Source organism: Abrus precatorius, unplaced genomic scaffold, assembly GCF_003935025.1.
Source record: "Abrus precatorius isolate BTA unplaced genomic scaffold, Abrus_2018 Scaffold7, whole genome shotgun sequence".
NCBI classification, from domain to species: Eukaryota; Viridiplantae; Streptophyta; class Magnoliopsida; order Fabales; family Fabaceae; genus Abrus; species Abrus precatorius.
This window is the reverse complement of record NW_020874417.1, coordinates 4,962,451-5,018,776: the sequence shown is the minus strand read 5'-3', so window position 1 is coordinate 5,018,776 and position 56,326 is coordinate 4,962,451. Positions and strand designations below refer to the sequence as shown.

The following is a 56,326-nucleotide window of genomic DNA, read 5'->3' as shown; positions in this document are numbered from 1 at the left end:
AGGTTATATTTAATACCTTTTTATGTGTCATTAAGGACACATTCAAAAATTGAATTATCATATTTATGATATTAATGCATTAAATTTTTTAAAAAAATATTACATATAAATTTTTATTATTTAATTTTTCTAATATGTGATTAAGGCATATGTTAGAATGTTACAAAAAAATATTAAATACATTTTATTAAATACTTTAGATTATTATAAAATTGTGTATTTAATATTTTTTAATTTTGAGATAATAAATGTTTTTATTTTAAAAATTTACATTTTTAAATTTTTTAATACATTACTTGGGAGACATTTAAAAATTATTATATATTTAAATACACATTAAAAATTATTTTCTAAATAATAAAACATGGCTCATTTTCTTAATTTTTTTACTACTTTTATTTGTCAAGTAAATTTAAAGTTTTACTTTAATAATTGGTAGTTACATTAAATGCGAGTCTTATTTAGATGAAACTTTAATTTTAATTTTAAATATGCAATTTTTTTAAAAATCAATTATAACTGAAACCTTGAACAAATATTAATTTAAGTCCATCGAAGTTAAAAATCTTTCATCTTAAGAAAAATAAAAACTTCAACATTAATTTCGTTCTTTTATAAATATAATTTTTTAAAATATATGATTGAAGATTAATGATAAAATATAATAAAATTTAATTTTTATTAAAAAAATTTCAATGCTATTAATACATTATTTTGTGTTTTAATAAAAAAAATTAAATAATATAATATGTTTTTAGTACATATTCTTGCTATATTAATACTTTACTCCATCCATGTTTTTTAACGTTTAAAATTTTACACATGAATCGAGGAAAATAGTTGGTATTATAAGTTTTATAAAAAAAACATTATTTAATTCCTTATAATCTCTCTCTGTCTCTGTCTCCGTCTCTCTCTCTCTCTCTCTCTCTCTCTCTCTATATATATATATATATATATATATATCATAAATAAAATAATTAAAGTATAAAATAAAATATTAAGTAAGTATTAAATGAAAATGTAAATTCATTTTTTGTTTTAAAAATATACATATATTCAAATATTTTTATATTTAGCAAGTAAGAAAAATTGTAGAAGAATATTGTCAAGGATTTACAATTATCATTATTATTGTTGTTATTGTTAACTTTTAAGTATATATTAAAAATATATTATTTTAAAAAAATTTAATGATTATTCTCACAACTAAAAAAGAAAAAAAGTAATAAGTAATATATATGTAATATTTGTTTTCTTTTGACTTTGACTACTGAAACTTTTGAATGTGATTATTTTTAATGGTTTTGTTATTGTAGATTCTTAAATCAATTTTAAGCAATTATAAATATGATTTTTTAAGGAAATAAAATATTTATTACATAAAAATATAAATAATATAATAAATGAGCTATATTATATGTAGTAAATATTTATTTATTTATTTATTTATAGTTGTTTGAAATAATTCTTAAGGGATTTTGTAAACAAAATGCTTTTTTTTAAATGATCTATGCTATGTCTTTTTATGCATTATTTAAAAAAATTATAAATTAAGTATTAAATGAGAAAATATGTATTTATTATTAAAAATATAAAAATATTAGATAATTAAGAAATTTTTAAGAATAAAAAAAATGTTCATATCAACCTTTAAAGCTTATTTTAAGTGTTTTTCTTATAGAAAAATATAACATTTATTACACTTTATATTCTCAATGTAGTTATTTTGATAAAAACTTGTCATTTTAATTAATTAAAGTCAATTCTGAGATTTAATGTAAACATTTTCAGTCAAAGCTAATAAAATTTAAAATTACTACTAATTGTTAAAGTTTGTGTTAGTCAACAATTTTGTCAATGAAAACGTTTTGCATTCAATTTGGGGCATTAAATACAGTCTAAGCTTAAAGATGTATGCTAATGAGCATTTATTGATGGAAAATAAATAAATAAATAAATTTTTTAAAATTATTATTAAAGAAAAACAATACTATTTTTATTCTTATATAATTTATTTATTTATCTAAATAAAAATTTAAAATAATATTTGTTGTTATTATTATTAATACACTTTTGTTTATATAAAATATATTGTATTTTATAACCTGTGCAGCATTACATTGGATAAAAAAAAATGATGTATAGTAAAGTTTTTATTGAAAAATATTGTATTTTATACCATTCCATGTATTAGTATTGTTAAAATTTATAATTTTTAATAAAATTTTACTATATATGACTTTTTTTATCGTATGTAATAGGTAAAAAAATTGCAAAATATATAAAAATGTTAATTTTATTCTCTAAAATTAAGTCTAAACAATTAATAATAATAAAATTTTATAAAAAATTATTTATTACATTTTAATAAATCTAATAAATGAATATGTTCTTTCTCAATAAAAATATTTTTATTTTTATATGCTTAAATTCAACTCTAAAAATATTAATTAACAAAATTCAAAATATATTTCTATTATTTGAGTAGTTCAAGTATAAAAATATGATTTATAATTTTTCTTCTTGTAAGAGTAATAATTTTTAAATGTTAAATGTATTTTTGTTTTTATTTAATATATTTTATTTATAAAATAATAAAAATATTATTTTTTTGTCTAGATCATGTGGAGGAATCCTCTATGATAAACTATCATATTTTAGTCGAGTAGAATTATTATAAATAGCAAAACTCTTTTTCTAAACATTCAATATAATTATATTCATTAAAATTTATATTCAAAACATGGAACGAGATTCAAACTTGAAAGGCACAAATAGCAAAAGAATATTATAACAGTAATATATTATTTTATGAAAATAAATACAATATTTTTACTGGGTAAGTGAACATTTATTAGAAGGAGATAAATAAAGAAATTTTAAAATAATTATACCATAGTTTTAACAAATTGTTCAACAGGAGATGAAGCATATAAAAATACATTCTTACTACAGTTGTCAAAAGCAAGATGAAAAAACCAATTAAAATAATTTGGACTTATTTAACAAATTTCATTCGTTAAATATAGCAAATAAAAGAATGATTATAATAACTTTGACACAATAAAAAGGTAGTCAATTTTTTTTTAAAATTGTTAAAAGATATCTAATTGTAAATAATATTAACTATATAAACTTTCTTCTCCTAAAAATACGGATGTCAAATTCTAAGTCAAAGTATTAAAAAAAATAAAAATTTCAAATTCTATCCTCATATCTTAAATTTTTTTCAAATTTTATCAATATTTCACTTTTTTTTAACTTTATACGTTTAAAATATTTTGCTAAATCTATCAAATATTTAGACAAACTAATAATTTTTAAAAAAATATGGAGACTGAATTAATATAATTTTAAAAATAAAATTTTATTAGTGAAAATAATTAAATTCGACATATGCCAAATAAAAGAAACAAAAACATAATTATACATTTTTCTTTTAAATTTGACTTTTTTACATTTTTCTCCATTTTTAGTTAATTAAGTCTGTCTATTTTTTAAATTATGCAAATTTAGTCTTTCATATTTTTTTTTGTCTTCCTAAAACTCTTAAATTTCAATTTTTATTCAAAATATTTATAAATTAAATTATCTTCTATTTAAAATTAATGAACCAAAATATCAAATTTCATTCAAAATAATAATAAAAAACATTAGTTTCCCTTTTCAAATCCTAATCTTAACGTATAAAGTAATATAATACTTAAATTTTTTTATCATTTATTAAATTTTTAAAATTTAAAAATTATTTATGTTCTAATTTCATTTCAAATATTTCAAAAAAGTGAAAATTTTAAGGTAAAAAAAAAAATCAACGAGAGAATAAAATTGCAAAACTTTAAAAATAAGAAATTAAAATTGTTAAAAAAAAATTTGAAAGACAAAAATAGAAATACTCCAAACAGAAAAGATTAATATATATATATATATATATATATATATATATATATATATAATCAAGCAATTAAATTTTTTCGATCCCTCTTTAACAATAAATCCTCTTTACCAATAAATAAATTATTCGATCCCTGACTATACCCTGTTTTATTGTTGTTTGTATCTGCAGGGAGCCTTTGTGAGGGAGAACCGAGTTGGGCATGCACAAGAATAATGGAAAGGCCGACATGAAGCTATGTTCCCGCTGTTCCAATCGTGGTGATTGGTGAAGAACAAGTAAAATACATAATAACAGAGAAAGACAAAATACTAACAAAAGATATTTTCGGTTTTGATTTTTTTTTCCAACATATTAAAGATTAAATAAATAAATAAAAAAGCTGAACCAACTCCAACGAAATACACTTGAGGATAAATTTCAATTTAAGTTATCACAAGAATATAGGTTCATAAATTGTTCAATAATTAGTTTTTTTTTTAATCTTTTGTTTATCATTTTTTTATACCCGGTCAAAATTGGGTACTTACAATCATATGATATCTCAACCTAGCCTTCTTTGAACTTCTATCGAAATTTTCACTTATCGAACTTCTGTCAAAATTCCCACTTCTTGATCTTCTATCGAAATCTCCACTTTTCAAGCTCTTATCGAAATCTTCATTCCCTCAAAGGTACTCGAATCAGACATCTCTGTCTTCTCACTTGTTCTTCCCATGGTTAATGCTGAAAACTTAATTTTACATTATCCCTAGCAATGACTTTGGTTTCCAACACTTGGCATATTTTAATTTTTTCATACCGACATTATGTACATAGAGAGCGCCACAATGCTAACAGGCAGAAACTTAGAAAGAATGCGTATGTCAGAGCTGCTGACATTTAGCTGTCCTGCATTGATGTACTCATCCTTGCTAGTAGTCACAGAAACGTTTACAGACAAGGAACCTAACAGCAATTTATAATTTAAGACAATCAAGAATCATATATAATCCTTGAAGGAATGAAGAGTTTCTGTGGTGAACTTACAATCATAGTTTGTCCATCCAATTCGTTGATGAGCTAAGTCGTACACAACTATCTTATCTTTTAGGACAAGATCTGCAAAATAAGTAAAAACAATTTTTGATTAATCTCAGAACACCATATATCACTTTCTGACCTGATAACTCTGATGGATAATTTACATAAAATAAACATGGATAGGCCAATTTATGGTTAGCATACTTGATCATGATGTAGTATAACATGACATGTCGTTGAAATTTGGATCGTGAGAGGTGACAAATATTATAAATCGCTTTTTTCACAATCAATTTGAGTGAAGAAAATGAGAGAGTCTACCCTTTTTTCAATCATTTTTAAACTGTCAACTATTATTTTTCAAGATTTTTAGTAACCCTCAAGTGGGTATTTTCCCATTTTCAGTTAAAACAACAATGGGTAATGTGAAATTATGAAGCAACAAACCATAAGTTCTAAATGGAGTGATGGCACACTAGTTGTTTACTAAAGATACAGAAGACATCATTTAAGAATTTTTTTACTATTAAGAGTTCCAAATTCTTTCAATTTCTTGCAAATTTCGTCTGTTAAAATTACTCCAGCATCTAACCTCCTAAAATTGTGACTCCCTCCTGAACTTTCTGGAAACCGATGCACCACATTGCAGCACCATCCTGATAGAAAAATAGCACATAGGTGTATTGGTGACATACCATTTCAAAGAATAAATTCCTTAAGCAAGAATATGACGAACTTCACAGACATACTTACAAGGTAACCATAATGCATAAGGTACTGCTCTGGTTTTAAAACCATTGATGCTCCACCCGCAAAGTTTAAACTGACTGATGGAAACATGTCACCTATACTGAAAAACATAAATTATAATGAGTTATTCAGAAATCCTAATAAGGAAAACTACTTTTATGATGAAATACAATTAAAAAATCTTCATAAACAAATTTTGTATTTGTAATAACCTGATTGCAACCAGATAACACTGGCTTCCTTTGGAAATAATGGGCCTAGCAGATTGTGATACAGCAGTAGTTATCTACACATTCACTTAAAAGTTCAAAATCAGTACATGTTATAGTTAAGGTCAATACCATTCCTCAAAATACAAGACAAATAAACAAAAGGATGAATTTGTTCGCCTCCATTCCAAACCCATCTTAATAATAATAATAATATAAAAAGGATGTAGACCTCAATGTGGTGTTTAATTGCTAGAGTATCTTAAAGCATGCAATTAAACTAATGCATATTATCAATTAGATCAATAAATCGTTCTCAATAAATTTATAATTGACATAATAAAACTTGATACCAGTGAAATAAGATAAAGGTATAAGAATCCAAATGAACTCAACGAACAAACATGTCAACCAGCGATTCAGAAAACATATAAAACAAAAGACATGCAAACCACAGAGCAAGAAAATATCCTCATTATTTACTTGCTATTCACAAATTCTTGTCTTGGAAAAGTGAAAGGAGTATCTTGTGCCAAGTCAGCACAACGTTTCAAGGTGTTGGGCGAGGTACATGAAAACTTACTGCGTTAACAAGAGGATCATAAGCTTCTTGAACAAGATATGCCAATGTTGTACCACAGTCAACTATAGTCCCTCGGTTGTTAGATGTTGCAAATACAGCTGGATTAATCGGGAGGAGTTGCCCATTGACAGCAATACTCTGAAGATTCAAGTTGTAATGAGGCCTGAGATTTGATCAACCAGTCAAATACATTACACTGTATCTCAGATTCTCAGAGAACTCCAAATTATTTGACAGGAATAAAAATAGCAGAACAAGCATTTTAAGAACCTGATTCTTTGAAGGCAACATCACCTTTTATATTAATTTCAAAAACTTATTTTATGAAATTAAAACAATGGAGTTTATATTTCCATATTCATTTTAAGATATTTGTCTCACGAAGAGATATTTTAAAATGGTTTACCACCACCAGGTTGATTCAAACATACTTGCCAAGAGTGTGGCATGTGACACAGCTTTGTGAGTGAAAATATAAAAGAAACCAAAGGGGTTTTGACACGAGAAGGTATGATAGATCCTGTCAAGACATATCATGAGAAACTCAAAAAGTTTCTTCTCCAGGAGTGCATAAATGGCTTCTACGTTCCTTTTACAACAATGTTTTCCAATAATAGGGGAAAACTATCCACACCCGGCAAAAGAAAATGAGAAAAGAAGTGCAGAAGAGAACATACTGTGATGGGACTAGTGGACTATAAACAATACTTGGCTCCAAAATCTCACCAAGAACTAGTATGCCTCCTCCATTGCCATCTCCTTTTAAGCAATGAGAGAAAACTTTGGGTCTAATTCCTCGTGAGGACAATTGCGATACAACAGACAGAGCACCAGGCCCAAACCCAAAAATTCCATCAACTGCTTTATCTGTCTTGGTCAAATCGCCCGACTGATAGGTACTACACCTATATCCAATACAACCATCCAAAAAAGTTTCATTTAAAATCAAATTGGAAATTTCTATATTAAGTATTAGCATTAACATGAGAGCATAGGCAGAAACTACCAGAAGAGAAGCAATAGACAAAAGTGTGAACATAAAAATAAGCAAACCTTTAATATCTAAATGTTTTCAATATTTCACTGAGTGTACACGCCCTACTCACGAAAAATAAGTATAAGAGCTCACCCAAAAACAATGGTAGCCGAAGAATTAGCCGGCGGAGACTGTCCCATGATCATGTCAAAATGCATTGCATCAGAAACATAATAACCCGATGTACCACTCCCGTCTCCATACTGAAACGTGTAGCTGCACTGATTAACCTGAGATGAGCACTCAGCTGCAGCACCCTGCACCCCAGAAGTGCATACTGGGTCCGAGCAAGGAACCAACACAGCTGTGGAAGACCCAACCGTGTCAAAGAAATTGAGCTCAATCTACACACCACAAAACACAATCAACAACAAAAGCAATGCACTAAGCACCAAATCAAAACCTTATTTCCCGAGGCACCACAAGCATGCACGATAATAACAAACATCAAAGTCAAATTAAATTCAAAATCCTCACCCCTAGTCCACTAGACTGAGGGCAATTACTACATGTATTGCAATTAACCCACAAAATATCACTCCCCGTATCAATCTGAACGTTAAATTCTCTAGGAGGAGATCCCATCTTCACTTTGGTGAAATACAACCTGAACAAACAAACAAACAAATAAATATAACAACATAGATATCAGAAAAGATAATAAAGAATTATCTCGCTCAAATTCTGATACTTAATAAGCAATCAGAAAAATAAAATAAAACTAAGCATTACAAATTTACAATATAGAAATATTTTTTTATAACATACAATAAATGCATTTTCCGGAAAACTTTATGAAGAGAAAAGGATTACCCGTACCCAAATTTACAAATTTACAATATAGAAAAGGATTACCCGTACCCAACGGAGTATGGATCGGAGGTGCCTTGGACTGAGAAATCGACGACGCCGCCAACCACGCCGCGCAAGATTCGAGCGTGGCGAGCTCTGTCGCGAGCTCTGAGGGCCTCCACCTCCACACGGTGGCTGAGAGGAATGCTCCGTTCCAGAGGGAGGAAACCACCGCACACCACCGACAGCAGCACGGCGGTTACGGCCAACAACATCAAAATGCAACACCGCATTTTAATTATAATTATAATTATTGGATTTTCTTTTTCTAATGGGAATGGGTGGTATGGGGTGGGTGCATTGAAAGTTGAAACATAGAGAAAGAGAAGAGTGACAGTTTCTTTAGGCCACGTTAGTTGCTGATTATTGATAATAAGCTGAATTCATTTACATTAACAGAATGTGGCAACAACAACACACATATATATACGTAAACTTCTCCTCCAATTTCATTTCGTTTAAATTTAAACTAAACTAGTGGTCTGTGTAGCATGCACGCTGACACGATGCTTTAGCCTCTCTCACTTTTCAAATGAAAGTGAATGAATCAAGATTCTTAAGAATTATTAAACTTTCCTTTTTCTAAATATCATTTAATCAAATTAATTAATATAATTGAATTTCGAACTTTAGTTGACTCGATTTTGAGGCTCCTTTTCCTTGTGGGCGCCAGAGGGTTTTAAAATAAAATAAGTGTTAATTTAAGATTTAAACTGAAAATTTTCATATTCCACAGATTAAAAAGTATTTTTATCTTTTTTACATAAATTATTAATTCTCTTTATCTATTATACATATTTAATATATCATTAACAATCATAATTATTTTCCGTGTGAGAAAATGTACAATGCTATTTTGATTTTTAAGGTACCTAAAAATTACTTTAACAAATCATTCACATGATAAATATCAAGTATTTTAATTTTTAAAATATTATGACAGGTTTTTACTTTCATTCTGGTAGGTACTTTAGTTTTTAATTTCAGACACTTTCAACAAATAATAACATAATAATAAATTACATTAAGTTATATGTATAATTAATTACGTAAAAAAAATGATATTTTATATTATATGATATGTGTTTTTATTTATTTCAGTATTTTAGATTGTTGCCTATAATATATTTTAGTCTCTCAGATTATTATTTGTCAAACATTTTGGTATTTGTTATTAAACAAATTCATATACTAATTTTTTTCATTAATTTTCACTGAAAACTATTCCGTACAAGATTTTTGGTGATGCCAAAATTGTTATCCATCACTTCTCTAACCTTATTTACTTATTTCTAACACCATGATCTCTTTCATTTTTTTTACTTTTGCTATATCTCATTTTTCTTTTACCTAATTTTTTATCTCTCAATTTTTTAAACTCGAAATATTTGCCTTTAGCTACCTAGTTGAGGAAGGCACAAGACAATTTACAATTTCTATTTTTTAATAATATTATCGAAATATTTTATGAGCTAAGAAGTGTGTGAGAGATTTGAATAAATCAAATACAATAAAAAAAAAACTTAAGCTTAGAACAAATAAATGTTGAACTTGAATGTTCAAAATAAAATAATATAGCAAAGTATTTAATAATTTTTTATAAAATTATATAACAGTTAATATATATTTAACAAAAACTTTTAAATCAATAGTTAGATTAATTAAACTATAAAGTTACGATTCATTCATACTAGGTGTCAAACTTGTATTTAATAACTTTTTATTGAATATAATACTAATTAATTTAATTATAAACTAAAAAAATTCTTATCAAGTAAATTAATTTTATAAAATTTCATATAGAAATAAATTAAGATATACTTTATTTTATTTTAACAGAAAATATATAAGATAATATAAGATGATTTAATAATTGGATTGATCAATTTTTCATTCTATGAAAATTTACCAAATGATGTAAGTGTAACTTTATAAAGTTTCATAAAAAATAAAATTAATATATATTTTATTTTATTTTAAGAATAATATATTTTTAAAATATAAATAAATATTATATTTTAGATGATAAATTTTTAATGATTGGATTAATTGATCTTGCATTCTATGAAAATTTATTAAGTGATGTAAGTGTATAAGTTTAACACTTGGTATTAAAGCATCCTAACTCATATATGAAAAAAAAGAAAAAAGATTTTGTTTAGTAAAATTAACTTGAATATTATAATCAATAATTAATAAGTTAGTTAAAAATTTATAATTACAAAATAAATTATAATTATTAAATAAAATTAGTTGAAATGTGTTGAATGATAAAAAAAATAAATTATTTTATGAGCACAAATTATTTTGAAATTTAAAACAAATAATTATTAAAAATACTTTTTAATAAATTGAATAATATTTTGAGGATTTTTTTATAAATTAAATTGTAAAAAATATAAGTTTTTTAAAACTATAAACTTATCTATTTTTTATTTATTAGAAAACTTTACTAATTTATCAATAAAAAAATTTAAATTTCTACATAAGTTATATATTTGTATTGCTAAATACAATTTTTTTAATTCATTTTCAACATTTTTAACGGGTTGAACTAGTGGATCTAGAAAACGAAGAGAATGAATCAGGAAAATAATTGGTAAGATATTGCTGAGATCCCCACATCCAAATGAAAAGAGACTCTTTAACGCTTGGTTGTTTTTTCATCATTGTTTATCTTCTATCTACCTAAACAATTGTATAGATTAAATATCTTATCATATGGTGGATCACAGGGAGAATATAACAGTGTACTTGTTTGATTACTTATATAATTTATCTTTGCGAATGGGATAATGGGACCTTACACGAACTCCGATTGAAAATTGCAACAACGTCTATTGAGCATACCAAGATTGAAAGGGACAGAAAGAGACATGTGGGATCACATACATTGATTCGATTTAATAATAGGGTGCTGGAATTACAGGGAAAAAGAGAAAGAAATTCAGAAACACTGACTTCACCTCATGTGTGTGATTTCTTTCAAATCACAGATAAGACATTAAGACTAACAAGCACACATGAAAAAAATGGTGATTTGTTCCTTTTTTATGTGGTGGTTCGAGGGAAAATGAGAGCCAGGGTTGTCATATTCATAAATCATTGATAACACTTTATTACGAAGCAATAATTCAGTATTTTTTATTGCTAACTCATTAGTACTTTAGAGGTAGATAATGCTAAAAGGATAAACAACTTATGAACAAATTTCATAAATTATTTTAATAATTTTTAATACAATTTATTTATTTTTAAATCATTTTAATAAATTTTATCATTAATTTTGTAATATTAAGTTATTATTTTAAAAATATTAAATAAAATATTGTTGAAACACGCATAAAATTTAAATACAATTTTATAAGTGTTTTACATTATTTTTAGTAAAAAATAGGATTTTATCTCGATAATATATACTAACATTTAATATAAATCTTTATTTCATAAATTATTAAAATAAATTTTTAATTTAAAAATAATATTAAAAATATTTATATAGCTTTTTTCAACACTTTTTTGTAATTCTTTTTGTCATATCATTTATTTTATTCATTTATCTTAATTTTAATAAAATGTTGTGAGAATAAAATTAATCAATAAAATAATTTTATTATAAAAGATTGATTTTTTGTTATTTATTTTATGAATATTTAACAGTTATTTAAAACTATAAATGAAACATTGTCATAGTTTATTTCAATCTTTTGAAATTCTTAATATTATAATATTTAATGACTTAAGCCCAGTAAAAAACCAAATAAATAAGTGATTTTTCTATCCTATAAAAAATTATCAAAATTATAAATGACACATATTTGTACGAAGCAAAAATTGTGTGTATTTATTATTGTTAACACATTATTATATTATTTTAGATGTAGGAACATTGACATATGTTGTAGAGTGTAGACATTATTATAATTTTGGATGTGATTCGTGCTAAGTTGCACAACCTTCTTTTTTCGTATACACGATTACTTAATGTCCTATTTTGTTTATAAAAGACAAAACATCACAGCTTTTATTTTGAGTCTCACTGTCCCACATGCAAGACTGGCTCCTTCTGTGCAACTAGCCAATGTCTCATCATTTCAAACTGAAAATAAAATAAGATATTATTATAATTATTTTTATTACATATAATTAAGTCCACAGAGAAAGAATGAATAATAGCAATAGTATTTCTACGAAAAATTTTAACTTTACTAAAAAAAATTAGCATTTCTTTCGGAAGAAAAAATAAATGCTATAACATATTTTAAGTTATTTTTAAATTTTAATTAAAAATAAAAAATAAATAAAAAGAAGTGTGTTAGATAAAGTGTCTCAATCATGAATGATTAGAGCTTACCAATCTCTTGTGCTAATAATTCTGAATTAGCTTCACTGCATTAAGATAATGACTGATATGAATTACATTCAATAATCTTCATTCCAAGCAAGATTAAAACTAGTATTACTAGTCTTAAATTGTTTGTGTAACTAGATGTATCAGAAATACTTTGAGTCAATCCACTATCAAACCAAGAACAGTAGCCATGCCTGGATTTATTTGAATAATAAGTTCATTATTGTTTGAGCTTAAAACAACGCTTTTCCTTTTCATATTTTTTGATCCTGAAGAGCATATATTTCTTGATACCTTAACAACAACAAAAATGTGAACTTGGCTTTTCCTGCTGTGATAAGTCCCCATGATTTCTATATAAAAAGATGATACTCGTAATTTAAAGAGGTTTTGAAGTATGAATGAAAACCTACACTACACACTATTTATTGATTAAAATAGTTTCTCTTCAAATGCAAGAAAACTCATCCTTTTGTTTGAGTTTGGGAAATATCAATCCTCAGGAAAGCTAATTCAAATATTTGATTTATGACATTTTTGCTGTTGCCCTTTTCTTATATATGAAATGAAATATATAATTAGTTATCTTCTAATATTGGTTTTCTTGCGAGACATATTTCCACAATGCCCACCAAAATTTAACAATAGGGTGGACATTTGGCAATGTTGATTTTTCAAACCATTATTAGACTTTGGTTGCATATTGTAATTCTAAGGGCATATATACAAGTTTTTGCGAATATAAAAAAACCCATTTTACAATTTTTACATGTTTCATTGAATTTAATTTTTGTTCTATTATTTATTACTTTTATGGGATTTTTAATAAATAAATCATTTTTTTAATTATTAGCTTTGTAAATTTTCTGTTAGTTTTATTCATAACTTAATAAATATTTATTTTAACTCTTGAAATGCTAAAAAAATCTGTTACATTAGTCTCTATTATTAGGTTTAATGATTAAAATAATATTTTTAAAAAATTAAAATAAAGTAAAAAAAATTATTCTCTGTTTGAGGTAAATTTTTGTCAAGTAAACAATAATTTCGTATTTAAATCAAATGAAATTAATTTTTTTATTTTTTATTTAATTATTTCGTATTGTTGCCATAGCTGCACCCATCACTTATCCTTCACGAAAAGGTTTCTAAATCGGCTCAAGACTTGGGATTCAAGTCAAAATGAACACTTTCAATCCATATTTAAAATTCCAATCCATGCTTGACTCTTTTCTGGTTAAAGATTATCAGATCCTTGCAGGTTTTGCGACCCGATGAGCTTCATTGCAAGAGTGAAGAACCAAACAATATTACTTCTATTTATTCGGAAGAAGGTAGGAAAAAAAACATCTATCCCGTTACGAGCATCACCTGCACGTGCATAACATTTCTACAAAGCAAAACAATTGGGAAAAAGCACAAGGCAAGAGATCATATTCATCTGGATAATAGAACCAGCAGGGGATTAGAAACAGTTGGGTGCAGCAACAGTCGGTCCACCGGTGGGTAAAAATAATTTCGCCTCAAATCAACAACACAAACACACGTGTTGATATCTAATATTTAACGAGATTTTGACACGTAATTTTATGATTTTGTGTGAAATTATTAACACGTTTTGTTATTTTTTTAGACAAAATAATTAAATAAATAAAAATTAATTTTATCTAATTTAAATACAAAATTATTGTTTATATGATAAAAATTTACCTTAAATAAAAAATAATTTTTTTACTTTATTTTAATAATTAATTTTTAAAAAATATTATTTTAATCATTAAGCCCTATTATTATTACAACATAATGGAGCATTGACCCTGCTCAGATGGATATACTTGTTGGGCCTCACTATTCACTTCTTTTGCAATTCCTTTTTTTTTTCTTCATCCTTTTTATCATGAGGGAATTCAATTGTTGAAAAAAAAAAAGGAATTCAATTCATAATTTCATTAAATTATGCACGATAATATCAAATTTTGATGCGTCCATGACTCAAACGTAAGGATTAAAGTACATTTTTTAAACCTTATTTTACCTGATGCTTTGTTTTTAACATGATGTAAATTATTCTTTTTAAAGTAGAGATTGCAAGGCCATTACTTGGATATAAGAGAAGCCACGTGTTGGAAAAGAAAGGGGCCATGTATTGGTATTAACTAGGATTCAGTTGTTGAATTATTTTTATAATTATATATATTAAATTTTATATAGTTTAAATATTTATAAATATGTTGATATTGTTTATATTTTATAAATATTACTTATTAAAATAAAATAATACAGTGAAATAATTGTTAATTTTTTAATTTTATAAATTTATTTATTTAATGACTAAAAACTGTCAAAAATAATTTTAAAAAATATTGATTAGAATTTTAGATTTTGTAACAACGGAGACCGGTGGAATTGGAGAATGAAGAGGGACACTTAAACGAGGAAGGAAGGTGGGGAAGCAGAAATCGGGGGTAGTGTGAGAGATGAGCATGGCGACTTGCCTTCGCCTTCGAAGATGCGTAACTATCGATTCGCGCTCTCTCTTCGTTTTCTCCGCTAGGTTCTCCTCCTCCTCCTCTTCTTCATCTTCGTCGTCGTCGTCGTCGTCGTCATCTTCCGGTAAGTCAAAGACGGGGAAGAAGCTCATGGATCGTCTTTCGGCCGTCATTGACGCCGTCAACGATTGCAAACTACCTCCCGAGCTACGTGGCCAGCGCAACCATGTCAGGTAATCATAAACGCATTTATATATGTAATTGTACCTGTTTTTGGAATCAATTTTCAATAAAGTATTCTAAATTCGTGACGATTGTTAACTGTGAATGTTTGTGAGAGATTTTTCTGCTCTATAAGTCCTGAATCGCTTGTACGGTGGTGCACTCGTTTTACGAATCGTAGTTATGTCGTTTTTGTTGTGTCAACGAAATGGTTCTTATCTTCTGTTCTGATTCATGTGAATATTGAATCCAACAACAATAAAACAACCCGGCCTTGACCCTCTGGGTAGAATTGGCTACATGGATCAACATCAAATGACACCATTTGGCGCTATCTTTGTTGCATATTTCTCTCTCTCGGCAATTCCACAGGTTCAATTTGACAGTGAATATGAAATTGATGGATGTAACTCTGCAAAGTGCGGAATTTTAACTATTGATAAAAAAAATTAACGGATAAAATTTTGATAAAATAATTAATTATGGAGTTGTTTAAATATATTCTTTGATTTTCTTATAACTCCTCACGTTTCTTTTAAGAACTGAATCTATTACTTTAGATATGAAACAAGGAAAAGTAGTAAGATTTTATTGGGAATGTAACTATTTTTTATATCAGAAATACCAAAATGTAACAAATACATTCTTTCTCAATAAAACTTATCATTTTGGTATGCTTAAAATTATTCAGAAGGTTAATGTTAACAAAATCAATAAAACAAAAATCGAAATGATAGATTTGAAAACAAAAATAAGTAAAAGCTTCATATTTCTCATATGATATTGCTAATAGGTTTGAAACCAGTTGAACTCTACTTTTCCAAATGCACCTTAGCTGTTCCCTATTGGCAGTATTTTATCATTGGTTTTCACATCCTCCAATGGTCAGTATTCGCAGTTAGCTTAACTGCCAGAGAGTTAGCTCTACTCATTGTGAATAGTTAAATTAGTTACAGTTATTCAGTTACTCAATGCTACTATATGTAGGTGAGGACTAATTGTAACCAATACGCTTCGTAATTTCTTAATTTAATTGAGTGATTGCATTTCTCTCATTACTCTCAGTTCATTAAATTCTAAATATGGTATCAGAAATTTGATCTCTTTCCTCTCTGTTTTTTTCGCTGTCTGATCCTCTTTATTCTCCAACTTTCAGCCATGGCTGATGATGTCCATAGCCCTTATTACTTGCACTACTCTGATAGTCCAGTTGCCACCTTAGTGTCTCAACCCTACTGGTGAAAATAATGCATCCTGCAGTAGGGCATGAGAATAACACTTTTTGTACAGTGGAATTAGGCTTGAAAATCAATACTTTTAATGAATTTATGCTGAAAATCAATACTTTTAATAAATTTATGCTGGCTTAAAACATCTGGTGTTTAATGCAAACTGGCTATTGGACAGGTCAGAAACTGACATGATCAATGTTGTTGAGCAAAGAATATGGCATTCCATGGAAGAAGGCCAGTTTGAGAACTTGCCTGGGAAAGGCAAGCCACTTAAGCTTGACACAAATCCTCATGCAGATCCAGCTGAAGACACCTTGTACCGAATCCTGTCAAAAAATGGATGTGCACCTGAGTGGGTTGAGCTTAACAAAGAGATAAGATCTAAAATATCTGAATGGAGGGTATCCTTGAAGAAAGCTTGGGGTACTAAATGCAGTGGAGATCACTCTAAGTGGGTTGAAAGTTCAGAGGCTTTGAAATTGCAGTTGCAAGAAATCAATGATAAGGTGAGCTAAGTCACCTTGGTGTGTTAATATTTGCTGGGAATTGGAGAATCGAGTTCCTGGTCCTTTCAAATCTTAGTCCTTTTTCACATTTGTAATGCACATGTAATAAATCTACATTTTTTGGCAGGTTTTCCGGTATAACCTCATTGTACCTTTTGGTCGGCAAATGTTTGGCTTTAAGTGGGAGAAAGAGCTCGGTTATTTAGAAGAAAAATGACCCCTACTGTTATTAGAATTTGAGCCAGTTGGCTCACTGTTGTAGAAGATCAAATTTTGTTATTTTCCTGAAGGGCAGCCGTAGCAGGTGACTAATCAACTGAGTTAAGTTATTTGTTTCAACTATCGTTGATTACTTTTATGTCTTAGCAATGGCTAGACACAGGCCAAGCCACATCTGCTTCAGGTTATGATACCTCTTCCAGGTTTAGTATGGCTGTATTTATATGGTTTATTACCTCCGATCAGTGTTCCTTCTTCCTATATTTTCCATGTACAACCTAAGGAAACAAGAAAAAAAGTAGTGAAAATATATGAGAACACTACAATACTAGTTGTCATGAAAATTGTATTATAATAGTCTGTTTTGCAGAAGGCAATGGGATATTCTGCACTTCCAATTGATCACCCGGCCTTGATTATAGAAATTCACATTCCCCAAATCGTTTTTTTTTTTTCATTTAGAAGGAGGCGATTGTTAACATTATAAGCACTCAACATCACCTAACTGCAAATTATGTGGACATCTTTTAAAGTTTAAGAAAAAATATCTAGAGGCTATTATCTTTACCATTTCTTGGGACAGATGAAATGTAATCGATGTTGAAGAAAAACCATAATTAGCGCATTCTCTTATTGTAATATGGCCTTTGTTTTTCAAACAAATTAGCATTTTGATAGGTTTTTTATACTGTCCTTTGCAATGGTATACTTGATCAACTTCAACCAATGAAAAGGGGAAAAAGGGAGAGAGAAGAAAAGGAAGTCAATGCATTTTACACATTTCCGAAACACAAAATTGGGATCCTTTATTAGGGATGATATTACAAGTTACATCACGTAGTTTTTGAAATATAATATGGATGAAAGTAACGCAAAAGCTAGGTGTAGATCAGTTGTGAATAACTCTTTTCTAGATGGTCTGAAACAACATAAAAATGAAAACATTTGTATTGACCGATGACAACTATATTGACAAGAATGAACCAAAAATCAATTACATGCTCTACAAACAAGGGAGTTACATTCTTATTTGTCGTATTCCTTATGTGATGCCTCATATATTTGATGTTTTAGCTGCAAGATGTCTGAGACTTCTCCTGTGGTAAGCGGTACGCAGCTTCTTGTATTTCTGTAAGAAAGCTCCAAGGTCAATCTCTCTGTCAAGGACTTGCTGGTGAAGATTTTCAGATTCCTCTTCTGTCTTATTCATAGCCTCTGTGAAATCATTATATAGAAACAGGTAGGTCATAAGTTAATCATAAAATATCGTGAATATAATAATTATGAATCTATCTCAGTAAGTGGTACCTTGAATCTTTTGGAAAAGGGATACTGGGGAATTCAACTTCAACATTTCATCTTTCTGCTTCTCAAGCTCGTTTAATTTCTCTTGAGCAGCAGCTAACTCAGTCGTCCAAATTATTCTACACTGTTTCCATATGAGGAGGGAAGTTTCAAACTTTTTAAAAAAGAACCACACAAATCATAGGATTATGATCGTACCTGGTTCCTGAGTTCCACAATACGAGGTTCCTTTTGTAGATTTTCCTCTGAATTAAAATAAAAATTGTTTGAGAAGCTCTAAAATAATCAGCTGGCAGCTAACCATCTAATGGCAGCGCAACAAACAAAAGAATTCAATAACTCACCGACAAGCTTCATATTCTCCTTGCAAAGTTCATCTTTCAGCTGATCAAATCATTAGGTAAAAAACAGTTAAAAATACAAGCAAAAGGACAGTAGAATTTTCAGCATTTACGGGGGAGGTCGGGGTGGATGATGCCGTCAAAGCATTGAGTAAAGATCTAAACAACATTACAACTGCATTTCCAACTTTGCAGAAGTGACTCTAGCTGAATTCCGAGTCACCCCGACTAAGTGATGGAACCGCTTGTGCAGTTCTACGTGGGTGTGAGTGACCCTATGAAATGTGCAATTAAAAACCATTCCAATTGTTTGGACACATGGATTGCACTATCGATGCAGTGCTGACATTGATACCTATGGCAACTATGCAGAATAAAATACAAGTAGATGACAGCCACCACAAGCTTAAGTAGCTAGTTAGAATGCTGTGTTATTTCCTTAATGATTCTTAGAACTGATAAAAGTAGCAAGGTCCTGCACCCGATACAAGGGGTTGGGAAGTTAAACCTAAAAATCCTATAGATGATGTTAGCTTGACTATGGCAATAACTTCCCCCAGTGTAACGAGGGATTTGAACTCAACCTCGCTTTGATGAACATATGTAGAACTAACCGCCTGCCACTACACAAAAAACTTAATCTGACAGAGAAACTACCAAAGGGATGACTTATGATAGGCACCATGTGCTGAGACTGGGATATGTAAAAGCTCGATTGTCTAAGGATAATGCTGGCCTGATTAGGCCAACACTCTTCCTCTTTATCAATCATCCAAAACCACATGAAAGCCATGACTCTTCCAATTTCTAACTGTAGATAATAGTAGTTTGGAAGAAAAAAGAAAAATTCAACAAAACCTTAAAATATATAATCCATATCCACATTTTAGAACTCTGTTTCAGCCAATTAGCCACTCTATCTTTTTCCCTTGAACTCTGTACACACTTCTCATGAACACAGCAGACAACTAGTACTAGATCAAGGAATAATTGCCCTAATTCAACGAGATGATATCTAAAGCATAACTTCTCAATGTACAGCCAACTTGGAGAATTTCTCACTGAGATATTTATGCCTATCTCCAATTCTTCTAATGAATACCTATCTCCAATTCTTCCACTACAAAGATCATGGCAAAACATTACAAGTAACCGAACACTATCTCAACACTGATGTAGTGGTAATAAAAGTATTCATTACTCAAGCAATGCAATGAAGTTAACAAATATCAAAGATGAAAAAAGATAGTCATCAAACATGTTGAAAAACCTGTAAGCGTGGCAGAAGTTACAACTAGTAACATTGAAGTCAACATGGATTCATAACATGAATCCAAACAATCACTAACTAGCAGACTCTAGGCTGGATGTAGTTGAAGCCTCACCTCCAACTACATCTCTATCATGATCATAACTATTTCATATATTACAATCTAAAAAAAGCATAAATATTCGGTACAAACTACAAAGAGAAAACGCCCCAGAAAAGCAGGAAAACGAAAACAGAGTTCTACAGATGTAAACCACCATTGTCCATGCATACATAGGACAGTGAAAACACGTGACTTACCTTATTTTGAATCTTGAAGTCATCAAGTGAACGCAACAACTCCTGATACGAGTCTTTGTCAGATATAAGCTTCCGCAACTCATCAACACTGCCCAGTTCATCATAACGAACAAAAACACATTAAATATGACTTATTTTTTTTTAAAAAAATTGACAGCATCAAACAGAAACTGCAAAATCAAGTCAACGCATCGTTACACAACCAAATTAAAACATAAAAAAACAGAAACCTTTTATCCTTGAAAATAGCAATAAATCGAGCAGCTTGAGCTGGGGGAACATGTGAAGTGTCGCTGGTGGAAGAAGAACCATGTTGGTGTTCTTGTGATCCTCTGCGCGTAAACACATGGCATGGGAATGAATGCTTTGTTGGTCACACAAAACGTGATGAATGAAATCAGCGATGAAAGGAACTGAAAGAGGGTTACCGAAATCTAGTGGACATTGTCTTTGTTCCGAAAAAAGCGTTTGAAATTTGGGAATGAAAGAGTTTGCAGTGTGTTTGGTTGGGAACTATGAAATTCTCGTCTCGCTTTTGTGACGATGCTAAGCAACGACTTCCGTTACGCGTTGCGTTTTGCCTCTCTCACTAAGCAACCTTCGCGGGACGAAGAAATTTCATCCCTCTTTATTTTTTAAGGAAATCACGTCCTTGTCGCGTTGGTTGGTTGTCGCGGTACCATTGTTTAAATAAATTCTCAAATGTCTTCACCAAAAAATATAAAAATTCTCAAAGTCTAATCATATAAAAAGATAATTTATTCTAGTTTTATATTTTATTTGTATTATATTAAAGGATTTTCTAATTAATGCCTTTAAAATAGTAGTTAAGAAATTTAAAAAATTTGTAAATTTTGTATTAAAAATTATGGAAGAGATATATTTACTATACTTTTTTTAGATAACAGCATTATTTAATATTTGTTTATATTAAAAGTTAACTAAAATAAATAATATTTTTAATTTACTCTCATATAATTGTATGGACTAATTCAACAATGTCTCCTTATTATTGAATAAGGAGGGTTTAGTCACAATCTATAAATGATTATCAGATTTGGATAACTACTATGGAATATATATTTTCTAACTAAATTAGATCCCGACTTTAATGGTAGGTGATTTGCAAATATATTTATAAGAACTTTTTGAGTTTCAAGATATACTTTAAAGTAAATTTTATTATACTCTAGAAAATAAAAGAGTATTATATATTTTTATATACGTAGAATAATTATTATATACGCAGAATAATTATAACCGTAGATTTTAGTGATATATTTTTAAAAAATATAAATATATTTTAATATTTTAATATAATCTAAAAAAAATATTGAATTTATCCTCAAGCATCATATTTTAATTCTAATAAATTTTCATGTCTCAGTGCACATAACTTTATTTAGGGGAAAAAGAAATCTAGATTAGATCCAAAAGCAACCCAAACATTTTCCTCCCTGATATCTTGTCTACCCATAATTGCACTTTGGTCAAGTTACAAATTGGGCCAAACCTATACGTCATAAACTCTCAGGCAAGTGATGCTGTTGAGAGGAAGTTAAGATGGTAATTAAAATGAGATTAAATGCTTCGTGTTAAATCTGCAATACCCATCTTCGGATGATTTCTGTCAAATCTATTATTTTTCAACTGTTGGATAAGTAAATGTCAATTTAATGTGAATAAGAAAAGTGTTTAAAGTCATTTAATTAAATATTCCAACTTTACTAGCAAATATTTCATGAATATATATATATATATATATATATATATATATATACACTATTAAAATTATAAAAGAAATGTGAATTTTATAAAGGATAAATAATATAAAAATGTAAGTGTCTTGATTTAGGAGAAAAGAGTGAATTAAAAAAAACAACTAATTTAAATATACAAGTAAATGAACTTTGAAATGAGAAAAAAATAACATAAAAATAATTAAAGTTGCAATTGAATGGGGGAAAACATTAACATAAAAAGGAATATTTAAAAATGATTAATAACTTGATATATTTTTTAAATAATATGTACCAAATAATAACCATTTATTATAAAGTAAAAAAGATTATAATAAACATTTTCTCATGTTTGAGAATGAAGACTTCCTTCCCATTGTTTTGGAAGAAATAAATGAGAGGAGAGGAGAGAAAAAGAATAAAAATTGATGATTTATGTCCCTGTTCTTCTCTCTCTCTTTTTTTTTTTATCTTTAAAACCATATTTAAAATATAAGATTTGATGTTATAAACCGTTTTTCAAGTTTTTGTTTCAAAAATTATTTTTTTTGTTTTAATCAATTAAGAAAGTACATTATTATGTTTTTCTTTATTTTTTTTACCTCTCATTCAAAACAAACTTAGATTGGGCATATCGAAAAGCTAGCCTGAAATGAGAATAATATATTTATATGAAGAAAGGTAGAGGATCGCTTGACAATGTAAATTATTTTACACAAATTTATAATGAAACCAAGTGTTTATATTTGATTAGACAAAAAATAAATTTTAAAAAAGCAAGAGGTTAGGTGAATATTAGTGATAAATTTGTATATAATTTCCATCCCATCAATTTGTAAAATTTGTACCATTGAACATTTTTTTTAAAATATATATATATATATATATATATATATATATATACCTTTTTATAAGATTCTTTTAGATATTTTTATTGGTTTTAATGTAAGATTACTTATAAAAATTAAGAGCGTTTATTATTTATCTTTGATTCTTTCTAATGTGTTAACAATTAATGTAATAATAGAATTTAAATTTAATTAGAGACAAAGAATGTTATAATATTTTTTTAAAATTTAATACATTAACTATTTTTAATATTTTTTTCGTAATATCTATGATTTAGTTAACACATTCTTATATGAAAAAAAAAAGTAATAAATAGATGATTATTTGTGTCTTCTAAGTCAAGGATTCAAGAGGCAATGTAATATATACGAGTAAATTGTACATAAAGGTAAAGAAAGATTGTGTGTGATAAAAAAGTTGGACATGTCTAATTCAAAAATTATATATGTGTATATGATAAGGTTTTCATTAATGTTTTGGAGTAAATGGGAAAATGGGAAACTAGGATTGTCATGAAGTTACCATCGTTGGTAACATTATTAGCATTGATCGAAGAATGTTTTACCCTTTTTGGCGAGAGGAAACCAATGTTTTGAAGTACCACTGATAATTTATATTTTTATGATCAATTATATTAATGGTCCTCACTCCTCGATTGAATTGGCCATTGCTACGACAAAAAGAAGGAGTATTGGTTTCCACATTGCTTATGCTATCATAAAGTAGACAACGCGTTTAAAAAAGGAAAAGCTATAGCTTGAAAGTAATCTCAAGGATTTTGTTTTTCCTTTTTTTGGTACAAAGTGCAAATACCAAAAGGTGTTATCATAGAGTTTGCCAACACTATAATTGGAAGGTATATATTCGATCATGTATATGGTTTTCTTTCTTACACACGTATGTCAGAATTCATACATAGAAATAATATTAAGATAAAAATTAAACAGAATAGTTAATTATAATTAATATGCCAGGGTGTTCTTGATCTTAGGCTTTCAAAGTGTGATTTGTGGCAGCAAATGATGCGCCTGCAATTGCATGTTTCCACCCATCATTTAAACAAAATCAATTAATTAAGCTAATCAAAGCTTGAATAATGAGGAAATTGCATGCAGATCAGCGTAAAGACGCTGCATGAATATATATATATACACACACACCACACTCCCATGTTGCCAACTTGCCATGCCAGCCTAGCTTGCTTCATATATACATAAAGCTTCTGTTTGAGCTCGCTAGGATAGAGCCTCTTATTTATTTTTTTTAATTTTTTAATGATTTAGGAAATAATTTGTTGATTGAGATAACATTAAGCCATCAATAATGAGTTAATGATGTTAAGGGGTTTTAATTATTTACCACAATAAAAAAACAAATTTATTCATAATTTCATTTTTGTTCTATCATCATTAATATTTCATTTCATTTTGTAATATTTTAACATGAATTAGTAAATAATTTGTCGATTAACTAGATAATAAAATTAAGCCATTAATAATGAGTTAATGATAAGGGATTTATATAATTTACTTCCCCCTCCCACCGATGTTGATTCAAGTAACACATGTTCAAACAAAATTTCTTTACCCAGATGATAGTTATGGCTAGGCTAAACAGAGATTTTTTACCCTCTAAAATATTTTTTAAGAAAGTTATTGTTAAAAATAATTTATTATATATATATAATATAATTATTTTAAAAACTTATAAAATTTTATAATTTATTATTAAAAATATATATTTATTTAGTTATAAAAGATTTTTATTTTTTATCGTAATAATTTATAAATAGGACTAAATTAAAATTAAACAGAGAAATAAACGATTAAAATAAAGTTAAAAATAAATATTTATCTTAATTAAATAAAATACACTCTCTCAATAAATTAATATATACAATTTATTTTATTTTAATGTAAACAAATATCTTAAGATTTTTTTCCTTATGTGACTCTTAGCATTAACATTATCAATAATTAATTTTAAATTTTACTATTAATTTTTGAGACTTCAAAACATAAACTGAAGATTTAGTGAAGTTTTAAAGCCGATAAAGTGAGTGTTCTTAACATAATTTCATTAACTAAAATATCAACATTGATAATATATGATAAAAATTAGCTACTAATGTCATAGTTAAGAGAAGTTGAAGATAAAACAAAATATCCTTACAAATTCATTCATAGTTACTCACCGTCCATTAATAAATTTATTTACGTCATTACATTAAGAAAGAGCGTACAAATTTTAAAATTAAAAGACAATATAATTTAACCATTTCTCGAAAAAGAATATTTTTGTCTAATTTAATGTGTGCACTGAAAATTATCATTTATTAATAGAAAAAAATGTTAGGCATTATAATAGATATGAATTCCGACATAAAAAACTTAAATAGAAAAAAATCGTGATCATTAATTTTAATTTAATGGTTATTAAACTTATAATATTTTATAATTATTTTTAACTGAAATCATTATTAGATATATTTGTGTGGGAGGAAGCGGAACGGAGGATAACTTCATTATAATTGCTTTTGTGCATTTACATTTTATTTAACATAATTATTACAAACATTGTAAATTTATATGAATAATATGGTGTATTATATTAATACTCAAAATGTTAATAATATACATCAATTTTTATATTAATAAATTTTCTATTACTATAATATAATATAGTGTTAATATAAATATATAATATTTGTAAATTGAATTCTCTGAATTTTTTTATTATGGGTATTTAATAGGAAATCTTTGAATTCAAAAGATTTTTTTGTGTAAAACATATTTGTTATTTTAAGTACATTTCAATTAATTATGTTTTTTTTTTCATCTACAGGACCTATAAGGTCTTGTTTGTTGAATCTCTCTTCTTTTGTGATGTTTCAATCTCAATGTGGATGGCTCGGTTCGTAATTTTTAGGGTTGACCTCATGTGGAGGCCTGATCAAGGATGATCAAGACAGTTTTTTTGTTAATTTTATAAGAAAGTTGGGTTATTACTCTGAGTTGTGGGTACTTTTAATAGAACTTAGGCTAATTAAACACTTTAAGTTGGAGGGTGTCTTAGTTGAAATGGATTCAAAGTTAGCCATAACTTTAGTTAATTTTAATGTTTTTCCTAATCATGAAATGTATCATGTCACAAAAGAAATTAAGTTGCTGATATTTTCTATTAGAATAATTAGTATTTATCATATCTTTACTTTTCAAATGCAAAGATGAACTTGTTTTTTAGTTTCCTTCTCCTCAACTTGTTTTTGTCCTCAAAGAGAATGATAAGAGAATTTATTTTTCCTAGAATAATTTGTTAGTTGTTCTATTGTTTGTTGGCCTTTTGCCTCATTAGTAATAAAAAAAATTATATTAATAACGTTAAAATGATAGCGAATAAAATATAACAAAATAATTATATGAAGATTGAAATGTACGTTTTTTAAGTATAAAAATTAATTTTTAAATTAATAATAACTATAGATATTAAATGTATACTTTAATTCAATTATAATTTGAGTGATATCTTTTAAATTGAACAAATAAAAAAATAGATGAAGTATTTCTTTAATATGTGATTAATATTGATAAAACAAATGAAAGATGTGATAAAATTATAATTTTAAAGAAAAATAATTATTTTTTTGACAGACTAATGTTATTTATTAAATAATAAGTAATCATGTGTTTTCTTTTTATATTAGTAACCTAAAACAAGAGCTTTATCCACTTTGAGTTTGGGTCAACTCTGACATAAATTTGAAGACTAAAGAAAATAATGTTAAAAGCATACTATAAGTTAGCAAGAAACAAGTAGTATATTTGTAAATGAAAGCCCTACTTGAACGTCTCTCTTTTTGTATTGGGTTTTAGTGATTGAATGATGTTGATGAACTGAGCAAATGCGAAATATGCGATGCTTATCGACATTCACGGTAACCTTTTGTTTTGCTCTCTAAAGGGGTAACCATGAAAGGAAGAATAGCAAGTAAAGCATGTCCTGACAGCAAGGCCATGGAATTGAATTGTTAATGTGATATTCTATAGGAACCACTTTTTCTTTGTTAACTCTTTATTCCTTTCACATAATCACTCATACTTCCCTTCTATAGTGATATACTTTTCAAGGGGAAAATGCTTTTGTTCTTTGGTCTAAGTCTATTAGCTACTCCCTAATTTAAGTCTTTTTCTCCCTCAATTCACTCAAAATCTTTCTCTTTCACTTTCTTGTTTTAATCACATATTATTATACTCTCCCTTTTTATTTTCCCCCTTCTCACCCCTTTAATTTTGGTTTTGTCTTTACCATTTATGCAAGTAATTAAGCCGATTCATCTTATATATGACTGACAGGAATGAACATTAATTAATAAATTCTATTATCAATAGTTAATATTAAATATAAAAAATATAATTAAATCATTTTCATTTTTAATCATTCATATATAATTTAAATTTATTTTTCTCAATCTCACGTACAAATAGTTTTCTTAATAGATGTATCTCCATTCTTATCATATACACAATAAAAAAATCCCCGTGACTTTTCTTTCCTTTCTGTTCTTTTTCAATAAGCCATTGAAATAATGCACTAATTAACGGTGACTTTAAATAATCATCAAACGTCCATACTTGAAATTAATAATTTTTAATAAATAATTAATTTTTATTATAAAAATTATTTTTTTAAAAAACTTCGTAACATCACAAGCACTTTGAAAATTTGCTTTTTACATTTATCATTTGGTATATATTTGCCTGGTTAATTATTATTAAGAAAAATCATATATTAATTTGACATTGAATTTGTCGTTAGTAATACAAATTACTTATTAAAAAATAAATTATTAATATATTAACTGTTAAATTGAATATTATAAGTGAATAAATTATGATTATAAAATTTTAAAGAGTTTAAGAAGCATGTAATGTTTCATCACTTAATTTTATTGTAATGGACACTATATTTTTAAAATATAAATAAATGTAAACTACAAGATAATATATTTGTTTATATTAAAATTATTTCAAATAATATTTATTATTTAATATTAAAAAATATAAATAAATTTTTATATTTATAATTATTAAAATAATCTCGTATAATTAACGATTAAATTAACAAAAAAATATATTTATTAGAAGTAATTAATTGAAACAATTTATAAAAATGTATTCTTAAAAATTTATATATCACTGAACACGTAGATTAATTAAAAGAAATTATTTCAACTTACATAATAATTTTGCTTGATTCAAAATCTATATCAATAAAAATAATATAAATACTTAAACAGTTTTAGCATATATCAATTTTTTAAGTAATAATTTAGGAATAGAGTTTTAAAAATAAAAAGAGAAAAATAAATTTTATATTTTAAATAAATATATCTAAAATTAATATAATAATATAAACTTAATATATTAATCATATAATATTATAAATAATATAATTTTTTTAAACTTATAATAAAAAATTATCTTCCTTCACTTCCCCTCCAAAAACACAACGCTTATCAGTGTCCAACTCGTGCTATTTTCTACTTACGACTGTAGATCCCACTGCCATTTGTGTTGCCGACTGCAGCCTATCATTGCTTTTATAGTTCATTATTCAACTGAAAACAAGAACACAGGTTAGTTTATAAACCTATTCTTGTCCATAATTTTGTATAAAATATAAATTTATTGACAAATCATATTATATATATTATTTGTGTTAATTTTTAAAAAAAAATAAAAGTATTCAGATTATTCTTTTATATTATATATATATATTATTGATTTTAATATATAAATAAAATATTAATAATTTTAAAAGTAATATAATTCTTATTATTTATACGACAAGAACTTTTATTTAACGTTAAATGTTGTAATAAAGTTATCTAATTAAATTATTAAATAACATACAAGGAGACACTCGCAATAATTTCTCCTGATATGACATTTCGCCTACATTTATTTTATTAAAGGATGTCCATTGCAATTAATATAATGGTTAGCTGATTGAAAATAAGGTTTTAACTTTTGAAACTATTAGCTTTGTTTTAAAGGTTGATAACTATATAATTTTTATTAAATTATTTTTTTTATATTATTCCTATATCTTATTATATATTATTAAATTGACATTGTATCAATTTTCAGCTCTAAGCTTATTATCATCAATTAGTTAACTACGTTTCTTTAATCAAACAAAAACAGAAAAAAAGGTCTTTTGAGGGGTTGTTTGATTTGAAAAATATATATTTTTTTATTATCATAGAAATGTCACTTCATTTTAAATTTATTTTATTTTTCAAAATTTTGATTCAATTTAAAAATCTATTAAAAACCAGTAATTGTAGTAAGACTTTTAAATCGGTAGAAATCTTCCTCTAAATAGACTAATATGCTTAAAATATTATATAGGTGAATAAGGTTGTTTGGCCTTATAAACAGACAGACATAAGTATCCAAAATCAAAACACTACAATAAAAATAACAACATAACTCTACATCGTATTATTATTATTATTATTATTATTATTATCTTCTTAGACTAATTTTTTTAAGTAGCTTAAGGGGTCGTTTGTTTTAAAGTTATATTAAAATTAATTTTAATTATAAATTTACATTAAAATATATATTTTAATAAAAATATAAAAGTTGATTTCTTAACATCCAAACAAAAAAGAACTAAAACCTATTTTAAAATTAAATAAACTTTTAAACAAGTAGATATGGGATGACGTTAGAGTGGATTATGTTTACAACATTAAAGACCATGCAATTATAATGCCAAAGCCCAAAGGACCTTTTAGTTCAAATCAAGGGCCTCTTGTAAAGTTGTAATAATACATCCATTCGTCACTTTCTTCCCCCCTTTTTATAAATTCTTCAATCTTATACTATGCACTCCTAAAAAGAATTAAATAATTTTTCAATATTTATAATTTTTAATAAATTTTAGTTAATAATTAAAATGTATTAGAAAAATACATTAGAGAATGTTCTTTTAACATTTTTTGATATATAAAAATTTAGATAAATAAGTATGTACGTACATTAATTTTGATATTATTTGAATATCTTGGAAATCATATTTAATATTATATATTGAACCGGGTATTTATGTATTTTATATACACTAGAACCTAAAGAAACGACAAACGTAGTTGAGAGATTATTATAAGAAATAATTTCCCTAAAATTAAGGTGACATATGTGTATATATTTTAAGGGCTAGGTGATGGCATGGCATTGGAATTGGGGGCCACCAATCTATGATGGACGGTGGATATGACGGCACGTGGACAATGGTTTCCCTGATCGTGGATGAATTTGGGAGATACAGCTATAGAGGAGGTGATGCTGATGCGTAGCCGACCCAACCTTGTGCCACTTCCAACGTTGAGACGCAAACAAGATCCAAAGTAGCGTAAGCGCCAACACTTCACCCCATTCTCATCCAACGCTTCTAATCTCTCCTCAGCCACCCCTTTTAATCTCAACCCTCCAACGCCACCCCCAATTCTTTAATCACCCTTTGTCCCAATAGTCTTAGCTTCTTCTGTCTTGTTGAATTCTTAGTTGAAGCCCGTTTACTCTCTCTCTCTCTCTCTCTCTCCCTGATTCCGCCATTCTTGTTTTCTGAAGTGAATCCCAATGCCTTCTTCACTCAACCATTGAGGCACATTACATTATTATCATTATTCAATTTTCACTATGGTATGTACATACATATATATGTTGCATAATATAAGGTGCCCTTCTGATTTTCTTCCTGTCTTTGAATACCTATATTATGATTTATAATTGAATGTGAAATTGTTTATCCTATGAATGGCTTTTTGAGCAGGATACAATGTTGGTGCCTCCATGGCTTGAGCCACTCCTAAACGCACCCTTTTTCAATGTCTGTGGGATTCATGGGGATGCTGCAAGGAGCGAATGTAACATGTTTTGCCTCGACTGTAATGGGGATGCGTTTTGCTTCTATTGCCGTTCCTCAAGACACAAGGATCACCAAGTCATTCAGGTGGGGCGCTATACAACACCTTATATTATATATATATATATATACATATACATATGAACATTTAATTAATTTGCCATTGGCATTTCCTCTTCTCTCTCTATTCACGAAATTTGATAAATATATGTCAAAGTCAAAGACTTTGGCCAATGGGGTGGAGGGGTTATGAATTTATAGATAATATCTATCAATGATTGAAATTGTGTGTCACACAATGCACGATGACTTAATTACGGTGTGGTGTTGTTGTTGATTAGATAAGGCGATCTTCGTATCACGATGTAGTGAGGGTAGCGGAAATTCAGAAGGTGTTGGACATTAGTGGAGTGCAGACATATGTGATAAACAGTGCAAGAGTTCTGTTTCTGAATGAGAGGCCTCAGCCAAAGTCAGGGAAAGGAGTGGCTCACATTTGTGAGATTTGTGGAAGAAGCCTCTTGGACCCATTTCGCTTCTGTTCTTTGGGATGTAAGGTGAGATATTATCATGATTACTGTTTAATTTCCCTCTCACAGCATTGTTCATTTCATTATCAAAATGCGCGTAATTCACAACTCAAATCACCCTCATCATATGGGGATAACACCCACCACCCGTACATCATCACCTACATTTGAAAGCCCATCAACATCATAATTATATTCCCACCACTATTAGTCATCATGTGTATTATGTATATCTATCTGGAAATAAACGTAGTCCTCCATTGACATTTTATAATAACCATAATAATATTACTGTTATATTTATTCCTATAGATAATTATTGATTAATAGATGGGAACATGGCATAATGTATATATAAAAAATAATCAATGTATGATTGGGGTATGTTGATAGCTAGGTATTAATTATTCTGTTGGCAATGACTGAATTAGCTTGTAGGAATAAAGAGAAATGGGGATGCAAGTTTTGCTTTGGATGCTAAAAATGAGGCATCGGCAATGGAGGGAATGTCAAGGAGATCAGTCTCTTCAAGGCATGAAGAAGAAGAATTGCGTGAAGGCTCACAACAAGACATGTACCCGGCCACGCCTCCTCCACCTCCTTCAAACGCAAGGAGAAGAAAAGGCATTCCTCATAGGGCTCCTTTTGGCTCCTAATTAATCATTATTTTCTTCTTCTACCCTCAAAATTGGTGGTACATACCCAATATTCAACCCCATCACCATTTTATTTTTCTTTTCAAAACAATTAACCCCTCTTTGGGGAATCTGGTTAGTATAATTTATTTTTTTCAGTAAAGAGAAAAAAGAAATGGTAGGCTTTGGTGGAGGGTGTCATTTCTCCAATGTCCATGAAGTGGGAAAGCAAAAGAAAGGAAAGGGTATATAGGAAAGTTCTTTCTTTTGGGGTCTGGGTCCCAAAACAACAAATTCTCCCTTGTGAAGAACCAATAATGCATATTTGTTTAATATTTGATAGTTATGAGTGTACATGTCATTAAGAAATTAAAAAGCAAGACTTTGTGGACTCCGTTTCATAGTTTTCAATGGTCCACCATCCACATGGGCCGTTTACATCAAGTTAACCACAACTTTTCACTTTGTTTATATCATACTACCATTTCAACCCGTGCATTGCACGGGTCATGTATTTCTTTCTACAATGATTCATTTTAATTAATGAATAAATTTTATTATAACTCGTATAGGACTTTAAATATAATTTTTTCTTTTCAGTTAAATATTAAGATTCTTCATATAACTTTTGTTTTTGTATAATGTAAATATTTATTGATATGTTTTTCATTCGCATATAATGTGATTAATTATCTCACGAGTTATATATTTGTATGTTCATATTTATTGTTTTTATCTTTAGTATTGTAAATGAATATGTTATAAGTTAGATATTAACATACTTTTATATGACATCTTTCATTTTCTAATGACGCAAGTGTTTGCTCTTGTGATTTAAATATTAAAATATTCTTATGTAAAGCTTTTATTTGCATTTAATTTTTTGCTTTATTATTTAAATATCGATGCACATTCCTATAAGGTTTATGACTCTATACAAATCTATATATCTAGACTTTATATTTATAAACATGTTTTATACAAATCTCTACTTGTGAATGATGTCAATAGAAATATATAAAAGTAGTGAGAGTTTATAACATCAGAAATATAAAAGTATAATAAATATTTTTAATAAGATTTTACTATTTTTATATAGTTGAAATTAATTCTAAAGTTTGTTGTTAAAACATTGTATAAATTTTATTATGTTTGTGCCAATTTTTCATTGTTCATCTTTTTGTAATACAAATATTTATTCTTTAATTTAAATATTTATATAATTCCATATAAATTTCTCATCACCCATGGTGTAAGTAATTGCCATTTTGAATTGAAAATTTCTATGCTTTAATGTAAAATTTCTACATTAATGTGGTATAAATATTTATTATTATGATTTAAATATTAGAATTATTTCATTTTAAATTTTCATCTATGTGAAGAAAATATTTATAATTTAATCAAAATATATCGAAAAAATAAAAAATTATATTACCATTCAATCATGAATTATCACATAATTCAAAGTTATTAAATTTTATAAAATTAATTTAAAAATCATGTTTAAAGTGATTTATGATCAATTGACAATGTAAATTTTTTTAATGCTGTATCAAAACTAAATTGAAATATTAATTCGTACAATTTAAAACTTAAATATTAATATATTTTTATGTTTAATCATTATTCCTATAAACACATTTATCACGATAGTTTGGAAATCAATGTACTTCAATATAAATTTTTATTCCCTTTTTCTGGTTACTATTTATCCTATAAGTTTGATATTAGTGCATCTTGTAGAACTTTCACAATGCTGTAAATATTTACGTATAAGAATTAGAAAAAGAAACCTTTGTATAAAACTTTCATATGCATATATTAAAGTTCTAAAATGGGAGGGAAAATTTTCTTTCTTAAGATGACATGCGACTCTTTACAAAATATATTAAAGATACATTATATAACAAATTTTTTAATATACATTTTATTATTATCAAAACTTATTAAAAGCAATTTTTTTTGAGTGAATTTATTAAGTTAAAATGTAATTCATATAATTTTATAATTTTTAATAAAATTTAAAATTAATAAAAAAATGTGTTAAAAAATGCACTGCTAATATTTCTCAAATAAAAAAAAGTAATATATTAAAGTATAGAAAATTCGCTTATATTTACTATTCGACCGAAACAAAATATATATCACATATTATTTTAATAAATATTTTTATAAAAAAACTTTTTACATATTCTCTCATAAATTTTGATAAAATTTTTATTTAACATTTTAAAGAAAATGTTTAACAAAATCTTATTCATTAATATGCGCACGTAGTCCATTTACGAATCAACTTACTTAACGATGATTTGGGCTCTGTCTCTTATCTCTTTCCGACCTCTAATCTGTATTTTTCTTTATACTTTGAAAATGGTTTTTTGTCATAGAATTATGAAAATGGAAAGGGTAACAGATGTGAATCATTGGTTATCTTTATAATTACGTAGTGTCCTTTTCTCTACTTAATTAAATCAATGAGCCTAGGCAATTAGGTAGAGCAGATGTGAATTGATGGCTACTCGAACCAAGTTTTCAATTCTCAAAAAGTGTGTCATCCAATATGAACATATAGTAGCTACCATTAAAAAAATTCTCATTTATTATTAAATAAAATTATTAACTATTAAGGTAATTTTTGTTAGTACATTATTTATTGAATAAAAATAAATTATTAATGCAATTAACCCAAAAATAAATTCACATGCTAAATATATGTATTTACCCAAAAAAAAAAAAAAACTGCCATATATACGTAGAAAATGACCATGCAATTAACATGTACTATAAAAATGACAAAAAGGGATCATTGGACACCACCATTCATAGTTCAACATGTCCAAATTATTAAGTGACATTTCATGGGAAGTTTGATCTTTCTTTTCATATCGTTGCTTCTAATAATTATTTGTAAGTACTCTCTAGTAAGGCTTGTTTAAAGTAACTTCAAAGTACGTAGGAAAGCAATAGATGTATATGAACTCATAAAATAAATGTAATACTCCCGCTGTGATTCTGATATTCAATATTTATTGAAACAATCCTCAAATCTAGAAAAGATAGGATTCACAACATATAAAGTCAAAGCTCACCATATTACTGATCAGTAATGTATTTATATGGCCTAAAATAAATTTGAAGTTGATGCATTTTAAATCTTTTGAAATATTTTACAAACATTTATTGTAATTCTATTTAGATATTACATTTCAAGGTTGTCGGGATGCAAAGTTATTTATTAAAATATTATAATTATTTTGTTTACTAATTTTTAAGCTACGATAAAGCTGATTTATTTATTTTTTAGACCTTATTAATTTTAGTTTTTTTTAAAATCTTTTGTTGAAGTAACAGTTAATAGAATTGTTACTAATTTGTATTAGGATGGGGGTCCCATATTCCCTTTCATCTATTTGGTAAGGACACTAACAATTAGTAACATTTTTTGGGGGCCTAGGTAAAGTAATTAAGGTTTTAGTGATCTTTTGGTTGGGCCGTTTGTAGACTTCAATTTTTAGACATATAGATATATATATAAACATAATTTTTTACACTATTATAAGTTTAAAATTTCTTTCACTTAATTTGAGTTTTTTATTTAACCTATATTTGAGTTACAATTTATTACAATGTAAGATAAATAAAAAACTTAAATTAAGTGTAAATTTTTTTAAATTTATATTAATATAAAAAGATACTTCTATATATATATATATATACACACACAATTATTAGTATAGAAATTCAGTATTAATATTAATAATATAACACATTGTATTACTAATATAATTTACTGATAATGTATATAAATTTGTTTATATTAATAAAGTTGTCTGCCATTGTTAGTAAAAACTCATAATGTCAAATCTAATAGTTTAAATTTTTTATAATACAAAATAGTATGAAAAATGCTGTGACGAAAACTATATACAAAACACTTGACATGGATTTTGTAAATTTTTCAAAATATTTTTAATTCTCTTAATTTTCTATTTACCATTCACAAACTTCGGTGTGAAATCTTCAAACTTTCATACTTAGATTTTTATTACGAAATAGCAATGCTTTTAATAATGAAGACAAATTAGCGTAATGTCTAACTTTCAATAAGAGATAAATATAAAATTTTAAAAATTAATACAAATTAAACAAAAATAATAAAAATGTAGCAAAAAAAAGGATAGAGAAAAAACACATGTATATAGTCGATATATCTTAATTTAATTATAAACTCGTGACTTATATAAAATAATATATACTCAATCTAAATAATGATTTTACTTATTTTTACTTTATTTTAAAGTGAAATATACAACAATTTCTTGAAAAAATATACTATATCTAAAGCAAATTTACAAGTGTAAATGTCTCAACAATTAAAAGGATCAAAGAGTGTGAAATCATTTTATACTTTTCTCCATTTTTTTTATTCTTCAAAAAGTCTTCTATTTGTAGTTAATGTGTTTCTTTGACTTTTGCTAGTGGTTAGAACAATATTAGGGATAAAAAGTCTTGTTATAGTTGTTAGTTTTCCCCCCTTTGGCATAACAACGTATCTGTAATATTTTGAATGTTGAAATTAAAGTAGAGTTCTATTCAAAATTATGTTTGAAAAATTATATCCATGATAACTAATACAATACTAAACCTTTTCTCGATTTATAATTAATGAAATCATATATTTAAAAATTGCTAAATGTTAACTAACACCTTACTAATTAAGGAATGAAAAATATGAAAAAATTTTATTAATTAATTTTAATCACAATTTTTAATATAATTTGTAATAATTTTTATTTTATTTCTTGATTAGTAACTTACTAATAAACCTTGAAATTTAAAATTCAAACACCATATATTAAATTTTAGTTGTAAAAACATTTTAAATAAGTGAATCATAATGAATAATATAATATAAATAAATCAAATTAAATAAATATTTAAATAATATTTAACAAAAGAATTTTATCATCTACAAAACTCTTACCTGTCTCAAATATGATTGCCTTTGATAGATAATACATGTAGTATAAAAAAATAAACAAATATTAAGAAAACTTACCTTGTTAAATTTAACACACATAATTTCATTTGCTCAAAAAACATAATAATAATCATCATCAACATTAAAACCCAACATTTTCTTTTATAAAACTTCGTAATATAATTACAACTTAAAAGCTTGCATGTGATAAAGATGCCTCGGTAATCATGCTTTACAGTAATATAATGACTCATTCATTCGAATTTTGTTTGTGATATACTTGTATCCAGACTATATGACCATGAAATCGGTCCATACAGAGACAAGGACTTGTTCAGGTCCATATCAAAGCAAGGGTCTTTTGCTCCATGTGCAATACGACATAAACAGTGTTTCGAAGCAACCCAGGTGGGATGTTGAAAATTTTCAGATTCAAAGAGTCAAATCATCACCCACTAATTGATGCCGATCATCACTTATCCAGGGTGAGTGAAAGAAAATTGGTATTATGCCAATAAATAAGGGTAGCATATATATATATATGGATCAATATTTCGGATGAGGTGTGTGAAAAATTCTTCGATTTGCTAGCTGCCGAATTGCTTGAGGTTGTGGTTAAATATGAAAATAATGTTGCATCTAGAGTGTACATTGTAGGGCAGTAAGTAATGTTTGGTTTAGATTTCCCTTTCAAACGGACGTTTCAATAAAGCTGGGTTCTGTTTGGTGGCAGTGAAAATGAAGGATAAGATACTCCCTACACTTTTCTCCACTGTATATTAAACTCAACGAACTCTTATTAGGTAACAATTATTGCTAAATTATATGTTTGTGTTACCCTTAAAACTAAAAGTGTTATTAGAAAGAAAATTAATAGGAAAATTGAGATATATTATTATTTACGCTGTAGTTAAGAATCTTTCCCCGATAATCCAACAAAGATAATAGTAGGAAGGGAGTGTAAAAATTCAGACTGAAACATTTTCAAGCACTTTATGAATTTTTCATTTAACCTAACCAACGAATCACTGTAATGCTGGCATGATATTCTTTTAATAGATAAACTACAAATTTATCATGAATAGCTTCTCTTTATTTTAAACATCTAAACAAGCTTAGGAAAGGTATCACTTAAGACTCAACCAAAATTTACTTATGCTTCCTTCAATAATAATAATTATATTGTTTGGAAAAAAAAATATGTTAAATGTAAACTGTAAATTGTTTAGAACACAAAATTATAAGTGTTCTTGGTACATTAATAGTTTTAAATCCTGTAACAGGAGACTTCGAAAGTTGGAATTAATTATGTGTGTATTTGAAATAAAGACTAAAACATGCTGACTAAAATAAAGACTAATATAGTAATTAATTTTTTAGGGATTGTTTAGAAAGATGGATTTTGGAGGGTAGGATATGGGAATAATTCTTTTTTTTTTAAATAAATATATTTAAAATAAAAAATATAAATTAATATATTAACTTAAATTTAATATATTAACCATGTATTCACGATCAGAAATAATATATAAATTAGAAAAATATGTCTTTTCTTTTTTTTTCCTTCAAAAAATTCTCTTCCAACCATACTCTTATGAATTTATGTAATAATAAATATAAAATTTGAAGGATTAAATTGATAGTTTTTTCTATTTGAAGTTTTTAATCTTAAAAAAAACTTTTTCTTACACAAATTAATCATGTTTAAATATGCATGAATCAATCTCTCATAATAATGTTAGTTAATCTCAAATCAAATAAGTTGTATTTAAAAAGTTACTCTTCATAAAAAAATTTTCACCCATTAATAAGATTTGAATCTAAATCTAGATAATTAATCATTGAAAATGTGAATCAACCGATGGAACAAATTTATTTTAACTTAACAGTCTTGATATGTAATTACGTAATTTTTTTTTTAAATTGTTGTTCATAATAATTTTCCCACACAAGTGCAAGATAACCTCGTAGAATATACATCTAATATAAACCAAATTATTTTTAAATAAGTCTTTTTCTTAAGTTTAGATATTAACATGAACATTCATCTTATTTAAACTCTATCTATTACAATCCTTATTAGTGAAAACTAGATTTTGGTTTTGACATAAAAACACTCAAGCCACATTATGTTTGTTTGTTTTTTTTTTTTTTTAAATTAAGTTTATTTTTAAGATATGTTCGAGTAAAAGTGAAAATAAATATATTTTATCGTTAAGCAATGAATTTCTTGATAAGTTTAACACAAATTTATTTGGAAGGTAAAAATGTTTAGATATAATTTTTTTTGTAATTAATTTTGTATTAAAATGAAACTTCTGTAAAATTAAGTTTATAAACCCTCTTTTCAATTGTTGGCGTGGTGTTCTCTTTACCCGGTTTTGGTCTTTATTTTATTTTAATGGTCCAAAGTCTATTGTTTTTTTTTTTTCCCAAGAGGACTAAAATTGGGGAAGAGGAATATGAGTATAGTTTTTGCAAGAGACATAATTTAAATCGTATTTTTTATATTCTATTTTACTCTACCTTACTGCTATAATTAAAGTTTACTATTTAATGGCAAGCAATTTAATATCGTTAAAAAAATATTTTAAGTTTAAACTTTTATATATACAAATTTTTTTTTCAATAACAGACTCATTCACATTTTATATATATATATATATATATATTTGGTCCCCTATCAAAACTTTAGCAAAAGGTTTTATTTTTGTCAAGCAACGTAGATAAGAAGCCCAAACATAAAAGGCCTGAACAAAGTCTCGATTAGCCCAAACACCAAATATTATATTATATATCATTCAACTTTAATTGTACACGCAATCGCTATGTTTTATTGGAGGCATTGGCTTGAAATTCATTTGGTTCACAAAAATAGACGAGAATGACGTTTATGCATTGCCCACCACTCATCATCAATCTTCATCGTACACCATTATATTCCACAACAACAACAACAACATGAAACTTTACAACTACAAAAAAACATGTTATCAAAATGTCTAACACTCGTTGTCCCTCGTCATGCCACCACTCCTTCACTCACCTCATTAGCACCCTCCAAAACTCCAAGGCCCTCTTACTCTTCCACTCATCTTTCATTCCCATCAAAATTGATAAAAGTCTTTCCTACTCAGTACAATAATTGTTTATCCAAGTACCATACAATGAAATCTTCCAACTCTTCTAGCTCCATAGCATCATCAGATTTTGAATTTGAGCCTGATCCTACGCTTACCAATGAAGACCTCAAGCCAACTTCACCGAACCAAAGAACATTTTCTGGCTTGGAAATTGCTACCTTGTGGGTGGGACTTGTTGTTGGTGTCCCTTCTTACTACCTTGCTGGTAGCCTTGTTGACCTTGGTATGGCATGGTGGCAAGGCATAGCAACTGTGGTAGTAGCCAACATCATCCTCTTGGTTCCTCTGGTACTCACCGGCCATGCAGGCACACGTTATGGCATATCATTCCCAGTTCTTGCTAGATCCTCTTTTGGCATCCATGGTGCTCATATTCCTACCCTCGTAAGGGCCTTGATTGGTTGTGGTTGGTATGGGATTGAATCGTGGATAGGTGGAGAGGCCATTTTCCTTCTTTTGCCAAAATCATTGAAAGAAACTTCGTTTTCTCAGTCTCTACCTTGGCTTGGCACATCCCCTCTTGAATTTGCTTGTTTCTTAGTCTTTTGGGTGGCTCAATTGGCTTTTGTGTGGAGGGGAATTGATGGCATTAGGGAGCTTGAGAAGTACTCTGCTCCAATACTCATTGCTCTTACTTCATGCCTTCTTATTTGGTCTTGTGTTAAAGCTGGTGGGCTTGGTCACATACTCTCTTTATCTTCTAGGCTCTCTAATTCAGAATTCTGGCCTGTTTTTTTCCCTTCTCTTACTGCCAATATAAGTTTTTGGGCCACTGTGGCTCTTAACATACCTGATTTTACTAGATACGCGAAGAGCCAGAAGGATCAAGTTATTGGTCAAGTTGGGCTTCCCATCTTTATGGGGGCATTCACATTTGTTGGTCTAGCAGTTACATCATCAACAAAAGTGATATTTGGTCAAATTATTTCTGACCCAATTCAACTTCTTGGTCAAATTGGTGGCCTAACAACTAGTATCCTTGCTATCCTTGGTATAAGCCTAGCCATTATCACCACCAACATTGCTGCTAATATTGTAGCTCCTGCAAATGCTCTTGTTAATCTTAACCCCGCATGGTTCACCTTTAGAAGAGGAGCACTTCTAACTGCACTCCTTGGGATTGCATTTCAACCTTGGAGGCTTCTCAAATCAAGTGAGAGCTTTGTTTATACTTGGCTAATTGGATATTCTGCATTGATGGGTCCTATTGCAGGGATTGTTCTAGCGGATTACTATATTATACAAAAAACAAGTTTAAGTATAAGTGACTTGTACTCAAGGAGTCCTTATGGTGCATACAGATATTCAAGGGGGTTTAATGTAGCTGCAATTGTGGCTCTAGTTTTTGGAATTTTACCTGTGGTTCCTGGTTTCTTGCAGAAAGTTGGGATTGCAACTTCAGTTCCTCACACTTTTGTTGTGATCTACAACAATGCCTGGTTTGTTAGCTTCTTTTCTGCAGGGTTTTTATATTTGGTTCTATCAAATTTGAGAAGGAAACCAGATAAATATGCTGCTGGAGACCCCCTTTTGCCTACTACAAAATAAATATGGAGATGCTTATGGATCCTCTCACCCAATGTTTGTATAAACTTTGTACATTGGCATATAAACAATTAAAACTTTTAGACATTTTTCTTTGGATGAAAGATGCTGCTTGTTTGAACTAAGGAAGATTCAATTAATCATTTCAACTAGTTATACTGATAATTATGTGCCATGTCACATATAAAAGTCGAGTAGGCTTGTTCTATTTGCTTTCAAATGAAGGGATCATATCAAGATTAATGTCTGTATAATGTAATTCTTGACTGGTTAGATACCTAGGGTCCTCTTAGCTCTATGATTACGGACACCAGTTTCCATTTTTTTGGGGGTTCAATTTTACTGTTATTGTGAACTTCGTAACCACAACTAGAATAACTGATACCCTTGAACAGCAACAACGAAAACAATCATCAATATCATCATCATCATCTGTTCTTGTTAAGCAAAAATTATACTCGAGTTTTCATTGGCCAAAAAAAGATAAAAACACAAGCAGGGTTTAGGCATTACAAAATACGTCACAATGGCTTGATTTTCTCATAATATAACTATGTTGTTATATTAGCTCTAGTTCTGTTATTTGAATCATTCAAAGTTAATACTATATGTAACACCGTATATTATTATTTCTATTTTTCATTTATTTTTTTATATACTTGCATCTCAAAAACACATGCAAAAAATAAAGACACCTACAAATGTCTACTTCTAGTGTGATACATGAAGCATATTTTTCCAATGATTTTCAAAGTTTAAAACTAATAACAACGAAAAATTAGTGTTGAATTTGAAGGGCTTAACATATCTAACAAATGGATGTGTCAGATTTAGCTTGTATTAATTTCTCCAAAATTATAATTCATATTCAATTATATGAAATAAATACTCCTCAAGTTTCTTTTTCCTTTAGCCCTCTTCCGTGACAGTTGAATTGTTGAAAACTACAAACATGAACGGAATGCTACGTAGAAATAAAGCAAACCAGAAAATTGCCCGTAAAACCAGAATAACAAGAGCAGGTTTTCGCCTCTTTTATTTTGGATCAGAGAAAAATATAAATTACAATACAAGTCAGGTGAACTGAGCTTATAATATTCGGATTTGAATTTCAGGGTTATCATTTTATAGGCTTTACATGAGTAAAGAATTAATAAATAAATAAATAAGTGCATATACTTATTATCCTAAAAATATAATATATTTATTAATTTATTTAGTTAATAATTAAGATAATTAGTAATAATAAAACGTAGGAAGATTTATAATTTTTCTAATATAAAGTATTAACACTTATGTTCAAAGGTAAACCGTTGCACCTTTCACTAATAGTTCGCCATAAAAGCTAACTACTGCCGTTTATTTGGGTTCAGGCCCACTATGTACTTGCTTTTTATTTGTTTTGGTCAAAACTTACGGCCATTGGGCTTAAGTAGATTTTTTTATTTGGTGGTTCACAATGTCCATCCAGAAATTGAAAATTTGAATCAACCATAAGAAATTAATGGATGAGATCTCAATATATTTTAACTTAAACATTGATACACATTTCCTTATTATTTTAATAATCTCTGAGATTAATTAAATTAGGACATATATTTGGAATTACACAAAATTTTATGTATATTTCAATATTATCTCATTTATTATGCATAGGTGACATTGTCATTTTGTACATTCAAGTTTGAAAGTGATAGAAAAGTTTAAACTATGAGCTGTGTAACACAAAACAAAATGCAAAACTATTTTAAGAGGATCAAAACTATTTGATCCTGTCCCTTCTGTCAAGATGAAATGATAATAAGTATAAAATTTAATAATAAATCTTTAAATAATTTTTTAAATTAATATTATTAATTCAATCGTTATACATGTATTGTTATTATGATAATTATGCATTTAAATTTTGAAAAATATCTCGGGTTGAGTTTAAATAATGAATAGTAGTAGGATTTTATTAAAAAAATATTAATATTTATTTTTATATCTCCAATGTCATAAATATTTTTAATAAAATTTTATTATTTTTAAATATTTAAATATAATCTTAAAGACTGAAATTAACACAATAATAAAAAATGCACAATTTAGATTTTTGATTGATAAAATTTTATTTTTAATAAAATTTATTAAAAGTTATGTTATATCTGATATCATTTGATCCTAATGTTATATCTTTATGGATAAATTATGTTATTTTGGGACTTATGCAATGCTTTTTTTTCTTATTTTAAGAATATTAGATTTATTAATTAGATATTTGTGTTTGAGAAACTATTCTTTGATTAACATTTACATGCAATTAAAAATTAACTTTATTTTAATTTTTTTATTTATAAATACTTTTTAATTGCCTTATATTTTGAATCCCGAAGATACAAATTGAAACTTTAGCTGGTTGATGCTTTAAGGTGGTGTTGCTCATTGTTTTTGTCCACAATTTCAAGTTTCAATCCCACTTTTTTTAAACATATATCTGATAAGTGCTGCATATTCTAAATTTTTTAATCTTTGAATTTTACACTAGAGCATAAATTAGATGTTTATTTTTTTTTAATTAAACAAATTGAGATTTGCTCAAACAAATCTTATAAAAATAGTATAAAAATGTATAAAAATAGAAGCTGAAGTAAGGATTTGTATAAGTGTTTTTGTGAGTGTTTTTCCCTTAGCTATTTGGAGGTAAGAATTTGGCATTTGAGTGAACCAAAAACACACTCTCTTTTTAACTAAGTTTAGTCATATATTTGTTTCTCATGAGTGAATGTGAAGAACAACCAAACTATCCTTTCAATCTCTCAATCCTCCAAAAGCTTCCAAAATTTTCACTCTTCCCTTTCTCACTCTATCCTTCTTTTGGGTTTTTTTTTTAACTTCTTCATGGAAGTTTTGTATTGAAAGAACAAAAATGAGTGAATATTAGTTACTAGGTTGGAGCTATGTCATTTCATAATTGTGAGTGGTGACGTTTGGTGCAATTGGTATTGAGATTTGAGAAGGAGTGCATGTGGAGTTGCATTTTTATTCTATGGTTTTTTAAGAATTTGGAGAAAAAATTAAACTCAAATTTTGAGCTTGTGATCCGATGCAAGGTAGGTGGGACAAATGTGATTGAGAAACTTCTAAATAAAGAAATGAGATAAACAATGAGTTAAGGAATAATATTTGTTTAAGCAAAAAATATTCCTTTAAGTAAATTTTACATATTTTTATAAGATTCACTTAAAAAAAAATAAAATTGAACATCCAGTTTCTTCTATAACAAAAAAAAAAAAAACAATAAATTTATAAATCCAACAATAATCAACCATCCAGCAATCTAACAAAGTACATGGGCAATATAACTACTGAAAAAAAATATAAAAAAAATAATTCTCTAAGTATTAGTTGAGACCCAAAACTATAATCTAATCTTTATCAAATTCAAAAGAATATTAACCTTTATTTATACGAAAAAACACCTACCATTTTTTAAGAAGCTAGATAGATCAAACAATCAAATACCATAAAGATTGCAAAGCCAAATTTACCTTCCACCCTTTGACTAAACCCAAGTGAAGGGTATAAGCACTTCTAATAGTGATTTAAAATATATCCATATGAGATAGACGGATCAAAAGAATTAGAGCGCACCAAATTGATTAAGAATAAGTAATCAACATAATTTGTTGAAAAGTGTCCTAAACTATCAACTATCCAACTCCATTCATCTTATCTTCTTTTAGTTACATTTATTAAACTCAACAAATTCAATACTTCACTACACATATTCTTTTCCCAGAAGAAAAACAAAAAATTACATCTCCACTTAAAACCCCACCTCCATTGTTCGTGTCTCTAGATGGCCCATGTTAGAAATCCATAGATTTTTCATTAACACAAACAAAAAAGCACCTTGAAAATACAAAATTTAAATTAACACTACAAAAAAATTGTTATTTAACAACAAATAAAAATTATTAAGTCTTGGGATAACCTTTATTAGTATAGTCGTTTTTCAATAAAACAATGACTAGTATAGACTTTGGAAATTTATACCAACAATTAATATATTAATATTTTATTAATAAAATTTATTAATATGATGTATTATATCATAGGCAAAAATCTATGAAGTTTCATTGTCAAAAGAAAAAACAAATCTATGAGGTTTATACTAACTATTTATTTTTTGTTAAATATAGATTATATCAACAAAAGTGATCCTAATACTCAATGTTTTAAAACTTAGATTGGTCATCGAATCCATAAAAATATTGATTCAACACATTTTTATCCCCAATTATTGGCTGGTACTTATCGATTCTAAGATTAGTTAATTTTTTAAGTTAAACAAGTTAGATAACTAATTGATTCTTAATTCAACCGATCAAATTAGTCCGTATAATTTTCAAAGCATTATTAATGTTTGATAGTTTCTATTTGTTAATAAAATGTGCTTTTTATAGATCGAGATCATTCCAAAAATTAATACTACTTCTCCATCTTCTAATTTCCTTTATGACCCCCATCGAATCAATCACTTCACCAAGTAGAAGATACTCTTGGATACCAAAGTAGTCAATATTCAACTTACAAATGTCTCTCCACTAAATGGTACTATAGGACTCCAAATAGAACTCATGTTGGGAGGATTAAAAGATGGGCCATATTTAACATGCAACAAAGAGCACACCATAAATAATCAACCTCAACTCAATTAGAATCTCCATCTCCACTTTGCCAACTCTGATTAAGTAGCTTAGGATTCTTTCTATCCAAATCTCCATCCTTTTAAGGACTACAAACATATCCCAACTTAGTCAGACAATTTCCCCTTTCATCTACCACAAAAGAAATATCTGTGAATATGAATTAAGGGTTTACTAACCTTCTTGGATAGCTTAAGAAAAGAAACAAAATATATGAAGTTAGACATGCATTTAAATTAATTTAAACCTTATGCCTTAAAAATTTAATTTTAATGGCTTTTGTACAAAAAAAGAAGTCATTTTAATGGTTTCAAATGCACCTAATGTGAGGTAGGGAGAAAAAAAGGTAAATGGCCAGATTGTTATACAGGAGTTGCAATATTTGAACGAATGTTAAAGGATTATTTAAAATAATAGCCCAGAAAAACATTTTTTAACAAAAAGATCTTGGTTTCTGCCTCTCTGTTTTGATTTTCTGATTTCTCATTGTTCGAAGCTTCTTGCATACCACACGTTTAAAGTAACCAAGATACTTAGAATCAAATCCCGATCTCGTCATTTAGCTTATTTTATGTAGACAATCTGACTATCTATAGTGAAACATTTGGCAATGTTTATCTCTCTGATGAGTAATATATTATAAGTTCACGAATTCATATGCTTGGCTGTGAAGGTTTATAATTTGTGAGAGCTAGACGTGATCAATTGGCCTGTTATTAGGTAGGTATAGGCTAGGTACTACATATTATAAATAGCTTAAATTATAAATTTAGTTCCACTACTTGATTTACCTTTTATTTTAATTTTTATATAAAAAATTATAAATTAGTTTTTACTTTTAATAGAATTATTCCAGTGTTAATATATATTTTTTTATTTGGGAAACAAAACAAAAAATAATGTCATTTATAGCAAATAAAATGTAAATTTTTATATGTATGTATTAGAATCAAAGTCCGCATATTACAATAAAAAATAATATTAAATATATACATCAAATTTTATTTTATTATAAGTTTAATCAATAATAACATAAATGACTTTATATAAGAAGTAAAATATAAATTTTTTAAGATGTTGTGGTATCTATAAACTTGAAAAGATATTATATAATTAATATTTGTGATTCTTCTATTATCTTAAAAAAAGTATTAATGTATTTTTTTTAACTAAATTACTAATTTTATTATTTATTCATTTAAAATTAATGATAAAGATTAGAGAATACCAAATCTTTTCAATTACAAATAGTATCATAAATTTTTATATTTTTTAATATAAAAATTTATATTAAATTTTTTACGTTAGCACAAAAATTAAAAAAAAAAAATGCAAAATGTATGCACAAATTTATAATTAAGCCTTACGAATAATATGTTAATAAATGAATTATCTCTTTAATCAAAATGAAAACGACGATTTTTTTTGGCCAAATATACAAACCTGAAAATGAAGATACGTTCAAACTCAGATTCAATACTAAATTATTTCCCAACTTTATAAAGTTAATAGCAAAATTTACTTATCATCTTAGTTTTTTCTCTTTTTTTCTCGCATATTATTAAATAGCAATCGAACAATAAAAGAGTAACCAATAAAGAATTGTAGTGCAGTGGTTTAATCAGACATTTCTTAGTAAATGATTGTAACGATGTGTTAATTATTCTATTTTATTGTGGGTGCGGGTGTTGGAAGTTAGGTATGGCAGATTAGCTTATTCTATTCAGTGTCCATCAGTCCACAACAGATGTTCTTTGTGGTAGCGTGATTTGTTGAAAGTTATTTATCAAGAGAATTCATAGTTGGATGAGAAGTTAAATAGAAATGTAGATGCATGTTTACACACTTTTTTTTGGAGAGATAAGTGGGTAGGCTGCGATTGTGTGAGACATTTCTGCAATTATTTGTAGTGGCGAAAAATATTGAATCTTGTGTATTGAAGAATGTTTTTATGATGACACTAGGTATGTTTGAGATGTTAGTTGGCGAAGATGACTCTTTCAACATAAGATCTCAAGCTTTAATCTTATGTTGGAGCTTGTGGATGGAGTTTCTATTAAGGTACTACAAGAAGATAAATGGGTATGGAGGAAAAATTCTTTAAGTTGTTATTCAGTGCAATTTGCGTATTCATGGCAATTTGAACTTTTTGGTGGTCCTAATATTGTAGATCACTGTACAACGGATGCCTTGCAAAAGCTATGGAGAGAAAAAGTTCTTCTTAAGTGTCTGATATTTTCTTGACAATTGTTGTTGAATGTACTTCCTTGTAAAAGTTTGCTGATTGATCATGGTATTCAAATTGATGATATAACTTATTGCTTCTGTCATAGTTTGAAGGAACTTCTAACTCATTTATTTTTAACGTGCTTACTTTTATCTAAAATCTAGTACTTTACTGCGCGTTAGCTTGAATTCTCACTAGTTTTGCTTTCAAATTTATTGACTCATTTGCTTTCTTGGGTTGGTGTTAGTTGTAGTAAAAGAGAAATGATATATTTATTAATTATTTATGTAAGTATAGTGTGATTTTTGTGGTTACGTAAAAATCAAATTGTGTTTTTCAATAGTGTTTTGGATGAGAGGAAAGTTTTAAATTCTATTATTCTAAAGTCTTGTAAATGACTATCACTTGTTAGTAAGGGAGAATCTATTATTTTGTTAACTGATTGATATTTGAATCTACAAAATTGCATCTGTCTTAGTTATGAATAAGTATGTTTTTACTTTTTATTTTTTTGAGTAAGTATTAATTTTTACTCTATGTATATGAGTTTTGAACTTTCCTTAAACTTTCTCTAATAATATATGTTTTGTCTATAAAAAAAAAATAAAAAATATATTTTCAATATTCAATTAATTATACACTATTTTACAGAAACAATCAATCTTCCCCAGTTATATTAAATTACTATTAAAAAAACTCTCAATGAGCTTGGTGCTTAGAATTAAGAAATAATGATAATGAACCCAAAACTAGGGAAGACTTGATTGTGTGGCGCAGCATAAAATATTATGAAGTAGTGCCTATAGTTATTGGTACAATATTACAGTGAGGTGGGCCAAGCTAGAAACAACACCATGCAAAGAATCAGGGAAATAGGACAAAAGACAAAGCTAATCATGAATTAACAAATGGATTTAAATCCTCTAAAATTTAAAAATAAAAAATATACTCATTTTAAATTTAAATTCAAGTAATTTATAAAAATAATTAATTTAAAATTAATAATAAATAAATTCTCATTTCTTAGTTTACAAAGGAGTTAAATTCAACGTCAATATATATTTGGTTTGGTTGGGGCAGCAAACAGCGCTTTTTACCTGTTAAAATGACGCCCACTTGGCTCCGACGTTAGCTCGCTGGTTGTAATTGTTTCAAAGCAACAATTCTTCAGAAGTTATTCACAATTTTTCATAAGAGAAGTTACTAACATTTGGTGTACTTACTTCGTAATTAAATCAACGAAAAATGAAAATGATAGTACAGATGAAGATTGGACTTTAAATCACTTAAAAATAACAATTTATATATCGTTTCATGAAATATTTTAAAAAAATTGAATTATTAAAGTAAATTATATAAATAATTTTATATTTATTTTACCTCTTAATTACCGAAGTTATTATTAAAACTCAAGAATCAATAAAATGTATAATAATTAGTTGATATATAATTGTGTTCTTTAAGCATGTTAATGAGAATTTGATTTTTGTAATCATGTATATAAAAAAACAATATTAAAAATGCTAAAAATGTATTTCAATGATCTTTTCAATATTTTAAATGGATTAATCGGTATCATTATTAGTTGATATGTTTTTGCTATAAATTAGAAAAAAAAAACTTACACACACACACCAATATCTATTAATTTAAGTGATAAGAAATATAATTTCCTTTAAATGATGTTCAAGTGTAATGAATGAAAAAGAAGATAGATATGGAAAATCCTTTTCCCTTAGCTAGAAGTGCTCTAAATCAACTTATATCGGTGAAAACTTCAAAATAACTCCCAAATATTGAGGAACTTGCACCAGAAAAATTCATACACGCACATACATATGGTGCTAGATTCAATACCCCAGAGGGATTTCAGCCTCTTGATTAATTGTAAATGTTAAAATTTTATTGATCCTTCTAATTATTATAAATATTGTTAAGAAATTAATACATAATAATATTTTATTAAAGATTATATTACAATATATTTAAAATAACAACAATGAATATATTTTAATAAAAATATTATATTTTTATTATTTAAATAATATCTTTAAAATACTAATTAACATTTTTCGTTTATAAATGACCTCTAATCTCTTCCAGCAAGTCGTTTATTAATTTATCGTCACCTACAGCTGAGAACATTATTTGGGGCCTTCAGCTATAATATTATTTTGGTTGACGCCCATATTCACATAATTATCCTTATTATTATTATTATTATTATTATTATTAATTAATTAATAAATAAATTAATTAAGGGTATATAAACTAAAATTGCATACGTTCATGAATGTATAGTCAAACAGCTGTAATGCATGGATAAGCTTTATTAATTCTAATTTCAGCCAAGAAAAGATGTGTACCCCACATATAGATCTTATATCGTATGAAACACTTAACCAAAATCATTTTCTCTTAATATCCTATGCCTCTCAACTCTCAAGCACACTTGTCAACTACACCTCTCTCCGTTAATGAAATTAAAGATAATCTTATTCCAAAGATTTATGTAACATATTATAGGAAACTGCATATTTATTATTTGACGTGGACGAAGCCTAACTTGTAGGTGTGTCATGCAAAACCAGAATATGGTTTTGTTGCGCTGAAGAAACTACGTATTTCTTGCACTTAGCTTATTCTTCTGAGTCTTAGTTTTTGCCACAAAAAGATAATCCAAAGTTTCCCTAAATTGACCGTCGAAAAAATGCACAAAGATTAAATAAGTCTCACTAAAAAAAAAGTGAAGAAATTATTAACATATACTTTTTCAATTTCTTTTAACAAATTTCTTGATACAACTTCTAAACATAATTTTAGTTTATTTTGATAAATTTTACAGTCAAATCTGTACTATAAATTAAAGAAATACTTAAGTGTATTACTTACCGAAACATACCTAACTCTTAAAATGAAACTGATAACGGAGAAGACACGGAAGGGACAAATGAAGATAAAGGGACATAAATGAGACAACCTTTTACTAATAAATGATAATATTAAATTGGTTAATTTTTAATATTTCTTTTAGGATTTTCTCTTAAGAGTCTTTCAAAATTATAATAATATAGCCTGTAGTGTGTTGAAGATCCGTTGACATTTGCATTACCGATATTTAAAATTAAGATAATAATTTTCTCTAAATGGGGACAAATCTCATTTGCAACTTGCAAATCGTTATGAATAGTCGCCAAAACCAGAAATTTTGTTCTGGCTAAAACCTCCTACGGCCTTCAACATAATTGCTAGATTTCGAGGAAAGTAATTGGGCTCTAAATAGTTATAATTGTTGTAAATATGAATATGTGCAATTAATTAAATCTATTCCTTTCTTTTACGTTTAAAATTTTATACAGGAATTAAAAATATTAATATTCTAAATTTTATAAAAAAATAAATTTTTTATTATACTTTTTTTTTTTTATCTAGTATACCAATTAATGTGTCACTTATTTATTATTTTTCATCAAACACAGTAATTATTTACCCAATTATTCTTCATAATATATAGGATCTTGTTAACTAATTAAAATCTTTAATGTGCCAGTAAGAAATTAGTAAATAATTTTTTGAATAAGTTAAAATACATTAAAACTTACTTATTAGTATTTTTAAAAATATGAAATTGTATTAATTGACTAAAAATGCTCTTACAAAAGAAGTAGCTTGCTAAATGTGTGTTAATTTGATAGCATTTGACTTTAATCAAGGCTGAAAATGAATTGAATTGTATATTTAAGCAACAGGGTTGGTGCATGTATTAGTTGATTGCGTTCAAATATTAATTATATCCCACTTTCCTTTGTGCATTCGTCATTACATTTAGTCAAGAGAAAGGGGTCATGTACGTATTGCTGAGCTGGTGTTAACTTTATCTCTGTGACATTATCACCCAAACAAAACATCTTAAACCCATTTCACATCGATTAAGCTTCAAGAGTTGATTAATTAGGTTATTCACGCAATGCCCTCACTCAACAATAATCAGACTTGTTGTTTTGACGTTCAACATCCAAATCCTAGCTCATGCATCATCTTCTCCTTTGTATAGCTAATGAAACTTTAAATTGAACCCATGCAAATTCATGTTTGTTTACGCGTCACGTGATTATAAATATGAATGTTTATTAGTATATAATTTTATAAATATGAATGGTATGTTATATGTATGTATATTGAATACTTTAATTCAATTTTTATAATTTATATTGGATTGAATAGGTTGATGTGTTTGATTTTCCATTTAAATGCATATAAATTTATGTATATTTTAATGTTATTAATTATAATTTTACGTTGCATTCATGTTTATAGGCTTTCTAATGTATTTCTAAACATATACTATATATTACAAAAATATACTAAAATTTATTATAAAATATAACAAAAATAAAAGAATGTTAATAAATACTTTTAGAGTACTATTTATGAAATAAATGTAAATTTTTTATAAATAATATCATCAACACATATTTTATGATTTTTAAAATAATTTTATTATATTTTTAATAAAATTTTATTATTAATTTTAACCAATACCTGTAACAAAAATATTCTTTAACTAGCTAACTAGATACTTTAAATTATTTAAAATTTAAAATATGCTAATAATATATTTTTTGTAAGAAAATTCTTCAACTCATTTTTTGTTATTATATATTTTTAAAAAATTAAAATAATTTTTAAACAAATATCAATTTATATTAATTTTAAGAATATTAATGTAGATATTCTCTAAAATTTAAAAGATTGAATTAAGGGTTTGTTTAATTTTTTCTTTAACGAGAAATATTAATTTGGTGCCAATTAAAATAAAAACAATTTCATAGTAAATTTTTTAATCTTTATAAAGACGGCCTTATATTGGACTGGCTAGGTGGGAGAAGTACATGATAGTGTATAAGATGTTATGAATTTTATACATTTAAAATTGAAGGTCTTGTCCTACGAATTGGGAATATTTCACGTGAATAGAAGAATAGAGTAAAAAAATATCAGTGGGTTCACTCAAATGAAACAAAATGACAAGTTTATGTTAGAGGATGCAGATAATTAAATAAACAATTTTCTCTTGATCTTATATTTATTAATGACAGCCTTGTAAAGGTTCAACTTGCTAGATGGGAAAAGTGAAGTGCATATGGATGTGTTTAAGGTCATTATTTGAGTTTAATTAGTACCCTCTTCAACCCCCCCCCTAAAGAAAAATTGGAGCTTATATTTGCTTGTTTTCCTTTCTATCATTCCCCAATTGGAATTCACGTGTGAATCGCAGTAAAAAAATTGGGGGCATGCAAAAGAGCTAGCGAAAGTGACAAGTTTATTGTAGATTATGCAAAATGGTTAAATAAACAATTTAAGTAATTTGTTGTTAATTTAAATAAAACATGCATAATGTGTGCTTTTTTTTGTTATATTATTTTAAGAATTGTACAATAAAGTGGTTTGCATATTTAATATTATTGTTAAATAAATTTATCTGTTGAAATAGACAAAAGTAGCAGTAGTTTTGTAAAGTTCCAAGAAACAGCGGACAAGTGATAGGTTGTTTAGAATAATTTTGGTTGGCAAATTGCAAATATATATATAATTGTAATTTATTAAATTAAAAGTGAGGTCTATATAATTTTATATATATTTTTATAAATTTTAACAAATAATTAAAAGTTAGTTGATCTCATATCTATTATTACTTTGAGCTTCTTTTTTTATTTTTTTAATCTCTGTTAACACAAAAGATCATCGAGTTAGGACCAACTAATAAGTGTTCACTGAGAAAAAAAGGTTATTGAGTTAAAAAATAATTGAACCAAGTCAATGAGGTAAGTAGAATTGGTAAGTTGAGTTAAATTTAAGCACTTCTATTCGAATGGGCTTCTAGAAATTAACAATTTGTTAATCTTATAGAGCCTTAGTTTGCTTATTAGCTAACAATTAACAAGCTGGTAGCGGATATACATCAATTCAAATGGCAGCTAATCGGTGAACATATTAATTGAGAAGTTTAGTAGTTGTGGAACATAGTCAATTTATTGATTAGTAGTTGAAATCAACAAAAGGTCTTAATTAAGAGAGTTATGCTTCTGAGTGTAGCTAAAGATCAAAGTTCATTAGAGATGTAGCTACATGTGTCAATTGTGGATACAAATAAAATCTCAATTATCGAATGAAATCTTGATGTCAAATTAGCCAACGTGATAAGTTTTATATGGTTTTCGAGATGATTATGCCAAATCTTGTTGTAAACGTGAGTTTAATAGATTGAGAATGTGATAAACAAGTTCTTAACGGGGAGGATTAACTACTTATATAGGCTTATATATTAACTGGCATTTTTTTTATATTGCATGGGTATTGTTAAATTCAAATAAAATTTAAATAAATAATAAAAATTATATTGCACTATTTTAAATTTTAATATAATAAATTTAAGAAAGAGTAAATGTTTCAATTATTAATAATAAATGATATATTATATTAAATAAAATTAAATAAAAATTAATTTTATATTAGAAATAAATTATAAAATATCAAATTAATATTTAAAAACTAAATAAAAGGTTAATGGATAAAAAATGACTTAGTATGCTTTTAAAAAGAATTATTTTTTAAGGTCTTCTCTTTTAAAAAAGTTCTTAAAAATGTATATTCATAAATTATGTATAAAGATCGATTGTACAATAATTATAAAGGAAAAAAAAATCTCACACATCAATCAAATACAAATCAACTATGCTTATTCTTCATTTTCCAGCTATTTACAATTTTATTTATATTTTTTTTTACCATTCATTCACTTTTGCTTTTATTTTTCTTCAATTCAAAAACTTAGAAACGCTGTTGGTCTTTATTTTAGGCGCTTCTAAGAAAATATCCTAGGAACCAATACATAAAAACACAGTCTTTTTGTTCGTATAATTGCTTGATCAACAGAAAAATTCATTGTTTTTGCAATCTACTTATTCACGCGGTTACTCAGTTGAGTTAGTCAATTAACATATGCATCTTGAATGTGCCTACACAACCCAAGATTACAAAGATTCTAACGGCGGAGGGTCTATGGTTTATAAGAAAACAGTGAATAGATATTTTGACTTCAAAGATTAAAAGATTATTGACATTTATTTATTATGTGTCACAGTAAGAAAATCAAAATTCAAATTTTTCTCAGCTAAAAAATAGACAAGACAAATGAATAGAATGAATCTCTTGAAAAGGGTCGTACAATACTTAATACATAATATGGTAGTACTTACATATTGCACATCACACTTTCTATTACACATGATTCAGGTGGGAAAGAAATCGAAGGAGGCAAGGTTTATCATTTGGTTTTTGGTTCTTAATCAATCGGTCATTTTAGATTCACAGAAACGGAATTATCTCCAAGGATACTTGATATTGAAGATCTAATTAATTTGATCAACTATTTATAATAAATAGGTAGTTGAGTCATATT

General features: G+C 27.1%; 5 protein-coding genes across 6 annotated transcripts; 3 read left to right on the top strand and 2 right to left on the bottom strand.

The window, feature by feature from the left end:
- Nucleotides 1-4,421: 4,421 nt before the first annotated feature.
- On the bottom strand, nucleotides 4,422-8,723 carry LOC113872883 (aspartic proteinase-like protein 2). 2 transcript variants are annotated; one of them, XM_027510758.1, is made up of 10 exons: nucleotides 8,355-8,723; nucleotides 7,977-8,106; nucleotides 7,593-7,843; nucleotides 7,141-7,368; nucleotides 6,464-6,626; nucleotides 5,884-5,957; nucleotides 5,675-5,771; nucleotides 5,514-5,577; nucleotides 4,928-4,999; nucleotides 4,422-4,846 (listed from the first exon to the last, which is right to left on the bottom strand). In XM_027510758.1, the coding sequence occupies exons 1-10, from the start codon at nucleotides 8,582-8,584 to the stop codon at nucleotides 4,695-4,697; spliced, it is 1,461 nt and encodes a 486-aa protein (XP_027366559.1). In that variant the 5' UTR covers nucleotides 8,585-8,723; the 3' UTR covers nucleotides 4,422-4,694. The 2 variants fall into 2 exon arrangements, with proteins under 2 accessions (XP_027366559.1, XP_027366560.1); XM_027510759.1 differs by having other exon boundaries at nucleotides 8,361-8,723.
- A 6,363-nt stretch (nucleotides 8,724-15,086) lies between these two features.
- On the top strand, nucleotides 15,087-19,846 carry LOC113871295 (dnaJ homolog subfamily C member 28-like). The gene is made up of 3 exons (XM_027508319.1): nucleotides 15,087-15,424; nucleotides 16,821-17,151; nucleotides 17,279-19,846. The coding sequence occupies exons 1-3, from the start codon at nucleotides 15,180-15,182 to the stop codon at nucleotides 17,366-17,368; spliced, it is 666 nt and encodes a 221-aa protein (XP_027364120.1). The 5' UTR covers nucleotides 15,087-15,179; the 3' UTR covers nucleotides 17,369-19,846.
- Nucleotides 18,404-46,621, bottom strand: LOC113871297 (vacuolar protein-sorting-associated protein 37 homolog 1-like). Its single transcript, XM_027508321.1, has 9 exons — nucleotides 46,611-46,621; nucleotides 42,467-42,476; nucleotides 21,015-21,171; nucleotides 20,817-20,918; nucleotides 20,587-20,674; nucleotides 19,020-19,059; nucleotides 18,874-18,920; nucleotides 18,679-18,799; nucleotides 18,404-18,585 (listed from the first exon to the last, which is right to left on the bottom strand). The coding sequence occupies exons 3-9, from the start codon at nucleotides 21,029-21,031 to the stop codon at nucleotides 18,425-18,427; spliced, it is 576 nt and encodes a 191-aa protein (XP_027364122.1). The 5' UTR covers nucleotides 21,032-21,171; nucleotides 42,467-42,476; nucleotides 46,611-46,621; the 3' UTR covers nucleotides 18,404-18,424.
- Nucleotides 30,787-32,460, top strand: LOC113871296. The gene is made up of 4 exons (XM_027508320.1): nucleotides 30,787-30,886; nucleotides 31,017-31,196; nucleotides 31,451-31,666; nucleotides 32,071-32,460. The coding sequence occupies exons 1-4, from the start codon at nucleotides 30,884-30,886 to the stop codon at nucleotides 32,293-32,295; spliced, it is 624 nt and encodes a 207-aa protein (XP_027364121.1). The 5' UTR covers nucleotides 30,787-30,883; the 3' UTR covers nucleotides 32,296-32,460.
- LOC113871294 (purine-uracil permease NCS1-like) lies at nucleotides 40,229-42,413 on the top strand. The gene has a single exon (XM_027508318.1). It carries the CDS (start codon nucleotides 40,246-40,248, stop codon nucleotides 41,947-41,949), a length of 1,704 nt encoding a protein of 567 aa, XP_027364119.1. The 5' UTR covers nucleotides 40,229-40,245; the 3' UTR covers nucleotides 41,950-42,413.
- Nucleotides 46,622-56,326: the final 9,705 nt, after the last annotated feature.

What these genes read in the sequence shown, in the direction of transcription:
- LOC113872883 (XM_027510758.1), bottom strand. Translation starts at nt 8,584, where the DNA reads ATGCGGTGTTGCATTTTGATGTTGTTGGCCGTAACCGCCGTGCTGCTG. An exon ending in TTATGCATTATGGTTACCTT is followed by an intron (nt 5,578 to 5,674) that starts GTAAGTATGTCT and finishes TTTTTCTATCAG; the next exon opens with GATGGTGCTGCAATGTGGTG. An exon ending in GGGAGTCACAATTTTAGGAG is followed by an intron (nt 5,000 to 5,513) that starts GTTAGATGCTGG and finishes CTTATTTTGCAG; the next exon opens with ATCTTGTCCTAAAAGATAAG.
- LOC113871295 (XM_027508319.1), top strand. Translation starts at nt 15,180, where the DNA reads ATGAGCATGGCGACTTGCCTTCGCCTTCGAAGATGCGTAACTATCGAT. An exon ending in GGCCAGCGCAACCATGTCAG is followed by an intron (nt 15,425 to 16,820) that starts GTAATCATAAAC and finishes GCTATTGGACAG; the next exon opens with GTCAGAAACTGACATGATCA. An exon ending in TGCAAGAAATCAATGATAAG is followed by an intron (nt 17,152 to 17,278) that starts GTGAGCTAAGTC and finishes ATTTTTTGGCAG; the next exon opens with GTTTTCCGGTATAACCTCAT.
- LOC113871297 (XM_027508321.1), bottom strand. An exon ending in TTGTGGAACTCAGGAACCAG is followed by an intron (nt 18,800 to 18,873) that starts GTACGATCATAA and finishes ATATGGAAACAG; the next exon opens with TGTAGAATAATTTGGACGAC. An exon ending in CCTTTTCCAAAAGATTCAAG is followed by an intron (nt 18,586 to 18,678) that starts GTACCACTTACT and finishes ATGATTTCACAG; the next exon opens with AGGCTATGAATAAGACAGAA.
- LOC113871296 (XM_027508320.1), top strand. An exon ending in AGGATCACCAAGTCATTCAG is followed by an intron (nt 31,197 to 31,450) that starts GTGGGGCGCTAT and finishes GTTGTTGATTAG; the next exon opens with ATAAGGCGATCTTCGTATCA. An exon ending in TCTGTTCTTTGGGATGTAAG is followed by an intron (nt 31,667 to 32,070) that starts GTGAGATATTAT and finishes TGACTGAATTAG; the next exon opens with CTTGTAGGAATAAAGAGAAA.
- LOC113871294 (XM_027508318.1), top strand. Translation starts at nt 40,246, where the DNA reads ATGTTATCAAAATGTCTAACACTCGTTGTCCCTCGTCATGCCACCACT.